Here is a 68,703-nt window from a genome sequence, read left to right on the forward strand (position 1 = left end):
GGGGGCCCACTTGTCTGAATGAGGGGATCTGTCCCCCGTGGTGCCAGGAGTGTTGGGTTCAGGGAATGAGAACAGAGTATAAGTGGCAATCAGGTGTCAGGCGGCACCATTAAGGGGAATCCCTGAGCGTGAATTAAGGGGAATCCCTCGTGATGCCTTGCAGAAACCAGCTAGTAACAAGAAAGTGGCTGGTGTCAAGTCATCAGAAGGACTGACGCAGCTTCAGTGCAGCGCTCTGGCTGATCTGGCACGTTGACTCAGACGACGTTCCAACACTCCTATCTATATTGCTACACATGGTGTGTGTGGGTGGGGGACCGTCAAGGACACCTGTTGTGTTGCCCCACCCCTCCCCCGGTCAGGAGCCTGGTGATCACTCAGGATGTCTGTCGCAGTTTAGGACGAGTGGGGGTGCCGCCCGAACTCCTGGCTCTGCTCACGTCAGCCTAGAAGCACAGAGGCGTTATTACACTACGGAGGCAGCACAGCAGATTAGAAAGACAAGGTTCCCAAAAGTGCCACATCGAAATTCACTGAGCACTTGCATGAATGCTTTCGGTATCAGTACATGGAAAATTCACAATGATAAAAACAAAGCACAGATGACAGTCTTATCTGAAAACCGGAGGCACTTATTAGTGTCATAACAGGGCAAAATGTGCAGTAAACAAGGCACTTGACTGATAAGTCCAGGGGACCAGTGTTTTGAAGAGGTAGCCATTGTTCTGGGCACAGGAAGAAGAGAAAACGTAAACATCCAGAGAAGCAGGCGGGGAGGAAGCAGTGGTTGGCCAGGGGTTGGGGGGTGGGGGGGCAGCGGTCACCGCAGATCAACCGCATCACAGCGAATCAGCCTGGGAAATTAATGACTGTTCTGAGAGGTGTTTCTGCCCCCTAGTGGCCATGTGACATGTTGCATGTGACAAATCAGAGGGCTCTGGGGCTCGACCAGCAGCTCCAACTGAGCCATCTGAATGGATACACCCTTACACAGCTGCTCGCCCAATACAGGGTCATGCAAACCAGCCTTAAGAACAAAAAACCCTGCACTTCTGTGTCTGTGGATGTTCTGTGTCTTCTTAGCGGTTATTTCCCCCTCTACTGTGGGTACAGAAAAGCCCCTGGGAATTCTGGGCAGGTGAGCAGTATCAGCTTCTGTGTGTCGTTTCCGTCTTTTGTTCTGGAGTTTATCTGAGATCGGGGCTGGCAGCTCGATGGGTCGAAATGCCTCCCTGATTTACGGCTTCCTGGGAAGACTGGGACGACATAACGGCAGGAAAGTCCTGGACGAGCCCTGCATACTGCGGAACGTTCTGGATGTGATGGATTGAGCTGGAGCAGGGACCCGTTGGGACAGGCCGACTGAGATAAGAACAAAGAGACAAGCATTTGAGTTATAAGCATAAGATCTGAACACTTCACCCTGAATGGCGTCCAGACCAAGGGACCAAATATTTGAACCGAAAAAAAAATCCTAATTTGTACATATTTCCTAATATTAGATGATGATGATGATGAAGATTATATAAGATTATTATTATTCTTGTTGTTATTGTCGTTGTTATTAATCATAATAACAAAGCACAGCAACAATAAAAAATAACAATGTAGATATTACTAATTATTACAGCTTTTTGTGAATTGCTTTTTACAGGAAGATCATAAAAATGAAGTAGGCGGACCTGACAGTTGTTGGAGGTGCTCGCAGACATCTGGGGGTTTTACTGTACGTGGGGGGGTGGGATGAGCTGAGGACGGTGTGGGGCGTTATGGTCAGGCTCATGAGAAAAAACTGGGTGGAGTCTCTGCGTGTGTGAGCTGCAGAACTATGGATCCGTGTTTATAAATATAACCCCCCACCCCGATGCTCTCAACACATTATTTCTGGGGACAGTGTGCAGGACCCTAGGAGACCACTCTCAGCTGGTTGCCCCTGGAAACCATCCCGAAAGTCTGAAGTGCCAAGCGGCTAAGTAGCAGCCATGTACAGGAGTTACACGCAGGCCAAGCTGCCTATGGATACCAAAAGACTTCGCAAGTCCAAGGAGAGAAGCTGTGGCTACTACCTGAAGATTGTCTTATTTTTCTCTTCACTGATTCAGTCACTCATCATCATCAGCCTGGTTCTCTTCCTGGTGTACGGCCAGTCAGGGAACTCGGGCGAGGAGAAGAGAGTGCAGGAGCTGGAGAAGAGCTGCACCAAGCTCATGGAGGAGAAGAGGAGCCTCCAGCAGCACAACTTGATGCTGTACAAGAAGCTGAACGAGACGAACATCACCATCGCCAACAAAGACAAGCAGCTGATCCACCTGCGAGTGATGGCCAACTTCTCCTACTATCACATACAGGGTTTCCAGAAGAGGCTGGTGAGACCCGCTCAGCTATGCTCACCTGCGAGTGAGACGCACCACCCTGCCTGACGTTTGCCTGAATATTCATAGGGGAATCCACCCCTATGCCCTGCATAGACAAAACTGGCATGAATATTAAGATGTATACATTTGCTCAAAGCAAATATTGTTGTTCTATTTGAAAATTTTATGTAACTCAAGTCCTTCTTGCAAATAGGTGTAAACATTAGGAGTTAGAGAAAGCATCAGCTAACCATCTGTTTAAAGGAATATTATCTTTATTTTTGTGGTGAAAGATATAATGTCACTAATTAAACAATCACCTCTAACGTTCACGTCATTGAAACAATCATGTGTATCTTCTTCCCATTTGCAGAATTCATGCGAAGAAGAAATGCAAGCTCAAAAGAAACGACAGATTCCCGGCCCAGTCCCCGATGGCTGTCAAAGAGGTACCAGTTTCTGTTGCTGCTCTCTGACCAGTGGTGTCTCTGCCTGTCTTCACTCCCCCATTCCCATGTCGGGAAACAGACAAACATCTTTTCCCGGCTTGCTGCTTGGTGACCTCAGCATCTCTCCCTCTCTTCTCTCTGCCAGAATTGACAAAGGTGACACTACAGGTCCAGCAGCTGCTTCGGGAAAAGTTCAACGTCACCCAGACTTCCCAGGAGCTAAACACAGCTCAAGAAGCAGCAAAAAAGAAGATCATCGTCCTTGAACAGTCCAATGCAGATCTTCTGCGGCAAAAGGCGTCCATGGAGAAGTCGCATGCCATGTTCAGTCAGGAGTGTAAACAGGACTATATGAACGCATTAAAGGGGATCAGCACCGTGACCAACGCCTTCCTGAGAAAGATCGAGAACTTCTTTCCCAGCGCCACCACCTTCTTCATCACGTGTGAAAAACGATCAACGTACCTGGAGCAGATCCATACCAACTGCACCGGCCTGTCTCGAGAAATGGAATCCAAGTTCCAGAGCTACCTGAATCACGTGGGCCACACCATGTCCAACATCCGTAAAAACAACACCGACCTGATAGCGCAAAACGAAGACCTGACGAAGGACCTGCAGGAGTGCCGGCAGTCTTCATTGGCGAGGGTGGAGGAGGGCATCCACCGCCTGCACACGGAACAGGAGAGGCACGGCCGCGAAAAGGAGCAGATGCTCAAGGACAAGAAGAAGCTGGAGAGTGATAAGGAGCTCCTGGAGCAGCAGGTTAGGCTGAAGAGCTTGGAGGTGGCCCACATCAATACCGAGAAGCTGAGACTCAATGCTTCCCTGCTCTCCTGCATGAGGATGACCGGGGTAGGGAGCAGTTTGGTCCCACGCGGACAGTCGGAGTTCGGAGGTAAGACACGTAACTCAAGGGAGGTGGTGAACATGCAGCCTCTGTGGGCTTCACACTGACGAATCTTCCTTCCCTCCGCAGATACGATAAGCCATTTGAAGGAGCTGCAGAAGTACACCGTGGGCAGCTGAGTGAGTACACGAGGCTGTAAAGCTTTATCGACGGTCTGGGGCACGCGCCTCAGTGACACCACCGAGCTGACCTTCTGTTCGCTTGCGCTTTCCATCCTGTTTCAGACCTCAGGACAGGAAGCACATCGAGCAGGAGAAAGAAGAACACTGTGGTGACTATTTGAAGACACATTACCAAGGCGATCCTGTTTCTCTTTCGTCAATAAATATAGAGCATGTGTGTATGTGTGTGTGTGTGTGTGGGCGGGGGGGGAATCCTGTCTGTATACCTGTTGCTTAATGCATAAATATTCACAAAAATAATTAACATGATGTAAATAATTCAATAAAGTATCCTTTGTGCATAAAGTGAACGCTTGTTACCTTTGCCAAATCGCCGCACTTCTGTAAAGGGGACAATACAAGGGTTCAAGCCATCGGTCAGCCCATGTACCGAGGAAGAGAGCCGGGTGGGGAGGGGCAGGGGGAGAGGGACACCAGTGTTTACAGAAACGCGGCCCGGCATCGGCACTGAGAACACACAGTGCATAAGCAAACTCGGCTCCAGGGACCATAAACATGTGTCATCTGTCCTAGGCTGTACGCACACGGCCACCTGGGCCACCACCACCGGGGGGGGGAGGGCGGAGTACCTACCGGGGAGGGTCACGCGGGATGAAAACATCATCATCCAAATAGCACCGTCTCCTTTCGAGCTGCGGCGACAATGCTAATGCTAATTGGGGGCTTCCTGCTGGGATGGAGAGCTGGGGGCCCAGTGGGACGACTCTGACTGCCAGGTGAAGGAACCATCTCCGCTGTACTCAGGATTTCCCGTTTGGTGCGGAACGGCCAGAATATGTACATGTGGATGGGGGGAGGGGGGACGTTTTCAGCATCGCATGATGATCACATCATTGCACTTCACAGACCAGGGACGACCCACCACAACTGAGGCTCTAAAGCCGGGGCTTCCAGGCCGTCACCTCAGAACGGCCTTGGTGTGCCAGGACCCGGGCCCCTGAACTGGGCCCACAGGTCCGACAGGGACTCAGGCCATATGCTAAGAGCATCTGACCTGGGTCCAGAGCATGAGACCAAGGGGCCATTTCAGCAAGAGCCCGTGGGACTGAGTCCGGGGGAATAAACAAAGGGGTGCGGACTGAATTCTTGCAAACTTGCCAACTGGCCCCCCCAGATAGTCCGTATGGCCCCCAGTGAACCGGAGGGATGGCTGTTCATTTATATAACATTCTTCCTGCCGCCAGCTGCCTGGAGCCGGTCCTGATTGCACTTCCTCTGGGTGCAGGTCCCAGCCACGGGCCCTGACGCGCTGGTCGGGGTGACTGGTGACCAGCTTGGACGCGGGAAGGATGGGGTGGCAGCCTGGGTGAAGGCCAAGCCCAACGATCAGCAGCCCAGCGTCCCTGCAGAGGGGGCACCTCTCACAGCTATAATCACTAACGAGTAACAAAGCATCCTGTTAATCGGAATAAAAAGAAAACTGAGACACAAAAAATAAACTGAAATTAAAATAACGAACTAACAGAAATAAAATGAAAATGAGTCTATTTTTGAGTTTAACAGCCTGCTTATAGGCTATCAATCTATATTGACTTATCAAATGTCCCTCCCCTACAGTAAATAATCGACTGCCAGCATAGCTTACAATAAGCCTATGAAATTGACAGAATTACGTAAGCGCCCCTAAATTTAATTCATGTTTCAGTAAGTTATGCAGAAAGCTGGATATTTACATGAAAGCACAGTGTGGAACCATGTTAAGTATGACGCAAACTTTAATAAGAGCAGATATGCCGTTGACGGAGGGCTGGTGAATCCTGTAGGTGACACAGGACAGGGGGTGCGGTGGCATCATGACGTGGGGAGGGGGGATGCTTGCACCTGCTCAAACGGTTGTCTCCCTGGACCGTGCTCAGTGCTCACCGGCCCAGCATGGATGTAACGATGGAGTTCGGGGGGGGGGGGGCAGTTTAATAGAAAGAGTTCAGCTACTTTAAAGATGCATTTGACCTGCTGCAACAAGCGTGTTTATAAATAGGTGAGAAGGGGTTACAGTGTTAATTAATACATCGTGTGCTGCGCCTTCTCATTTGTGGGCTTCTTTCTTCTTAAAGACTAAAACGAAAATTAAATTATGAAGCTCAGACAAAAGTACAGGCAAATAAAAATGCTCAGAAACTCATAAAAACTAATTCAACGCATGAAACTAAACGAAAAAGGAAACAAAATAGAAGAAGTTTTGGAATCGACTGAAAAATAGTGAGGTGCAGGAATGAGGCACGACAGTCACATTATAAATATCTTACCCTTCATAGGCTGTTTATTCCATCCATCTTATAAAACTGTTTATCCTGTTCAGGGTAATGGAGGTGTGGAGCGTATCCCAGAGGCTATGGGTACATGACAGGGAACAACACAGGACGAGGCACCAACCAATCGTAGGGCGCAAGCTTACACGCTCACACACACACACACACACACACACACAATTACAGGCTCGAACCCAGGTCTCAGAGGTGTGAGGCAACAGGGTTAACCATTCCTCCACTGTACTGCCCCCAAGGTGCATATTTTATTTTATTTTTCATTAATTCGTTAAATGTTAGCCTAATCAAGTCCATTTTATCCAGGTGAAAATTCAGCTTCAAATTTCAGTTTTAGCTCTTAAAAAGTTTACCAAGATCCGGCGCTCAGTGTCCTCACAGCTGGCCACAGCCCTGATCACAAGAAGTCAGCTTTACCATAAGTCGGTTAATGAAATTTCCTCCCTGCTAGATAAAGATAAAAAATAAAGATAATCTTTATTGTCATTGTCACTTGAACAACGAAATTGAAAACGCAATTCGACTCAATGTGAGGCATAAAAAGAGTAATAAAATATATTAAAAACATACAAGTTGCACTGAATATTGCACTGAATTACAAATTGCATTGAATACTGCATTGACTATACAGATTGCACTGAATATACAGACTGCACTCATGAAACATAAAAAATTAACCGTTCTGTTTTGCATTTAAAGCCATGATTGTTTTTTGGATAAAACTGTCTTTCAGGTGATTTGTCCTGGTTTTCATGGCTCTGTATCTCTTGCCTGATGGCAAAAGCTGAAAGAGACAGTGACCGGGATGTGATGAATCATGTGAAATGTCCATAGCTTTTTTCCGGCATTGGGAGCTGTAGATTTGTTCCAGAGTGGGGAGAGGGCAACCAAATGTTTTCTCTGCTGCCCTGATGACCCTGTGGAGAGGTTTCACATCTGAGGAAGTGCAGATGCCGTATCACACGCAGAGTCCGTCCGTAAGTACGCTCTCGGTGGAACGGTGCTAAAAGGCAAGGAGAAGATATTTGGGAAGACTCTTCTTTCAGAGGATTCTCTGCTGCACCTTCTTCAGCAGCTCCTTGGTGTTCGCACTCCAGGTCAGGTCATCTTTCAACTCAATGTCCAGGAATCTGAACACCAGGACCCTCTCCACAAATGCCCCGGCGATATTCCACGGTCAACTGTAAGCGATATTATTGTAAAGTGGCAGCATCGAGGATTAACAGAAACTCAGCCACGAACTGGCAGGCCACATAAAGTAAGAGAGCTGGGTCACCGAGTGCCGAGGTGCATAGTGTGTAAAAGTCACCAACGTTCTGCTGACTCGGTAACTGCAGAGTTCCAAACTTCCTCTGGCATTAACCCCAGCACAAAAACTGTTAGCCAGGAGCTTCATGGAATGGGCTTCCATGGCCGAGCAACTGCATGCAAGCCTCATGTCACCCAGCAGAATGCCACGTGTCGGATGGAGTACAGCACACCGCTACTGGACTCTGGAGCAGTGGAAACGTGTTCTGTGGAGTAATGAGTCACGCTTCTCTGTCTGGCAGCCTGATGGACAAGTCTAGGTTTGATGGTTGTCAGGAGAATGTTACCTGCCTGACTGCATTGTGCCAATTGTAAAGTTTGGTGTAGGAGGGATAATAGTATGGGACTGTTTTTCAGGGGTTGGGCCCTTTAGTGCCAGTGATGAGAATCTGTTAATACTTTAGCAAACCAAGACATCTTGGAAAATTCTATGCTTCCAGCTATGTAAGGAACAGTTTGAGGAAGGACCTTTTCTGTTCCAGCATGACTGTGCCCCGGTGCACAAAGCAAGGTCCATAAAGACATGGTTGGGTGAGTATGGTTGGAAGAACTTAAGAGGCCCCCTAGAGCCCTGAGCACAACCCTGTCAACCACCTTTTGGTCGGAGGCATACAGATCGGAGATTGGGAGCCAGGCCTTCACGTACAACATCGGTGACTGATATCACTAATGCTCTTATAGGTGAATGGGCAAAAATTCCCACAGACACACTCCAAAACCTTGTGGAAAACCTTCCCAGAAGAGTGGCAGCTGTTATAGCTGCACGGGGGGGGGACTAACTCCATATTGATGCCTATGGATTTAGAATGGAACGTCATAGAGTCATAGAAGTTCCTGTAGGTGTAAGGGCCATGTGTCCCAATACTTTTGTCCATATAGTGTACATTGCTGGGTCCAATTATGCAGCAAATCAACCATGAAACTTAAGCTATTGTGCCCCCTAGTGGTGAAAGACAGTCCACATAAACATTACATTTTAGAAAATGTACGTTAATTCATGTCACAAAACAGCAATTAGTACATTTAAACCCCATAACCAGTACCCCAAAACCATTTCTTTGTGTTATTCATATTCTCTGAAAAATAGTTAAGAAATCATAAATTCTGCCTTTACCGTCTGAGAAGATTAAGAGCCTCAACCACAAGTACCATAAAAGACTTCAAGCTGTCATTGATGTTAAAGGGGGCAAAACACGGTATTAAGAACTGGGGAATGTAAAGTTTTGATCATGGTCATTTGGGTGGTTTCTGTCCTCATTAAAAAGAGTAAACACAGTTGTTTGACAATAAATGGCTTCAGCCAACCACTAACCATGAGTGAAAGAAAAGTTTTTGTGTTATTCATATTCTTTGAAAAATGGTTAAGAAAACGTAAATTCTCCCAGGGGATGTAAACGTATGAGCACAACTGTAGTAGAAGCACCTTTGGCAGTAATTACAGTCTTGAGTTTTGCTGGGTATGAGAGAAAAAGCTTTGAACAGTATGATCTTGGGAGTTTCTGCCATTATTCTCTGCAGGTCCTCTCTAGTTCTGTGAGGGTGGATGGGGACTGCTGGTGAGCAGCCATTTTCAGGTCTCTCCAGAGATGTTTGATTGGGTTCAAGTCCGAACTCTGCCTGGGCCACTTAAGGTCATTCACAGAGCTGTCCCTAAATCACCCCCTGCTTTGTCTTTTCTTTGTGCTTGAGGTCATTGTCCTGTGGGAAGGCAAACCTTAACCTAAGTTCCAGAGGGTTTCATTAAGGAAGTCTCTGTACTTTGTTCCGTTCAGCTTTCCTTTTTTCGAGCCTCACTAGTCTCTCAGTCCCTGCCACTGAATGACGCTGTTGCTAATGTGCTTCACCGTGATGAGCGGAGCCAGATTCAATATGCTCCCCGGGCGCTGAATTAGCTGCCCCCTGCGCTGTCACATATGGGTTAAATGCAGAGGACACATTTCGTGGTTGTGCTGTGTCAACAATGACCACGAATCCCCAAATTCTAATTCTAAATTACACAAAAATGTTCTGAGGGCAGAATGAAAAATGACTGGTTCAGAGAGATTACCAATGAGATTTAGCAGAGGTGGGCCTAAGCAGCTATTGGAGATGAGATCAAGACATCTGATTGATCTAGAGTCTAGTTGCTTCAACAACCCCCCTCTACCATCTGATTGGTTACCTCTCTGAACCATAATTTTTCCTTCAGCCCTCAAAACATTTTTGTGTAAGTAATACTCCCATGACCAATTGGTCCAGATATGACACTTAGAACTGAGGCCAACATTTCAATCTTGGTTTCATCAGATCAGAGTGTCTTGTAACTAATATCCTAGGAGTCCCTTTAGGTGCCTTTTTGCAAACCCCAGGCCAGCTTTTAATGAGGAGAGGCTCCACTCTGCTGAAAGGCCCAGATTATTGGAGGGCTGCAGTGGTGGTTGTCCTTCTGGAAATTTCGCCCATCTCCATACAGGGTCTCCAAAAATCAGTGACCCTCAGGTTCCTGATCACCTTTTACCAAGACCCTCCTCTCCCGACAGCTCTAGGAAGGGTCTTGGTTTTTACAAGCTTCCCCCATGCAAGAATAATCTACTCTTAGGAACTGACAATGCTGCAAATTTTTTGGTTGCCTACCCCAGATCTGTACCTCCCAGCTCATGGCTAATCATTTGAATAAACCACAGGTGGACTGCAAACAAGATGTAGAAACAGCTCACAGATCATCAATATAAATGGCATGCACCTGAGCCAAATTTAAAGTGTCTTAGCAAAGGGTCTGAATACATATGCCAATCGGTGCTTGATTTTTAATTTGACAATTTCTAAAATCATATTTTCCACTGTCTTTATAGCATATTGATTATAGATTTATGAGGTAAAGCTTAAATGTTTTAGCATAAAAACATAAGATGTGAAAAAGTGAAGGGATCTATACTTTGTGAATGCACTGTATCTAAAGTGCTTCTTACCCTTTGAATGTGGGAAAAAAACAGTTTTTAAATAAGTGCATGAAAATTAAATGTGCCCTTTGGCATTGGGAACACTGTTCATGAAGCCAGTGTATAGGGAGGACAGGCAGCTTGACACTAGGCTCATGCACCCATAAATGTGCTCAAATGCTGACACAAGCCTTTACGCTTCACACCTCGCCCCTGTGGCCCAGGCCATTTCTGCAGTGCCAGCATGACAAGCGGGAGGATAACGGCGGTGTCGGGTAAAGACCGCCCTGTGCAGCCTAAGATACACCACAGCTGACCCAGGAGACCACCATCGTGCGGGTTGTCATCGTAGAAGTTCAAGTAATGATGGCCAAAAGTATGCCTCATGAACCATGTGCAATATTTTTTGACCCCACTAGATGGTGCTGTTGGCTTAGGGTATGCTTTGAGCCCTTTTTTTGAACAGATGGCACTATGTAGGGGGGTCAAAAAAAACGCAAATGGTTCATGATTTGTCATTTTGCCCATCACTAGGTGGGAGACTGCCATAGGATGCAATCTGTCTCTTCCCCATCATCCCCACCACAGGTCTCCTGAATGACCTCGCTCACACAGCATCCGGCACTCCCACTCATGTACCTGACCCAGGTGGCCATCCAGGACGTCCCTGCCTGGGTGGTGGAGGGGAAGCCAAGCCAAGCCAAGCTGGAGTATCCACATAGAGAGGCTCTAAGGGTAGGTCCTGTATCCAGCCAGCCATGGTTTCAGAAAATCCTACTCCCGGCAGCCACTGCAATCCCAAATTACTTTCTGCACAAGGCTGTCCCAGAGACAGGAGCAGCAGAGGAGAAAACAAACTGAGTGACAGAGGGACTGAAGGGGGGAGGGAAGCTCGGTCCCACCCACCCTGACATGGAGCCAACGTCAACCCCAACTGTAGAGGAAGGCAGCCCCTCTGGGGACCTCAGCTTTGGAGTCTCCGGAACCTGAATAACAGGCCGCTTCTCCTGGGAGCTGTGGAAGCGGCTGGCCAGGTCAAACTTCCACACAACGGCTGAAAAAAATTCTTCTGGGGGGCACGATGAAGGGAATGATCACTCTGCAGACAGAGAGCATACAGGTCCAAAACCTAACTACACCAGCGTGATGCCCCCAGTGGCTGAGAGGGGTTCCGCTCACGTGTCAGCCCCCCAGTCCACAAAAAATTACTAATTTAAACATTCTGACTTCCTGGTTATTTCTGTCAAACCTGGAAATAAACATTACTAAAAACAAAACTTTTCCCTGTTATGCTGTTCACCCTGATATATCCGCTACAACAGATCACCCTTCAAGATTGCCCGCAACAGATCTGTTATTTTCAGATTTGTATTAACAAGAACCCTGGGACAATTCCAGCTTAGCTGCTTATAAACAACACTTCTGCCCAAATTCCAACGTTTATTTATAACAGCCCAGAACAGGCTGTACACACCCAGCAAAGACTGTGAGAGTTTGTAACCACCACCACTCACACACTCCTAAAAGCAAGCATTCACTGTGTAATACGAGCCAGTTCCCCTTCCATGCGAAGGCCCATATTAACAGGACTAAGGTGTAGCCTGCTATCTCACAGGGGACCTTCTCGAACATTCTGCTCCACATACTGAACAAGCCATGGCTTTCAAAAAGGACAGGTAGGTGAGAGAAATCCAGTTCACAGGATTGACATGATCAGAAGCAAACAGGGGCTTTACATTCAAGGAATCGTCTCTATAGGGAATCCCATTCCCACCTGAAGCAGCCACAGCAGCCTCGCTGACAGGAAGTCTGCATAGCAGACAGTCTCTGACCATCTTCTGATAACAGAACCTGCTAAATGCTCTAAGGCCCCTGTAAATGGTGTTTACAAGCCCCACGTTTTCACTGCGCCGCAATGACAGACATTCACAGCCAAAATAACCAACTTAACCCATTTTACTACCTGGAACAAAGGCACTGAGGTACAAAACAACACTACCATTCCACTCTTTATGCCTTAACAGAAAAAGGGGGATTCACAACTACTAGCTCTGCAAGACAGGAGCAACAAAATGACAGAATGAAAACTTGATTGGTTGGAATTCATTCAGAAATGAATTCACACCCTTACTAATCACACTGAGGTGTTGGCGCCATTCTGAGCTGTCACAGAGTAAAACCAGTGGAGTTTATTAATGACACAGACGATCAACATGTACTAGTGTTGGCGAAAAGGATGCTTCACGAACCATTTGCTGTATTTTCTGACCCCACTAGATGGTGCACTTGGTTTGCTTTGGGGCATGCTTTTAGTACTTTTTTGAAAGGAAAGCACCATCTAGTGGGCTCAGCAAATATAGCAAATGGTTCATGAAGCATCATTTTAGCCAGCATTTTGACATGTACCTACCTGTAGCTTGTACCAAATATGGAATTTAAATAAAAAGGGTTTGTATCATCCAACAAAAAAGGGATGGAGGGTATAAAGTGAAACACAAAACCAGAATGGCTGGGGTCAATTACTGGTATATTTGCAGGGATCACACATCAGCCTGGTGAGGTGGATGGCAGGGAAGCTGCCGCAGGTTAATTACACTGCCCACACATAACTGAGGGGGCGCTAGGGATCACACTCATATACACCAGCTTTCATCTTTATATTTGGAAAACAGGTATGTATAAATAATGGTTTGGCATCTATTCCTTTTTTTTTTCAAAAAAAAAAAAAGCTATTGTAAAGAGAAAGGACCCAACCCTGAAAAACAACATATTTTATTCTAAGCCCAAAGTATACGAGTAAGCCGGGAATCGGAGGAGACCTAAACCGCAAGACCTGGCACAAATTCTTCATAAATTCAACAACATATAATCACATTAAGTTTAAGTACAGGAGAAGAAACTCTTCATCTAAAACCTCATCCATGGTCAGAAAGGAGATGGAACAAAGGGCTGCATGGCGGCCACTTGTGGTTTAAGCCAGGCACTGCATCAGAAGAGCACTGTAGAAGCACAGTGGAAACTCAGCTAGAAGATATTAAAAAACAAATTGAATACAAACATGACTACATTTTATACAGGCATCATTCCCACATTCAGAAAAACAGTCCATGAGCTGCTCATCTCGCTGGCCAACTGCGTGAGCTACCATGTATGATGGTGTGCGTGTGTCTGTATGCAGTGCACTGCAACTTTTAAGTGTCCTCGGTCATCTCCTGGCTGTCTGTCCGAGCAATTTTCCGAGGAGGGGCGGGGCTCTCCCCCTCCACATGCTCCTGTTCCCGCTTTTTGGCGGCATTCTGTCAGAGAAAGAAACACAGCATCCAATAAGCCGAGATGTCCCAACATCTATAGGCACAAGCATTAAGGTATAAAGAGGCCAACCTTTTTGTCCCACTGCTGATGAAGGTATCGTAGGAGAATGTTTGTCTTCTCTGTGACAATGACTGCAAGGGGGGGGAGGGAGTTAACACATTGCGATATAAGCGTCTGATCAAAACATCAGTGGTTAAGGAGAGAATGATTACAGCGAGATTAATATTAAGAATTTACACAGTGGCAGAAATATGAGTGGGGCTCAGGAGGGAGCAGTCAGCATGGAGACAGGCGGGGGGTGGGCAGAAGGGCGGACAGGCACAAAAACAGGCAAACACTCACTCTGCTCAGAAGGGTACTCTCTCGTGGGAAGGTATACCGATGGTCTCCTGTTCTGTAATAAACATTCACAAGCATTTAACAGCAGAGAAAGCCTGATCCTCATTTTCCCAAAGACATGTGGTTAGAAGCCCTTGGCACCACCCACTACAGCCCAACAGAACCTGCAGCTGTCAAACCCTGTCCAGAGCGCTGCTGCATGAACCCCACCCCCACCCCCTGCCAGGAAAGACAGTGCTCACCGACGCCTTGCAGACGGAGTCGGCGTGAAACCTGCTGAAGTTGCTCTTGTTGTAGACGGGGAGCCCTTTCAGGAAGTCTGCCTGCAGGGAGAGCCAGTCATTAGCAACCACACTGAGAGATACACTGAACACAAAAGCAATGCTTAACATGAACCTTTTCAAGAAGTCGGGCAGCCAGTGGTAACGGCAGCAAACAGCAAAGCAGTGCCCAGGCTCCCCATAGCACTCTAGGGAGTAGATCTGATATTTGAGATCAACATGGCATCTAGCTGACCCAACAGATACACCCATATTCCCATAACATGTCAGATATCATAAAGAGAATCAGATGACAAGCATACCCTACTGACGTGGGTTATGGGATGACAGGCATGCCATAATTACGAGGATCACGGAATGCTAAAATTCTTAACACGGATTATAATATAACGATAAGACCATAAACACACAGCTCCTATTAGGAGTACAGGGAGGTTTAAGGGCGTTGGCCTATGATTAGCTGGCTGCATCTACAAACAACGAAACACTGCCTACTCTGCTTTAAACGCTTACACACGTAAAATCGCGACTCTTTCCCCAAATCACCGATCATGGTACCGTCTTATTGATTTGCGGCTTATACAAGAGCCGATCTACTTTGCAGCGTTCAAAGCACTACCGGCCGGGACCGCACCCCCCGGTAAAATACCTAGGATATTTCAAAGCCTCATGTAACCCGGTACCATGAGCCGTACGAACCAATACGGTCTCTTATCACACAATCGACAACCAAATAGCGGAGAGGCTAACTAGCTACCAAACCAGCAGGGGAACATGCTAACGCAGAAGCGGGCGCTAACACGGCTAAAAGACAAGTGTGCAGCTGACAGGCAGAACAATATGTAGAACCTCACCTTGTCCATGTTTTCCTGGGCTGCGACGGTCAAAGTGAAGCAGTTCGGGGGTTTAACTGCGAAATATCCGGGCGACGCCACTATTATAAGCTGCTAGGCAGCTGCCGTGCCGTCGTTCTGCTAGCGGACTGCTAGCTAACTAGCGCTAAAAAAGAGCAGACTACAGCTAAGAAACCATACACCGTTTGAACAACACGGTTGAACGGTGGGAAACAGAAGAAAACACGACAACGTGCTTTAGTACATAAGACCGCGAATATGTATGTATTTACACGAAAATTAAATGTATTTTTCGCACTATAGTAACCACCTAGCTAGAACCTGCCATCTTTGATTCTTTACGCCCAATAGCCGTGGAAGCACATTTACGTCATTTTTCCTGGTACCCAGACTTAATTCTGATTGGATATAAACCGTCGTTTCAGAGGTTGCGCTGTGACTCACTACCAATCATAAACCACCGCTAAGAAAATTCAGGTAGGTTGAGCTATCTATGAGTCACGTGTGCGGAAGTTCGACACTAGTTGAGTAACGTGTTGATTAACGTGTGAAGTGTAAATCAAATCAAAGTTCATCAAATTCACAACAGTACCGCATCCGGCAGTAGATGCAAGCAATGAAACGAGTCTCTGAGAGCTCCTTATAGTAAAGGTTGCCTCTGAGTTAGTCATGAGTGTATATTTGCTGAGTTAAGCTTCGGATTCGATCCTGCAAACTTTTATTAGATTCCCTGTCGGCTGTAACTGTACTTGATGAGTATTATGAAAGTTTCTTGAAGTAAATTAAATACTGGCTAACTCTCATCGGGACCAGTAATATCTTGCTGCAATTACAGCGGTACCTCGATATACGTCCTTAATCAGTTCCAAATCCTTGGACCTATACCAAACAGGACGTACACCAAACGAATTTTTCCCATAAGAAATAAAGGGAAAATGATTAATCCGTTCCCATGAAAAAAAATCCTATTGTTATTGGCATATTATACATTGATGGGGTTGCATAAAATAATTTAAACACGGATTAATACTAAAATACATAAATACAAAAGCAATTAGATCAAATAAATGAAAAGAGAGTTACAGCGCGGGTTGTTCACTGAATGGTAGCAACTGGCGCACTGACGCTCGTTCTAGCAGGTGAGTCATATTCCACACAAAGCTCGTATACCAAGCAAAATTTTTCGCGTCCAAACAGGACGTATACCGAAGTACCACTGTATGTAATATCCAATTGGGTCAATAGCAGCCATTATAAACTTGGCGTGGTTTTTTATAAATATCATTACCGATTTCCTTGGTCTGAATGACAGAACATCCATCCATCCATCCATCCATTTTCCAAACCGCTTATCCTATTGGGTCGCGGGATGACAGAACATATTATACCTTTATACTTTTCAAGTTAGTTTTACCGCACCTATAGGTATCGTTGTAACCCAACATGCATACAGGTATTTTATCAAAGGCAACATATCTGCACCGAATACAGATGATTGTATAAATGCTATTCGAAATGACATGAGCGAAATGTAAGCGTATAAGAAACTTGTGTACATCTTGAGTACCTAAACCTATCACCCCCATTTTTGCGTATAGAATTTATTTAGAAATTATTGGGGTGTTATGCTTAAGTTTACTTACCTAGTCAACATTCTCCTAATACTTATACAGTACATCTTATAACTGGAAATGTATTATACATAGGCAACAGTAAACCAGTTACGCCAAACCAGTTATAAATGTTTACAAAACAGAAATATAGACCAACTCGAAACCACTCATCTGGATTGATCTGAACTTTATTTATCGACACAATATGAAGAATGAGTCCCAGGGCAAGCCTCACTCCATAATGTCTTGGAGGGTTGCTTTTCCGCGGAGTTACTCCACATCTGCAGGTCCAGACCCACAGATGAGATGTCCCACATAGTCTGACACACAGGAGGGCCTGATCAGTGCGTCAAAGATTTCCGCCCTTTGAGCATTCTTCTTAAAATCACCTCGATGCCGCCACGGGTACTGATCCTCTTGAGCCAGCCATGGGTTCTCTTTCGTTTGATGTTCTTGGGCTGGTACTCGGTACCGCGCTTGACTGTCCGTACCTGCTGGCAAGCCCAAGGCAGAGACTGGAACACGCCACAGAGACGCTGAGCTGCCGTCCCGAATGGTACCCAGCTGCTAACTGCACGAGCGTGTGAAGCGCCGGAATCAAGCAACTGCGTAAGCGGAGTCCTGTAAAACAAAAAAGAAAAACGACCGGTCCCTTTACACGACAAATCACCCAACACCAATACACTGATTTATAAAGAAAACTAAAGATACACTCTCCCAGGTCCACGCCACGGTGGGCCATCTACTAAACTCAGTAAATGTACCTGCTTGACGTCCGTCCAATTCCAGACAGCAGGCGGGCTGCTGGTTTTAGTACATTCATTTTTGTTTACCTTCGTTTTTATTACTGGACAGTGGCTAACGTGCTCTTTCTACTTTCATGACTATTTCTATTATTCTATTCCATATGCTCGCAGCTACGGCTGTATCTCTATTAGGGCAATAAGAACAGGAAGTTAGTCACGGACGTCCTTCCGCCGCCAAGGTCGAAATTTACCACAGATCTGGGATCGGTCTTGACTCAGCGTAACATGGTTAATTGAGGATTGCAAGTAGGGAAAACTGGTCCTAGAACAGAGCTATCCGAGTGTATCTGCGCATGCGTAAAACGGTGTTCTATTATAGAAGGTGGTGCGGCATATTTGCTTGTGGGGTTTGTGGAAATGGTTTTTGTACCAGTGGTGAAACACTGTAGTCGCCTGTGTCTCTCGTTCGAAAAAGAACCATAGTTATCGACTAAATATATTATTGTTTAATTATGTCAAACATGATTGTTTTCAAATAAAAATGTACATGATGCTCGTTTACAAGGTCGTTTATTTAATGATAAAATTTTACATATGCATGGTTATACAACATTATTTAAAATTATTTATTATTTAGGCGTAAGCATAGTAGTCTAACAATATCTCTTGAGAGACACGGATCATCTTGGAGACAGTTGCTTAGCAACAAGAGCACTCACTGCGGTTGTACAGAAAAATGTATTTTGATTCAACAACTTACATAATATAATATTAGCATAATATATAAGTATAAATGTTATTAATTAAAAATGTTAAAGAATATGTGGATAAACCGGCTTGATTGATAAATTTTGTTTCTAAATAGTGCAAAGAAACACGAATGACCGCAGAACGGGTCTTACAGAAACAGATTTGCATAAGAACTGCAAGAAAGATACAGAACAATCGATGCGCGTAGGCGACTAATCTGGGTCAGCCCGGGGATGGTACGTTCCGAGTGGAAGGGTCTCACCGTGCCCAGTCGCCCCTCCACCTGTTTCGGTAACAGAGACTGCAGACGCCTCATTGGCAGACTCTGTGATGACAGCGGCAACTGATTGGCCAATACCGCTGTCAATCACACGGAGCGGTGGGTCTTCGCCGATGCGGCGTGTAGAGGCGATTAAAGAGGGGGAATCAGTCTGGGTCTGTCCAACCCGCCGGATGGGTGCTTTGATTCGCCGTATGATCATCGTGCCAATGGCTCCGCAGGGTGTCAATGGCGCAGAGGTACCTGCGCACCCCGGTTCCCCACCATTTACGACTAATTTTCATACAAACAGGTAAACTCCCAACGGGGACCTGAGAACCAGTTTAAATGCAGCAGATTCCAGTAAAATTTGAGTATTGGATTGGCTGCGGTAGGTGTTCCGTAGATTTTTATTTTGGGCGTTTGAGAAAATAAAGGAAGGTTCATAAGACATCTGTCATTTTTTTCCACTTCTGCCGGAATCATCGGTGAATCAGGTAAGATCTCCCTCGGGATTTTTGACACCTGTCACGTGTCCCCCTCCATCAGGCTTTAAGATGCGTTTGCGGCGCGGTTTTCTGGTGCCGTGTCTTCATCGGCGGTTTTTACTTTCCTTCGTTTTCTGTTCTGGCCAGCGGGTACAGGCGATCCATTGCGCAAAGGGGATGCTGCGGCAACGCTGGCAAGTGGGTGCCGCAGCAGTGAGATGTCTGCTGCAGAAGCGGACCGCCGTGCAGCCCGCAGCCTGCTGGACGTAGCTTGTTATTGCAATACACCCGCATTACAGGCATCGTATTACCTCGTGTTGATCCTGGGACGTACCGCTTTTTATCAGGGCACTTAATGATGTAATCAATTAACGTGCTAAATAATGATTAAGTCGGTGTATGGTACCTCTTAGGGCCAACGTTTAAAAATGACCTTCCTGCGTGTCCTTTACAAGGGCCGTCTGCACAACCATAATGCGATAGGTTTAGAGTAGTAGAGCCACAGAACTGTCCTGGAGTGCCGGAAACCCGGGTCCCATCCCTGTGTTTGCCTGTGCGTGCTGACCGGGCTGGTCCCAACCACACTGAGATGAGGACTGGGACTCGGAGGATCTGATACAGCCATTGGGTGCACAGAATACGTACTGCAGAGAAGCATCCTGCTGTAGCTGATCCCTAGGTGAACCTGAGTGCTATTGATAGAGGTCAGTTAGAGGAGAGTCCAGTTTATTGGATTGAAGGTACTGTAGTAATAATAAAAGTACTGATGTGGTGGCCTCGGTACATAATGGCTTTTTGACGGTGCTGTTGTTTTGGCTTTAGAAAGGGTAAAGGAAGTAGGTGAATGTGAGAGGAGAAGCCAGCAGGGATTGGCTGCATGTCGTGCTTCAGCGCTGCCTCTGCTGGTGCGCTTTGGGAACTGCATGTCCGACTGTTGACCTGGGTCAGCAATTCAGCATCATCTTGTCATCCTTCCAAGAGACTAATGATGGTATCCAGGCTAGGACCAGCTGCCCTCCTCTCATCAGCTGCTGTGTGAGGATGTATTCCTTTGGTCAGCTAGTGATTCTGAATCAAGTGTCATGGAAACATGGGCTAAGCATGTGATTTTTGGTCTGCAGCCTGTTTTATGAAGCTGATTTAGATTAGATTAGATTAGATTAGATTAGATTTTCCTTTATTGGTCCCACAAGTGGAAAAAATTTCTGATCTAAGAGTTCAGCTGACCTCCGTCCCAAGGGGCTGGGGGTATCCCTCATCGAGGGGGAGAGAAATGGGGTAAGTGGTGGACAACAGGGGGTATTTTTAAAGGCGATGTAGCTCTGATGTCCCTGATATTTCTGTGTGTCTGCAGGCAGGCACTATGCTGATGGGCATTGTGGAGAGTCTGCTGTGCTGCTTGACGGCGAAGTACAGTAACGCGCCAGTGCGTCTTCGAGCCCCAGACACCAGCGACGGCTTCGAGTTCGTGGAGGTGAAGCCGGGCCGAGTGCTGCGAGTGCGCCACGTCGTCCCCGAGCGGCCGGCTGGCGAGGAGGTGGATGTGCCACCAGGGGTCAGCGTTCGCTGCAAGCGGAAGATCGTCGTGTATCGCGGCGGGCAGCTGCTCATTGAGAACCTGGCCGAAGTGCCCCGCTCCGAGATCCTGCACTGCCAGGACGGGAGCACTACTGAGGTTAGCGCCACTCTGGAGGTAGAGATGGGCGCCGCCCTATCTGCAGGGCCTGGGACTACACCTCCCACAAGCCGCCGGCGACGCAGGCCCAAACGCACGGTGCTGATCGACATGGAGCAGCAAATCTCCAGCTGCAAGGGCAGCCAGGCGGACGTGGCGCTGTTCTTCCTCCACGGGGTGGGTGGGTCCTCAGATATCTGGGCCAATCAGCTCGATTTCTTCTCACGCCTCGGCTACGAGGTGATTGCCCCTGACCTGCTGGGCCACGGGGCCAGTTCGGCGCCTGAGTTCCCTGCCGCCTACACCTTCTACGCGCTGGCGGAGGACCTGCGAGCCGTCTTCAAGAAATTCGCGCGCCGACGTAACATCCTCATCGGCCACTCTTATGGGTCAGAGCCTTCATCCACGAGTGTGTTGTCGCCGCCCCCCAGACCGTGGGCTGCCTCCAGGTTCCTGAAGCTCTCTGTGTCATTGCAGGGTGTCATTCTGCAGCTTCCTAGCGCATGAATACCCGGAGCAGGTGCACAAGGTGGTGATGATCAACGGCGGTGGTCCAACAGCCCTGGAGCCCAGCCTCTGCTCCATCTTCAACCTGCCCTCCTGCATGCTGCACTGTCTCACGCCCTTCCTGGCCTGGAGCTTCCTCAAGTAAGCCCGTCAGGTCGTGGTCCTCCAAAGTACACGTGATGCGGAATGGAGCCCTGGCGGTGATACACTCCTGCTCTTTGTCGCTCCCCACAGGGCCGGCTTCGCTCGCCAAGGGGCCAAGGAGAAGCAGCTGCTGAGGGAGAACAATGCCTTCAACGTGTCACCCTTCGTGCTGCGGGCCACCATGAGCGGCCAGTACTGGCCTGAGGGCGATGAAGTGTACCATGCGGAGCTCACTGTGCCCACCCTGCTGCTACATGGCATGTGTGACAAGTTCGTGCCCATCGAGGAGGACCAGCGCATGGCAGAGGTGCCCGGAGTCTCACTCAGCCACCTGACCAAAGTGCTCCACCCTCATTCTGTCACTCATAGCCACCTGACCTCAGTCCTCCAATCACAGTCTGTTACTGTCACCTGACTCAGTCCTCCAATCACGGTCTGTCACTATCACCTGACCTCACTACACCAACCACAGTCTGTCCCTCACAACCACCTGACCTCAGTACACCAATCACAATGGGTGCGTTCGACTTGGGCTTATGTCTGTCTGCAGCTGACGTGACGTGGAGCGAGATTTGCTGGCGGCTACAGGGGTGGAGTATAAACTGACTGCAGCCAAGTCACACAACTTCTACTCCTCGTAGTGCGAGATCTGACTGCAATGGCCGCCCTGTCAGAAGGGTGTAGATAAATCTATACAGATATCACCTGCATGCACATTACTGCTTTTACAATAACCAACTCCTGATCCAAACTGTTAACAGTGAAAAAAATAAACTATTGTGTACAGTGGCCCTGTGTAAAAACATAACTGCCAGGAAAAAGATCATATACATGTATTTCAAGGATTCAGAGTTTTTGTTGTCATGTACAGAGTACAATGCAATATATTGCAATGCCTTCTTCACAGATTGGATGATTAAACAAATAAAGCAGCACAACATTACAGTAACTAACAATAAATAAACCACTAACTTGCGTGTACTATTACAGCATTTATATCATTCATTTAAACTTTATTTTACCAGGTACATTAACTGACAACCAGTTCTCACTACTTTACGTGACATTCGGCAGAAATAACAGATAACAAATATCGGAACTTCCTGGGATACAAACATCATGCGTGTGACTAAAATCTTCAGCCAATAAGGGCAAAGTTGTGTCGTCACGGAGACGGTTCCAGTTTGTGCAGCTGCACGATCTGTCTTAAGTTGTCTTGCTCTCGCGAGGTTTTTGTACCATGCGACATCAAGTCCAACGCACCCAATCTATCATTCACAGCCACCTGACCTCAGTGCTCCAACAACTACCATGTTCCTGACCAGCCCTGTGGTTTTATCCCTTAGATCCTGCTGATTGCCTTCCTGAAGGTAATCGAAGAGGGCAGTCACATGGTGATGATGGAGTGTCCAGAGACGGTCAACACGGTCCTGCACGAATTTTTCCTCTGGGAGCCTGACATCCCGGCCAGACAGCCTCCCACCAAGCCTGATGCCAAGCAGGCCACTCTAGCCCCTGCGGCAAGAAACACCAAAAGAAAATAACCAATGGGAATCTGAGATTCCAGAGAGTGTAACCAATGAGAGTCCTCGTTGCTGGTGAGAGCAGAGTGATTTGTGAGCTTGTACACAGCAGGCTGATTTGAGCATATCTGTTCCAGGGCCACGGAGGATGGAGAGGAGGAAAGAAAGAGGAGGGAGGAGATGAGGAGAGGAGGTGAGAGATGGGGAGGACAGGGAGAGCAGGAAAGAAAGTGGGGGAGAGTTGGCGAGGAGGTTGAAGATATCAAGGAACACATGATAAGAGGGAAATCTGGACATTTCAGAGAGGGAAGTGCATGACTGCCACACACCCCACCCAGCGATCACTCCAGCTGTCCCAACAGATACCCCACACCCCACCCAGAACCCCCCCCCCCCCCTTGGTGAGAAGAGGGCGAAGGAGGCGCAGAACAGTGCTAGGAGCTTCTCTGTGAGGAACTAGTGTCACAGGATTAGGTACATGTGACGGTGACCATGTAAGACAGCCAATCAGCTGCGGGAGAGGACCAGAAGCTAGGCAACATGCGTGTGCTGTGTGTCCGTTACTGCGGGCATTTCAATCTGCCTGAAACCCCACTCTTACACTTACCGGGTTAAATACAGTAGCGCTTTGTGAAATGTTATTACTGACTTGAGTGTAACATTGTAAGCAGTGAAGTCCACATGTATAGACGTGTATATGCTTTGCACTGTAGTGCTCCCTCGTGTTCAGCTACAGCCTCAGCAGTGTTCTTTTTAGCGCCTCTGACAGGGGGGCCTCCTGTCCTCAAGCAATTTATCTGACCTTAAGGTTTGGGCATGTTGTCCACTTCAGGATGCTCATCTCTTCACAGGTGCATTATGGGAAAGCATTGCACACACAGCCTCAGCTGCTCTGACTCCCCCTCCAGCCATGTTCACATGGTCTGCTGGCAGATACATGTGTACGTGTCACTTTAGTGGTTTGGGCTCAGGAGCAGAATAAGGGCAGGAGATGCCTCCCCCTCATGTCACCACGACTGTGTGTGTGTCTGTCGTGTTTGGTGTAAATGTCAAATTGTGCAGCACATAACACAGACGACCTGCACAACGTCCATTACGTCAGTAGTCCGACGTGCAGCTGAGAAACCCTGGACGCCCATGTCTCCCTGTCTTAATGGTGTATGTGAGATCAGCGTGAAGAATAAACGTGGTTTTTAAATGCTGCCTTCTGAGGTGCCTCTTTCCATGCGCGCGTGCTCACATACACACACACAGGTACGGCTGCTCACCTTACCCTGCTGGCTGCACCCCCCAAGACCACCAAGAGTCTTCCTCACATCGATGATGGTGGGGGCCCACGTGACTTTCGCATGAAGAAACTCCCTGATTCCCACTCATTTGGACAGAAAAGCGGCCCCATGTAGCATGGGGGGGGGGGGGGCTGTGACAAAGGGTGTATATGGTGGTCATCCTAGAGACGCCCATTAACCCTACCTTACAACAGCAGCCACCCCACCCGAGACACTGGCTTACGGCTGCAGGTCGTATTCCCCCACGATTAGCAGCGTAACTTACCTGGATGTACTCCAGAGCAGGTGAAGCCTTGTTGGACCTTTCCGTGGTTAGTTGAGGTATATGAACAAAAGATACGTTTAACACAAGTTCATGATCTTAGATGACAGACCTTTTTGTATGACTCACACCTAAAATGGCTGTTTTGTTACACCATAGACATCTGACAGTCTTACTGAATCCTGTGGGTGGAGATGACACATAGAACAGACCAGAATAAAGATTCATATTTATTTCTGTCTTAACAGAATACATTGTGTAAAAGTGCCACTTTGCACATACATATAAATTATAATGGGAATCATAACAGCGACTGTACGGAAGGCAGGAGGGGAGGGTGAGTCAACAGATGGCCTTTGGCTCCGCCCCCTCCCATGGTCTGCTTTGATTGGCGGTCATCCCGACCACACAGAAAACGAAGCCCACGCTCACTGTCGGTTCACAGAAGCACTTCACAGGCCAGACCTCTGCAGGCCCATGACCTAAAGAGCTGACTAGCTTGGGCTTACTGCCTCAGTTTGAGTCTTTGGGACTCGAGTCAGGACCGGTGGTCCAGAGGTGTGCGAACAGCCTCCAGGATGGGGAGGCATGTCACTGCCTGGGGAAAACGATGTCGTAGATCTGCCTGTAGTGCTCCACAAAGTGCACCTCCAGGCCCTCAGTGATGTAGTCAGGCAGGTCTGAGTAATCCTTTCTGTTCTCCACAGGCAGGATGATGCAGGTGACACCAGCACGCTTGGCCTGCAGGGGATAGAGGGTCAGGGAGGCAGAACCGAAAGGCAGGGGACGGACTTCAGGTCATGGACGGACGGACGGACACTTACAGCGATGGTCTTTTCCTTGATGCCGCCCACGGGCAGGATCTTGCCCGTCAGGGACACCTCGCCGGTCATGGCCACATTCTGGCGGGCAGGGGTGTCAGTGGCCAGCGACAGCAGGGCCGTGACGATGGTGCAGCCGGCACTCGGCCCGTCCTTGGGCGTGGCCCCCTACGGGCAGCAGGACGCCATCCTCAGATTAGCCATCAGTGTGCCTCACTACCCCCCTCCCCGACTCCCCAGGCAGCTCAGCCACCTCAGATCCGGCAGTCAGTGCTCCCCCTGAAAGCAGCTCCTCCCTCTTACCTCCGGCACGTGCAGGTGGAGGTGCGAGGTCACCAGAAAGTCGTTGTGGGGTTGCTCCCGCATGAGGAAGGCTCGGGCAAAGGTGTGGGCGATCCTGGCACTCTCCTTCATCACGTCGCCCAGCTGGCCCGTCACCTCCAGCGATCCTTCGCGAGGTCCCTCCTTACTCGGTGCCTCCCTTGGTCGCCGTAGTGACGTCTCAATGAATAGCGTGGACCCTCCTGTGGGAGGTCACGGGCGGGTAAGAACTAGAAATCAGGCGTGCGTGTGTGTGTGTGTGTGTGTTATATGTCACATGACCCTTGAGACCTCCCCCCACTCACCCATGGCCGTCCATGCCAGCCCCATGACCACTCCCGGGGGGGTGGTGTCGTACATCCTGTCCACGGTGAAAATGGGCTTCCCCACGTAATCCTGCAGATTGTCTGCCGTGACCTGCACGGAGCTCTCCTCCTCGCTCACGATGCGGAATGCCACCTTCCGGAACACCTGAGGGCAGAAGAGTCATCGCCACATCCGTCACCCCACACTCCCTACAGCGCCCCCTTGTGTCCCGTGGGGACATTCCCATTACGCCTCCCCCAACTTGCTCTCTGTTGACGAGAGCAAGCTGGCCACGGAGAGCAGCCGCGTGTTGTGGCGCCCAGGGGGCTGGGGGGTTAAGGGCCCTGCTCGAGGACCTGCAGTGTGCCATGGCCGGGCTTAAACCTGTGACCTTCTGATCGCAAGCACAGAGACTCAGCCCACTGAGCCACATGACTGAGGACTGGAGTTGATGACTGAGTTGCTTGGCGCGGAACGTGCTGGTATGGAGCCACACAGCCTGCCCATTCTCACCTTCTCCACCTGCTTCTGCAGGTTCCGGACTCCGCTCTCCCTGCAGTACTGCCTGATGAGGGCACTCAGGGCCTCTGAGGAGATGGTGGCCTTCTGCTCGTCCAGCCCACACAGAGCCCGCAGCTGGGGGACCAGGTACCGCTGCGGGGCGCACAGAGAGAGGCTGTCTCGGGGAGGGGTCACGTGACCGACCAAGCAGAACCTGCCTGCCATCATTATGTTAAGTACCAAAACGACGCCTCTCCCCACCTCAGCAATGGCCAGTTTCTCCTGGGCCACGTATCCGGACACGTTGATCATCTCCATTCGGTCCCTCAGTGGCTCTGGAATGGTGTCCAGCACGTTAGCTGTGCAGATGAACAGCACCTGGAGGCCAAGAGAGCAGTCAGTACCAGTCAGAGGCACCACAGTGGAGGGGGGGGTCAAGGAGCACCAACCTTGGACAGGTCGACCGGCACATCCAGGTAGTGATCCAGGAAGTTAGAGTTCTGCTCTGGGTCCAGAAGCTCCAGCAGAGCCGAGGATGGGTCGCCCTGGTAACCTCTGCCAATCTTGTCAACCTTTAACAAGAAGAACGTAAAAGGTCACAAACACAATAACCATCTCGTTACCCACAATGCCTTACGACCGAGTACCTCATCAATCAGAACCAAGGGATTCTCACTCTTCGTCTTCTTCAGACACTGAATGATCTTGCCTGGCATGGCCCCCACGTACGTCCGCCTGTGTGACACAAAGGCACATGGTGAGCGACCGCCAAGACCCTTGGTGGGGGCACTCGGATCCGGACGGGGGTGTACCTGTGGCCCTTAATCTCAGCCACGTCCGTCATCCCGCCCACACTGAAGCGGAAATACTGGCGGTTGAGTGCGCGGGCAATGGAGCGGGCGATGCTGGTTTTGCCCACGCCAGGGGGGCCGTAGAAACACAGTATCTTGCCCTGAGTGGAGCTTCGCAACTGACTCACTGCAATGAACTCCTGGGGGGGGGGGGGGGGGCAAATGCAGCAAAGGATTTGGTGAGAGGGGGGAGCGCTATTAATGACTGAGACCACCAAGAGCCCTCAAACCCAAAATGTGCTCACCAGTATTCTCTTCTTGACATCATCCATCCCATAATGATCCTCCTCCAGCACCTCCTTGGCCCGGTTCAGCTGAAGATTCTCCTCGCCGTTCTTGCCCCAGGGCATTGAGGTCAGCCAGTCCAGGTAGTTTCGGGTCACACTAAATGAAATGATCAACCAGGAGTAATGACATACAGCCAGAGGAGACCGACAAGCCAAGGGTAAGTTCAGAGGTCAGGGGTCGGGAGACACTGACTTGAATTCAGAGGAGTGGTTGTCCAGCAGGCTGAGCTTGTTGAGCTCCTCATCGATGACGTCCATCACGTGCTGTGGGACTGTAAGGTCCTTCAGACGTTCCCGGAACTTCTCCTCGATGGCATCCTTGTCCTCCTTCTCAAGCCCCAGCTCCTTCTTGATGATCTTCAGCTGCTCCTGGAGGAGGTACTTCCTGTGGGTCTGCTTGATCTTCTCCTCCACCTTTTCGAGGACACGACAAGCAAAGCTTACACCTACTTCAGTGAGGACATAGGAAGAGTTCACGAAGAGCAGGTCCCTGCCTGGCCATCACAGGCACGTAAGCTGATATCAGCTACCATTCACTCCCAGATACTGAAAGAAGGGTCTGATCAGGAGGGAGGATCAGGCAGACAGAACAATCACAGCATTCCAGAAGGCACAGGGGGACACAATTTGATACATTTCTTGGAAATCAAGAAAGAGCTTGATTTTCATGACAGTGAGGAATTCAAAATTGATAGAACACATGGAGAGTTGGGTTTAAGGCCAACAGTCTCAGACGCTAAACCCTGCAAGGTTGTGGCTAAATTTCAAAACTCTAAAATGAAGGCAGTAAACAGAGCCTGAGAAAGGAAAAAAAAAAAAACAGCATTTATTAACAGATTTAATGTGGATCACGATTACCCTCCATTTGTACTGAAAAGACGTTTAGAATACAGAGGCTAATAAAATACTGAAACATAAAATTCCAGATGATGATTATGGATATTATTTTGCATTTGTATGTTTATCCTCCCATTATTATGTATTTTTCTAATATTTTTATAAAAAAAATTAAATTTTAAAAATATGTTACATTAATTGTGACTTAAATACATACTTTTTGTGTAAAACATTGATAAAATGTGTGTATGATTACTTTCTTCAATAAACCCACTTGTTTTGACACCACATCTGAGCACAGGACACACATACAATGAAAAGGTTGTAAAATCGAATGTTAGCAAACATTAAGACATCAGTTAAAATTTATCACATCAGTGACACTTTGCTTCGTCATGCTAATTAAAGCATATTTAACACCGAAACTAAATCTCCTCCTCTTCCACATCATTTCCTCACGCTCAGAAGAGAATTACTGATAGAGGAGGATTACTCACTAGTGAGGTCTGCAGTCGGACCCTTTTGGGTACTGCATTAATAAGCGCATGGCAAAAACTGGCCAGCAGAGGGCACCAAGACTGAGATAACGTGATAATAGTTCTCTGGCGGCAAGGTGAGGTTGGGGGCTGTTCTTACCTCTCTTCCAAGACGCTGCTGCAGTTTGCTGAGCTCGAACTCTTTCTTCAGTAAGGAGAGGGCTTTGTACAGACGCTTGGGAATCTGCAAGTGCAACAAAAAGAGCAAAACACTCAAGCACTTCACAAGCGTTTAAAAGTACGTAAGACACAGGATGCAGCAATTCTTCAGTCCCCACTTACATTGGTCTCCTCCAGGACATCTTGCAGCTCGTGTGACTCCGCTCCGGTAAGAGCGGCGCCCATGTCACTCAGGTAGATCGGGTTGTCCACCACCCTCTGGCCTGCCTGCATCATCTGGAGAACAGACTCTCTACAGGGCAAAAGAAACAGCACCCTCAGGTGACCTGGAGGACCTACTGCGCTAATATTGCAATTGGTCATATGATCGATTTTACTCATCAGGTTTGCTTGCACCGTGAGACATATTGAGTATTTACACACTAACTGTATCCGTACCTGTAGAGTGGATTAAGAGCAATGATATCACGGATGGTCTTGACTATTTCTGCAGTCAGGGCCTTTGGGATAATAAAAATAGTTTTAACATTGAAACTAATCACCATGTTTAAATGACGGACCACTTTTTCCACCATGTGCTTATGCATCACCAATAATAAACCATTAGACGGCAAAGGTTTACCTTCACCTCCTCCGTGACCTGGAAGTCCTCGTGAACCACATTCTCCACCTCCACCATGAGTACCTCCAAGGAGGCGGGAGGCATCGTGACCGGCTCAACCGTGAGATCCGCCTTCTGCACGCGCTCCTCCATGGTCTCCCCCAGCGCGTTGCCCTCCTTACGGGTGGCCCTGCGCTTGCGGCCTGGAGTCTTGGGAGTTTCCTTGCTTTCCTGTCCTTCCGTTTCAACATCCAGATGCCTGGTGATCCGAATCCTGGTGGGGAAAATTACCTTTCAGCATCACAGGCATACATTCGGTGTCAAATAAACTGGGAATGCTGGGAAAAAGTGGGGTTAGGAGGCCTACCTCCGGTGTCCCATGACAATCATACGCAGCTTGTCGCCCAAATCCTGCATCTCATGAATCTGCACAAAGGTCCCAGTGCTGTAAACAGCATCCAGATTCTCCACCACATCCGACTCGTTGCTGCATACAGGGGAAACCAGAAGACATGGGAATAGGGAACGCCGGAACCCCAAGCCCAGAGCATGGAGCTCCGGCCTCCAGGGGCAGCGCTGAGGCAGAATTGGGGTGGCACATCTGGCCTCCTATTCACCGAACCTCACCCGTCGTCCTTCTTGAGGAACACTCCCGCGTATGGCTGGGCTAGGCTGACCTTTCTCCTCAAAAGGTCCACCAGCTGTTTATTTTTTATCTGAAAGAAATATCCAATCAGGACCCAGAATTTAAAGCATGGGCGGTCCAGAGCTGAGAGTATATGGCAAAATATTGGTAAAAAAAAATTGCTCAGATCATCAAACTTGTAATGACCAATCAAAATCGGGTCATTACATTCGTTGATAAAATAATTCAAAGCTGACAAGAAGGTCATCGTTATTTCAAATAAAATCAAATAAGAGCCATTTGCGGTTAGTCACCCTTCAAGGTTGTGTTTGGGTTGGTGTAAAACCAACAGCGGGCTATCAAGGACAACGATGTTTTTAAAATGGGTGCATGATGAAACCGACATGAATATTACACCAGCATCAATAAAATCTGTTTTTATTTTCATAAAAGCAGAAGTAGAAATTATGATTACCATAAAACATGTTTAACAGTTGATACTTCTACGTCAGTAACATTTATTTTCATTTTAGCGACTTTTATTAGGTTCACCCCCAAGGCTGTTAAGAAGTTGCTTACCTCGATTATTTTGATGAACCGGGGGAAGACCGGGTTCCTGCTGACGGCGATCAGCGGCACGTTTGGGAAAACTTCTGGTACCAGCATGGGTGTCAGGGCTGTCATCTGCGGGGGGCTGTACGCGGCACCTCCATCGCCCCCGTCCCCAGACTCATCTCCGACTCCGGAGTCGCTGCTCTCTGCCCCGTCGTCCCCAGAGAAACTGCTTCCCCGGGTACCGAAAAGGCTCCTTGTCTGGGTGTAGATGACCGCATCCCGATTACTCACAGCGTTCCAAACCCCGCTAAAAGCACCAGCGACCCTAGTCCACGGTCTCAGATGCGCTGACCTCGCAGCCCAAGCCGTTGAAGCAAACCCAGACCTAGCGCTGCTCACAAAAAAGCCATTTGTTGAGTACATGCGCTGAGCCGCTAATGGACAGCTTCTACAAGGTCTAACAAGTGTGGAATTCCTACATATAGTCGGAGTTTTACTTCTCTGACAAACTATCTCAATTTTGCTGCTTTGCCTCCAAGCAGCCCACATTTTCATGTAGGCAGCCATATTGAATCTCGAGCTTTCCGTAGTGGAGGATTCTGGGGCGTCACGTCTGCGCGCAACTGCGCGAACCTTTTGGATCCCTAAGGTTCTGAATGGGCCGTTAACTTAAATGAAGTGGGCAGAAAAGTATAACTCAAGGTAATAAACTAAAAATTATATATCAGAAACATGGTATCCACTCACAGAATCTTATGTGTTGAAAACGGACATAAGACATAAATGGAAAATCTGCCATAATCCTTATACTTCGATTTGTCTAAACCTCTTGAGCATTTTGTAGTGTACCAGTTGCTACTGTGTTCCCTGTCGGTGTACTATTTGCGATTTAGTCATCTGCGCAGTTATAATGCAATCACCAACCCCAAAATTCTTAGAGAATGACAGAACGAAGCCCCGCCCCCGACAAGCAGTCACCATGGCAACTCGGCGCCGCATGTAGTCACCCGTAGCGTGAACCCGTCATGTGAAGGGGTTTAACTAGCAAAACGTGTGACCTTCGTCCCTGAACATTACAATCTGCCTCTTCAGTTATTTTCAAGGGCTGTTCTCAGCAGTTTATCCACATGTACCCCGCCATAGCTCGTCAGGAAAGCATCCATTATGTTTCTTATATGCACACGCACCATCCATAAATTTATTTTAATTTCTGAAATATTCTGTTTTGATGATATTCTGTTTGTGTACGTGTACTTGCACGTGTTGTTTGCACTATGTTTGCAGTGTGTTCTGTCTTTTTACTTTATAAATTTGTTTTTGTGGACTTTACGAACCTTATTGCTATAGCACTAGAATTTCGCACTGCATTGTTTCAAGAAAATGTTTGTTTTCTTTATTCGTTTGTCTTCTCAATTTATAAAGTTCATTTATCACAGTCAGCGTTCTTAATCTTCTCGTCAAATGTACTTGCTCGCTATGCGTGCATTCATGCGAAACTCTGTCATATTTAATATCACAGATCTTAATCTTTAACATCATTATTACGACTGAAGCTGCCATATCATATCTACATTCGTTTATGTTCTACATATTTCTAAACGTATAAAATGAGTTAAAAAAATGTGCGAGGGGTGCAAATGTATATATTTTTGCCTCTCAATACGTAAATTCAACTTACGGCGTTAGATATTAAATGTAAGAATTAGTATCAGTAAATAAACATGCAATGATTTTATGAACTTTAAGTCGAAACATTAAATCCCTATTCAATCGGTTAACTGCAGTGGGTCTACAAGAGACGGTGATTGATCGTGGGCAGCCCATGTGAGCCGGGGCTTCGCCTGCTCATCAGGAGAAACAGCTGAACCTCGTTCACCGTTTGCTTGGAAGGCCGAACCGTAACCTTTAAGTTACCGCGCTCTAGCGCCTTATGCAGGGTTATGAGGAAGCGGCACGGGCGCTCAGGTTATTATAAGCACAGTTCGTAAAATTAAAACTTTAATTTTATAAATCAACACATTTATAAAATTAAAACTTTAATTTTATAAATCAACACATTTCATGCTGACTATGGTCCCCCGTTCTGAATGTGCTTTAATTTCCTGTACAGCATGTCATCTCCCCTAATGGAGTTCCTGTGCCGCAAGCTGAGCTTCTCAGAGGAGTCCTCTGACATGCATACTCTGTCCACAGAGGACGGGCTGTATGATAGCCTGGACGGGTAAGCTCGAAGACCAATATGGCTGTGCTGCTCTGTGCCATCCCATGCGGCTCTGAGCAAGGTCCTTGTTTCGGCTCTGCAGGAGCTCCGCTGAGCTAACTGATGTTTTTGAGGATGACTTCTTTGAGGGTGAGCCCTGGAGTCCACCGGGGCTCGAACTGCGCCTGAAGGTGGCAACACAGTTGGAATACTATCTGTCTGATGAGAACCTCACTGAAGATGCCTTCCTGCTGAAACACATCCAAAAGAACAGGATGGGTTACGTTAGCCTCAAGTTACTGACGTCCTTTAAGAAGGTAATGCAGCAGCTCACAAGACCGCAGGTGAGATCTCCGTTTTGCGGTGCTGTAATGGTTTCCTTATTGCTTATCTTGGATTTCTTGACGTAGGTGCGGGAGCTGACCCGGGACTGGCGGACCACACTGGCAGCGGCTCACTGCTCCCGCCTGTTGCAGGTGAATGAGGAGGGTACCAAGGTGCGGCGCCGGGACCCAGTGCCCGAGTGGCTGCTGTGCATCCCCACCAGTAAGCTGCTGCTAGCCTGGAACCTCCTGGGGGACGTGGGGGCAGAGGAGCGGGCAGCGCTGGGCCTGGAGCCACCGGGCCTGATGGAGAGGGCCATGAAGCTGTTCGGCTCGTACGGCGCCATCGCCTCCTTGCGCATCCTGCGGCCGGGGAAGGAGCTCCCGGCGGAGCTGAGGCGATATGCTAAGAGGTACGCGGAGCTGGGCCGCAAGGTGTGCGCCGTGGTGGAGTATGAGCAGCTGGAAGCGGCGAGGCGCGCCTACGAGGCACTGCGGGCAGCGGAGGCCCAGCCAGGGGCTCCGAGTAGGGACACGCGGGTGGCGATGCTGGGCAGCCGAGGGACACGGAAGCCAAGCTGTGGCCAAGACCACGCAGCCGAGCCGGAGGGCCGACCCGGGCTGGGAGCCCCCAGGAAGCCAACCCGTAGGTCCCGACGCACACTGGAGGACTCCGCCCTCTATAGTTCTTCAGAGTCTGACTTCGCACCGGGGTCTCCCAAGCCTGTCCGTCGCATGACCCGGCCGCCGTCTTTGTATGGCAGCCCATTCGGCATCCCCCATGCCTCATTCCACGGCGACCCATTCAGCAACCCCTTAACCAGTCCCATAGGCAGTCCGCTGCTCCCGCGCAGGCTCTTCTCTGTGGGGAGCCACACTCCGTCCCCGCTGGTGGTTCCGGAGCTGGGAAGCAGCCCCGTGCTGGCTGGCAGCGTGGTCAGGAGCAGGTGCATGGGAGACTGCAGCCAGGATGGGGGCAGCAGTCCTTGGGTGCAGCGCCGTAGGACGGCAGCCGCCCAGACCCCCTGCCTGAAGGAGGGGTCTCCCTCTGTGGTGGGCGGCCAGACCAGGAAGCAGTGGCCAGGGGTGGTGGTGCTGCGCCAGCCCCAGGGTCCAGATGGTACGAAGGGCTTCTACAACTGCCTGGGCAGGGGGAAGCTGCAGCTGCGTCCGTGAGCCGCAGCCCTGCCTCGCTGGGCGACTGTCCATCAGCCTGCAGCTTGGGTGGCACTTCAGGCACTCAGTGGTGTAAATCTTAAAATAAGATGTATGAAATTTCAAAGAGCATTGTAATGAAAATTAAAAAAAGTAAACTTTTTTGTACTCAAAATTGAGTTTCTATTCTTCCCCCCCCTCCCATTCATTCTCAAGTGTTTTTATTGATTGTGCCATTTTATAACTTCAGGGCCACCATACTTTATACCTCAAACCATCTTTTCGCACTGCTACACATTTATTCCTGGATGGCAACAGTTTGCTTAACTGCTGAAAGGTTTGTTTGGCACCATAGCAGAGGACCATACAGTCAAAGTGCTTTGTAAATTAGACCCTTGTGCCCGCGAGAGTAGCTCCTTAAACACAGCCGAATTGGTTCCATTAAATTCGACATACACATTTGACGACCGTGTTTATATAAAAACCAATGTTCCCACTCCAGCGCAACAGGGGGCGCTGTTCACCTTTCTATGATAAACTAATTTCAAACGTACAGAAGATCTCCCGTTCTCTCACAATCCCGCGATAATTTGTGTTTCGCTGCCCTTGCTGTCGGACTCAAGATGGGTTATTGGGATTTAGAAGAAGGGAAGGACTGCATAGAAAAGACATGGATTACCACGAAGCTGGGCACCGCGCTTGGTGGGTCAGGGCCGTCGGCAAGTGCTAGAGCCTCTCTCTTTTAATTTTACTTTCGCAAATCGGAACCGGGCACACGTCCGACATCTACACATACCTCCTGTTTGCCGTCATAAGCACCTAATCGCACCGGTGTCTCTGTATTACTCAGCTACGTGCGTTTCTTTAAAACCGCTGTGCTTGTGAAATAACATTAAGGAAGATAAATAGAAGCTAGTGGAGGCTGACCAGGAGCAGCACTGAAGCCGTTAAGGAGAAGCTATCAGTGGCAAGGTTTCCGCAACATAACCAGTACAACATCAACATACCAAAGGCTGTTTCAGTAGGTGCAAATGAGTGACCTTATACAAACCAGGGATATACAGTCCAAAACGTGTATACCTGACACGTATGCACTGAAATCTAGTGTAGTTTTTGCATTTAAGATCGTTACTAACTCAGGTGCGTCTTCCCTTCGAAGGAAGTAACACCAATAACCCTATTTGCAAAAACGCATGATTCCTATATAAGTTCTGCTTTAATTTATGGTACCATTTTCTGTGTGGCCCAGAGGTCAAAACCAACACACCATTAGAGATGTTGAATATAGTCTATAAATGTGTTTAAACAGTGTTTTCTTTCAGCTCCTTACACACACTGATTTCTTCCGGCAGGTCTGGTGGGTTCAGCCTACCACATTGTGGCCTTTCAGCCAGATTCTGCTATGCAGGCCATTCAGAGAGCCACAGCTGGTACAGTGACCATGGGTGAGTGGGACCTCACCTGCCTGCCGGACCGCATGTGTCACCAGCATGAATCTGTTGCTGTTGTACCCCAGATGGGTGGCTCTCAGCCTTTTCTTTGTCAATCCAAGGGCCCAATGTGTCCATGAAAACATGTTTGGTCCCTACTACACAGATTATGATGCTGTTTCTCTGATATGTTTTCTGCAATAACAGAAGGTACCAGTTTTTATTAATATAAACATGATTTCATTTGGTTACAGAGCCTAATAATTTGACTTCTTTTGAAGATGCAAACAAGGTCTTACTCCACTCTTTTTTTCCCTTAGTTTATGATATCACTCTCAAACTGTCGCGCAGTTTACAACCTGGAAGAAATACCGTTGGTTTCTATTAAAAATCTTTAACAAAGCCTTAGCTTTAACACGCAACGAATGTATATCAATGTAAACTGTACTGTCACCCGTTATCTTTTTCGAAAATATATCGATATACCGCAAATCTACTGCCCAGCGCTAGATCAATGTCATAATTTTTATACGCTTTTCAAATATATTGTGCGCCCCCTAGTGGGCCGGTTGAGAACCACTGCCCTAGATCACCTTGACTAACCTGGTAAAAGAAGCAGCTGAATAGTACAACCAGGTAAAGCCGATCAGTCTCTTTGGATAAAGGCCTCAGTCACTAAATGGAAGTGATGTGCCTTTCTTCACTGCTATGGCAGCATTCAAGTTGGGCTAGAAGTCCGCTGTCCGTTTTTTCCCAGCATCCCTAGGGGCCATCTTCGGCATGACCACCTGCCTGAGCGCCCAGTTGAGAGATGCCCCTGACGATCCCGTGAACTACTTCATCGGTGGCTGTGCGTCGGGAGTCTTCCTGGGAGCTCGCAGTGAGTCCGGCCGCCGGGGGGAGGAGTTACCCATTAAAGCTCAGCCCGGTGTCCTCTGTCTTGACTGCCCTGTGTTTGCCACATAGCTCACAGCGCCATGACGGGGACGACGGCCTGCCTGGGGCTTGGGACCGTGGCCATGCTTACCAAGGTGGGCAAGAAGGAAGGGTGGAGATTCTCCGGCACCCCCAAGCTGTGACCCCTCAGCCTTGCTGATGTCCTGGACCACAGCGCTACTTGTACAATGTAGAATAATAAACATATTTAAATACATATTGTGTTAATGGCTGCGTTCCGTGTGGTTCTTACTAACCGCACAAACACAGTACTGCCTAAATGGTTTTTTCATAATGTTCTACCTCAGTTTTTTTCTGTAAATACTTAAGTGAAACCACATATGGGCAAAAACTAAACCGGTGTTCACAAAAACTGAAAATGGTTTCCATATGTCGTGTTCCTAAAAATAGCCACCGTTTTCCATAAATATAATCACAAAGCATGTGGCTAAAAAATATTCACCAGGGAATATTTTGCTGTGTTTTCCAGGCTCTTCTGCAGAAATTCCCAAAGGTTCGCCACATAGTTCTGGCGCAATTTTGCATTGCGTTTTGGGTCGTTATCATTTTGAACAATAAAGGACTGCCCAATCCGTCGTAATCCCAAAGGGCTAGTGTGCCCTTGCCGCTATTGCTATGAATTCGGCAAAGATCACCATCTGTCACCAGAAAAGTATCCCAAACCATGACATCGATTCATCCATGCTTGAGCATGTGCCTTTTGGTGTCTTGTTGAGTGTAAATAGAGGAAAGATCCTCTTTCCTGTTTTGTGGTCATTGCTGCTTTTGGTAATATGACAGCTGAGCGTTTATGGGGTGGAAATTTGTCGAAAAGATTCCTTGTTAAGTTCAACTTTTGTCACGAGTTTTAAATATAAATAGTGCCAGGAGGGGGCAGTATTTAAACACAAACCACAGATCCACTTGCCATACCCACTATCCAAGCACGCTGCCGTGGTCATTGTTGGAAGATTGAGGCTGGAGGGTGAAAAGGTCAATTGGCTGTGTGATGGCGGTAATTACCGAAAAAGTGTAGAAAAACACACACGTAATTGGAGCTGTTCTATCACAGCATGAGGAGCTAATCCACCTTTCAGTCATTAGTCCAGTAGGGACTGTAAGGTATCCTGGATTGGATTGTAGGTTTGCCTCCTTCTTCCAATGTGTCTGCCTGTCTGGGTTGCACAGCTGGGCATTCTGCTGAAGCAGATCAGGATAATCCTGCCGCTCACAGGTACAGGAGCAGCGAGCAGAGTCATGCAACCGAGAGAGTTTCTCCATTGCAAAGGTGCCACTTTCATCCTGTAGGATGAACACATTTTTAATACCAGCTGACAAGGGTGGAAGAACAAAAGCCGTTCCTTAAAAGCTGTGCAGGAAGTGAGCCTCACGTGCAAGTTAAACATTTTTTGGATGTAATTACAAGGCTGTGCAACGATTTCACAAATTCAACAGCTGAGGTGGTCTCACTGAGGACTGCTGAAGTACTTAAGCGCACAAGGGATATAGGAACTCGTTAAAAATATATTCATCTTTCATGTCTCAGTGAAAAAATTCATACAGTCATTAATGGCCGGGCTTTTGGATGAGTTTATCCTGAGTGAGTCAACCCCAAAGTGCCGTTATCTTTACAAGCCTGAATGAGAATGGAGAGAGTGGATGTCCTAGTAGTAAAACGGACTTTCTAATATTTCACAAGACCATCATAGTCTGGAAAAGCACTCAGGGGTTTCTGCTCTCACAACACAACCCTGTTAAGCGCTTTGGGACAACTTTGTTGTGAAAGGCGCTATATAAAAAATAAATGTAATGTATTGTATTGCTCTCCCGGTTTGTCCCTGTATCAGCCTCAGCTTCAGCTTCAGTGCATTACAGCCGTCTTTATGTCAGCCCTCCGGCCCAGGCACCCTATCGTAGATACAGCACTGTCTCTGAGAAGCTTACAGCTGGGGGGACACATAGATCCTGATGGATAAAGGGGTTAAAAGTAAAACAGGATTGTGTCCCAGGCAAGTGTTCAACTCTACCCTTGACAAGCTGGGGGGGGGGGGGGGGGGGGGGGGCGCTTTGGCATGGCAATCTGCAGATGCATTTTGGGGGGGAAGGTCTCCGGCTATGCGACCCCTCCGCCGGGGAGAGTAAAAAGCCAAGCGTGGCGGCCAGGGTCTGGGCCTCCGATCTGATAAAGCAGCTGAGTGCCCCCCCCCCCATCTCGATCCCCTATCCCCAGGCTTTCTGGTGGTTGACGTGGTCACAGCGAGAAGCTTGTAGAGCAAAACCGCAAGGAGATCCTGGTGGTAGCGCGGCTCCCCCTTCGCTCGCTCTGACAAACGGGGCTTCCTGTCACGCTTAAGACTGCCCTCCAAGGCACTGCTGGAGGTCTCCAATTTACAGTACATTTATCTGTATGTGGGAAGGGGAGACAGACGAGTTAAACATCTGTCACCGCTTAACCACAGCAGAGAGAGACTGTGCTGGCTTTGATCATTATACCTGCGCGGCTTGCAGGAGGCATCACGGTCCGCAGCCAAACTGGGCCTCTTTGATTCTGCCCTCCTCACGTTTCTGACACAGAAGGTGCACCCCCACCACCAAGCCAGGTCAAAGGTCACATTCCTGAGAGCAGATCACAGCTATGAAAGGTCCTGAGAGGTCTGCCGGTGTTCACCGTGTGAGGTGCTCCTCGCCGGAGGTGGTCCGGAGCGGCCAGCGGCACGGCCCAGCCCCGCGCAGGCATGTTTACGTGAAGATTAGCCGCTTCTTTATTTATATACCCTGGGAATTAACCTGAACCCAAACAGAGTCTGTCTTCTTTTACGCATGAACTGTCACAGTGTGAAGCTGCTCTGATTGAGCTGGTCCGGTAATTTCAGACAGAAGGGGAACGAAAACTTTTTTTGTGTCCAGCCGCCCCCACCCCCAGGGGACTGAAATCAGGAGGATTAAGAAACGTTTGGGGCCACATGTGAACTCGTCGTCGTGATTACCTGCGGAGGTTGAGATGTTGATTTCTCATCAAGCTGGGATCGTGAACATGCAAGCAGCATAGAAAAAAGCCCATTTCCTGAACCCATTCCAAACCATGCAACCAATGTGGACCCTACAGCAATGACTAAGTGCTAAGAGTGTCTGAGTGCAGTAGGTGAAGGTTTTCTGTGCCCAACCAAACGTCTCCCCCCCCCCGGGCAGTGCATTCAGGCCAGGGTACCAATTTGCTCTCATTTATCAAGACATGTTTATCAGCAGAGAAAAATTTAACATCAACAGAAGACATTTTTTTTTCCAGGGGAAAAAATGAGGAGGTCACTCTTCCTCAGAATGCACCCAGCGGCTTCGGGCAGCATAAAGATTTATGGGCTGTCTGTGTTTAACAGCTAATCTGTCTCCCTGACACGGCGAGTCTGACAAATGCCCCTTTTCGTTTTACCGACACGCTGATCTGGCGGGAGTCGGCCTCCAAGGCTTGGTGACAAGAGAGGAGCCCAGGTGGCGTGATGCTCACAGACCCAGACCCACATCTGTAGCCAAAGCTCATTTTAAAAACATGCAGCGGGTCCGCTAGCTTTACAAACCCACCTCTGCGTCTTTGAGATGGACTCTGAGGCCGGGTCACTGGGCAAAGCCAGCACAGCTGCGCAGACCTCAGATGAGAAACACGGCATTACATCCATTCAGCTGTCATCAGCAAGGTATAAACACTGACTACAACTGTCAAACAAGCCCAGGGATTCAGGCTGAAGAAACAAAAGCTCTCTCCCCAAATATATCAGACTTTCTACCCTTCTGTTTAGAACTGCGTAAGATGAAAGAGGGGCGGAATCAGGTGACGAACACGCCCATTCGTTCCACCTGTCCCGAATCCCATTTGACCTGACATTCCTTTCATTTCCCTTGGCTAAGCTTCCTTCCTGTCACCCCTGCTCTCCGTTTCAGGACCGTCTCCACTCCCGTACCCAAATAAAGTCCCCGACCCTCCATCACGTGGTTCCGTTCATCTGGGGTGAATGTTAACTTGAAATAACACGGCTCTATTTATAGCAGTTTTCTTGCCCTTTTAAATAATATTTGTAGAGCCCTTCTTCAACAGTCTAACAGAGGAAGTCATCCCGTTTGCCAAACCGTGTGGAGTTTGCACAGAACAGGATTTATGTGTCAATTTGAGAAGGTTTCCAAGGAGACCCGTTAAAACAAGGAGACCTAAGGGGTGAGGGGTAACGAAGGTCGACTACCTTGTGAAAAGTGGGTCAGGCTTCCCAGTTTAGGTTTCCTGGAAGGGGGCTTCCTTAACTGCAGCGCTGAAGTAGCTCTGCCTTGAAGCGAGGGTAGCGTGCAGCAGCTCCGAACTCACGCTCCTCTAAGCCCAACACCGAGAACGGGACACCCACCCTTAGCAGGCTTTCGCAGCGTTAATATCGTGCTGTTTTCTGACAGATCCTCTGTGTTTTTCGTGACGAAATAAATAACCCAAGCAGGAATCCCACACACTGCTCCAGAAAACGACATTCTATGGACTCTGAAAATCAACTACCCAGAATCCCCAGTGATGTTCGCTGGGTGCCCTCCGCATTGTGGAAAGAACTGAGTAAATATTACTACTGTACTCTCCTGGCATAATTCTGATCACCAGCACAAGGCCTGTAGTCATTTTCATCTTTCCTGAGACATCAGATGGAATTAACTGGCAATTCCACCTTTTCACAACGAAATTGAAAATGGGAAGTGGGCAGAAGTCAATTCAGTTTGATTTATTTTTATATAGCGCCTTTCACGAGTCACCCCAAGGTACTTTATGCACAGAATAATATTTAAAAAAATAACAGAAGAGAAAAAAAGGAAGAGTGAAAGAAAGTCAGATGATAACAGAGGACAGGAACTGAAAACTTCCTAATAGGGAGAAAAAAAGCTTCTGGGGGCCCAAGGTCAGCTGGCTGGCCAATCCCCCCCCCCCCCCAGGAATGTTAGCATTACTGACTTGCATACTAAAAGCAAGGTGTAAGCTGTGATTAACTCAAAACCTAAATCCGTCAATGAGTCTGTTCTCCATGCTGGCCTGTGTAGGGGGGCAGATTGAAGTCTGCACCCACGATGTTACGATTCGGCAGTGACATCCACAATGTCACCCCTCTATGGGACTGAACCAGGGCTCCAGCTCAGATTGTGCCCATCCGGACATGAGGCAAGGCAGAGAGCATGGATGGTCAGAAGATGCATAGACACATCAATGGACAAGCATAGCGACCAAAAGGGCCTGTACAGCAGCACCAGCTGCCATAGTTACAGTGACCGTGGTTCCACCATCCCACTGTGCAAACAGGAAAAGACTTTAGACCAAACTGCAAACGGCTCTGATCACCTTATTAAGAGGAGCACCCGCAGGTGGGATCTTAGGGGAATCATTCAGGAAGGCATCTCACAGCAACAGCATAGAACAACTCACAGCCAGGGTTACGGAGAGCATAAAAGAATTTTCCAGAAGCTAGAAGGTACTACAAAACACATGGAAATCCCAAAACCTCCCAGGTTCTGATGGACTTTGCTTATGTTAGGGAGGTAGGATGGTTATGTTTTTTTTTTTAGACATTCGAAGTGGAGGGGTAGGTGTCAAAGCTGCCGTTATCTCCCTAGGGCATCGGCTGAATGAACACAAACAGGCAAATGGCTTGTTTTCACCAACGCAGAATTTCCCAGGAAAAGGTCAAACAACGACTCGTGTCCTCGGGGCTGGGAGTGCCACAATCTTCAGCCCAGTGTTCAAACAGCTTAGGCTCAGCTGGTGGTACGTATGAACCCCAGTATGATCTCTCACTGCGGCAATAACAGCTCTCACCGTCTCAATGGCAGACTGTCTCTGGCTTGGCATATGATGCAGCCACCTACTCGAAAAGAAAGGTCTCACAGGAATAGGATAGGAAAACTTCAGGATGCATTTAGATGGATGATTAGAAGTTTTGTAGCATTTAGGCAGTGGGCTAAAAACTAGACAAGCTGCAGGAGGAAGCTTTGAGGTTGTTACCTAAGCGTGTTCACTTGAGCAGACATGTTCCTTAAACAAAGCGTCGCTTAGCCTGGCATCCAAAGTATGATTAAACATGTTGAAGGCAAAGAAAACAAGCCGTTATTTTCCAGGACAGTATGATGGATTTTTCAAGTGGAAGCCATAGATCTCAGTCGAAACACGGGGGTGTGGCAGGCTGACGGCGTCCTCCGGCTGGCCGCATGGTTTAACGCACCGCCTCTCGCTTTGCGGCGGTGGAATGTAAACTGCGTGAAAGTCCGGCTGCCCTCGCTGTTTGAGATGAAGCACAGCTGACTCGAGGGGCTGAGGGCTGTCTGAAGGAGACAACTCCCCTCAAAAACCATTAAGCGGAGATGAGAAACACTACTCTTATTGTTAACATAACAAGCAGTCATGTAATGTGTGCAGAAACAAACAGTGGGTGATTATGGGAAAAACAGTCTTACCTCAGACCTCTCTGCACGTGCCCACGGGTGTGTGTTCTTCTGTCCATCTTCCAGTGGTCCTCATCAGGGTCATAGGGAATATGCAGGTGAGTCCACAGGGCAGCAGTTTGTAAGACGAAGGCTGTATCTTGAGTCACGGGAAGCGATGCAAACGATGGAGGTTGGAGGAGTGCCACCCTTCAGGGCCGCCTAATCTCCGGCACACTGGTGCTCCCAGATACCCTGCATCCTTAAAGTTTATTTGTTCACCCTGATTAAAGCTACCTTTTCTGACACAAGTCCAAAATACTGACCTACCACATGAATATACAGTCGATTCTTTTGCATCGCGGTTTGACATACCGTGGGCTAGGCAGAAGAAATCAAATGGGAATTTTTTGGGAGTTTTTCGAAACCAGACAACACACAAAAGGTGTCCTTACTCATAGATACATGAAATCTACGTCCAGTGCATATCCAGTGCATGTCCAGTGCGTGTTCACAGCAGACTCTCAGGTGATTTCCCGCAGTGATCTCACAGTGACCCCAGAGTTTTTTTGTGCCTCGGGTTTCTCATCCTTTCCCTCTTTCTTCGCTCCGCTCGCATGTTCACTTTGCTCACCAAGAGGACCAAAGCATTTTATGTGGATTTTCCAGATTGTGTGGGGGGGGGGGGGGGGTCTGTGCCCCTAACCACCGGCATGTGGAAGGGTCGACTACAAAAGCAGAGAGCAAAGAGTGTCACATGGAAAATATGTGAATAAAATAGACCATTTCCCACGTACACAGGTGCGAGGAATACACCCTCTGGGGGAGGGGGGGGGGGACGTACCTCATTGTGAACTGGACCCCAGATAGAACACCTGAATCCCAGGACACATTACACTGGCTTAATTATTGCCTTGGTTTTACCCATCTATACACAATAGTAATACGCGGTATGTGAGTACAATGCAGATATGTTTACAAGGCCAAGAAAGTTGACTTGAGATAAAGGTGAGACAGTTTTATGGGGGGGAGGGGGGGGGATGGAATGAGAATTGCTGAAGGGGTCCTGGCCCCTGTCTCAGCTCCAGTAAAACGTTGCCATCCAGCTACCCAGGAATAGCAAGGAAGACACACGTCCGGGCCAGTACCCTCTCTCTGCCAGAGCTGTTTGTGGAAGATCAGCATGCAGATGCATCAGATTTGCATGTGTGGGGGAATCCGGCCCTGCCATTGGTCTACCCAGCCTGGGGGGGAGGAGCCAGAGTGAGTATCTGTCCCCCAGCTGGCTCTCCCAACCTTGAGAGCAGCAGTGTTAGGATAAGAGTTAGAGGGGAGGCGTAACAGCAAAGGACACGTGCCAGGAGTCGAGAGGAGGCGCAGCTGTGCTCAACTCACCAGGGAAAAAAGGAGAAGGCACTCCTTATTACTGCAGTATCTGCCCATTCTGCCAGAGTCCTGTAAATCCTAGACATAGAGACCCGTGGAGCTGACTGGACTCCGGTTGTGCCTGTGCTGATTGTAACCTGGAAGGCCTGGTGCTGACTCGACCAAGGGTGCTGGAAACCAGCCCAAGCAGAAGCAAGCTGGTCTTTTTCAAGTAATCGTGCAACCTCAGTTCAGAATATGCTCTCAGAGGTAGTGCAGACCCTAGCACTCACCTGAAGAGTCTCAGAAGAGCCACCCTTTGGATATGCCACAGAATCCAAGAAATGGTCTGGAGCATGGAGCCGCTCCAGAATTCCTGACAATGGTTTGCGATGTACTGATGCAGTCGGATCTGGAGTCTCCCTAATCTTTTGGCCCGTCTCGTTAATCTTTTGACCAAGGGCTTGCAGTAGAACACATCAACCAAAGACGCTCTAAAGCAGCACGTGATGAAGAGAGCTGCACTCGTCCGCCTTTACGTCTTTTGGAGTCCCGACTGTATTTTCATTAGTCTGTTGCGGCTGTAACATCGATACACTTTTTCCATTAGCGCGATTTGCATAGCCTAACGAGACCGTCGCACCTGTTTCCAGCCCCAATCTGACCACTGGGGGCATGAGAAGCTACAACGCCTGACAGAACTCAGGCTCCTGAGGATCTTTGAGTCTCCTGTGGATCTGTCTTTCATTGGCGGGTGGGGGTACAGACACTACGAAAGCATGCGGGACTCTCCGAACGCTCAGCTCGGGGCACAAAGCGGAACTGGATGATCCCGGCAAGACAGAACCCCCAGAAGCCAAATTACGTCAACAGGGATCAAGAGACATCCAGGAATCTTCAGGCGGCCCATGCAAGCACACTGACTGGCCCACGAGCCCCCTGCCAACATTCCTTGACTTGGGTGTCCTGACCTAGGGCACCCTAATGGGCATTACTCAGGACGGCTGAAGAGTCTGGATTAGCCGGGCATACGGTAAGGCCTCATCCTTTCCTTTCCCTCATCCAGTGTGGTCACAACATGCCTCCACATTCGCTACTACATAAACACGGTAACGCCCTTCCCATGCCTGGGCCCCGTGGGCTGCCCATGCCTTTGTTTTGCTGTCAATAGTTAAATAAATGTTATGTTCACGTATCATAGTAATAGCAAGTGGGAAATCTTTAATAGGCGAATGAATTCACACTTCAGGATTTTTCAGAATTAGTTTTTATTAACAGATCCGTGCAGTTTGTTTTCAAAAACGTTGCTAAGGTTATAATTAGCATCTTGGTAACAAAAGTCAGGAGTCCGTGGCTTTCAGGGGCAGCAGGGAAAGGAAGGCTAAGCTGATAGGCTTTCAAACTGCTCATCGGCATTAACCTGAGCTACACTCCGTCTCTCAGCCGTGTCCCACGATTGCTGCTCTCTCTTACACAGAAGAATCAGTTTTCACCCCACTGCGCACACATCAACAAAGGTCTTTTCTTCTGTAGTCAAAAGTGCTCTCTAAGTTGGCCACTTGCCACCATCGCGGCTAGACGAGCCCATCAAAAGCCGAATTGATGCGGCTGACGCCTCATGCTTTCGGCTGAGCTTCTGGGGCTTGTCTCTGTCTGCTTCTGGGGCATTCTTCAGAACCAGCCAAGCCCCAGTCATCACCCCCTTCAGATCCCAAACAGGCGTGCGGTTCTCTTCTGCGGGGTGACGGACACGCAGCCTGTTAGGAAGCATAAACCGATGGGCTGAGGGCTCATCGGAGATGGCATTCTGATTGCCTGGGGCGACCGTGGTATCTGGCACCAGTTAGCAACCAAAAGGAACTCACTGACACTTCTCCCCGCCTCTTCACGCTCGCTGATGTACGAGAGGCATTCCCTGGGCCGAGATGCCAGCAGTGTGTGAAAACACCATCAGGTTTCTGGGTAGTACTTTTGAGGGCTGGCACAGGTCTATGTGATTTCCCTGAAGGCAGAGTGATGCTTTATGTAGTGTTACACTCAACCAAGCCATAGGGTGTGAGCCAAACAATTCAATTCAATTTATTTTTATATATCTCTTGACAAGAGCGTGTGGCAGTCCGTCGTTACTTCATTCATACAAAACAGACCCAAAAAGTCAAGCTGTGCCTTGGAAAAAAAAGGAGAGAGAGGGTTGAGGTTCATCTCATGATGTTTGCGTAGGACAGATGGCGAGTAGGTGGATGGTGTAGCTACAGGTGAGCGTGTGATCATATTCCTGTGCCATCGGCACAAAGTCAGCGATCTGAGGCACCGCTGAAACACACAGCTGGAAGGTGAAGGTGAGAGTTATGACTCAGGCACAGCTGAATGGTGAGAGCTGGCATCGTGGGGTAATGATTAGGTGAGTGATTGCTGTACTGAGAAGAAATATGCTGCTAAGTCATTACCTGAAACGGCAAAATAAACACAACTATAATCACTAAATGTATCATTCGGTTTGGTATGTAAAACTTGCATCGCTTTCAGAGTTACCAGTGTCAGTCTTATTCACCACTGACAAAGGGCACCACGGTCAGACCGCAAACATATACAGTCTGGAGATGTGAATCATCCCCAGTTTCTCTCTGGATAATCAAGAACCTTCCAAACAGGTCAAAGTGACTCACTGCAGATAGCTTCAGTAATCAAAACACATAAAAACTGTCACAAGACACAAACCTGACCAACACATGACAAATAACCGACTAACCCCACACTGGGAACTAACCAATAACAGGCATGTAACCAGCCGATGACAGACACAGAACAACCACCAGCAGACCTGTGCTTTGGAACCAGTCTGGAGTCCTGGCTAAGGATTCTGGGAAATTTTATAAGGGTACGGTGATTTAGTGAATATAACATTGTGCAGCCCCACCGTAAAGCAGAAGAATTTGTAATATTTGTGCTTGTGTACTAACATTCACAGATGCATTATTCGGTTGATTGTTTACAATTAAACACCTCTGCCGTACACCTTCACTGAGCAGAAATGAGATTCACTTCATTTTTAATACTCTGATGAAAAAGTAAGAGCCGTCGGACTTTAGTAAACACAGCAGGACCCCAGCACCTCGAGCCGGCCTGCAGCTAGGGGCAATGAATCAAACCGGGGGTACACGCTATCTTCCCATAAACATGTGGGCTAAGATGGAGCCGTCAACGGCAGACAGTGGCAGGACATGACCTTTCTCAAAGTGACACAAGCAGCACCGCACTCTCGGCTTCTATTTTCACCCACGGCGCGGCATTCAGCGGCTGCCCCTGAAAAGCAGCGCTGTGTTTATATAAGCAAGAGGCTGGCCCAAGATGTGTCGGGCGCCCCTGTCTTGACACGGATGTGAATCATGGCGAGTTGCTGGCTCCCTGCAGCCGTCCAGGCTGGTTGAGTCGTCCCACCTGGCAGGCAGATCCCCAAGAAGACATTGCCTTTCAGGCTGCACCCGGAACGAGGGGGACCCAGGACGGAGATCTCAACTCCTGCAGACTCCAATCCTGGAATGTGGGAACGCCATCTGTGTCCGATGCGTAAGAAATATGAAGCAGACATCTGGCGTGACAAGATCCCAGTGTTTCTTGTTTTGAAGCAAACTTTCCTAAACAGGGACACTTCAAACAATGGCAAAGACAAACAATGATATAATATTCTGCTCCCCGTCCAGACTTTCCGAGAAGGTGCACAACCTTTTGATTACAAGCAGAGGCCAAATGTCAGTAAAAAAAATTTTTCAAATATAAACTAATAATCCTTCTTTAACATCATAAAATTAGCGCCACTTCAGCATGAATTCTTTTATTATATGGGAGCAAAATAAAGTAGGCCTTGAAGCATAGCATCTTTCTTTTCATTCATACAATTTATCATTTAACTTTTTTTGTTTTTTGCTTTTTTGAGTTTCCAACCAATATAAAAAGTCACTGCTAGACACAAAAGTCAGAAAGTATTTATTGTTGGTATTCAGGGCATCATCTTGGAACAAAAATGCTACTTTAGGAGCTGACTTCTGAACTTTCCTTTCCATTTATACACAGACCGATATGGTAGATATTACAGCTGCTGGAAAAGATGAGACAATGAGAGTCCAATGGCGAGCAGGAGAAACGCAGGAACCTAGAGAAGGTCTGGAGCCGCGGACTGATGCATGTTTACTACATCTGTTCTTTCGCAACACACATGTGTGTGGCAGAACCATTAAAGGTACACAGGCTTGTTAAACACCGACACACAGCTGGTACTGATAAACAACTGGGAGATGTGCATGTTAGCACACAGAGTCAAGCCAGATTGACATGGCCTGTATGCTCAGACAGCTTAACAGCTCGCCGTCAGGGCTGATTAGCTCGTATTAGCTTGCGATTAGCTCAGTCCACTGGTACCACTCACGCTAAATGGGGGATGCGGGCAGTCATCCCCAGCATTGCCGCTGCGGAATCTCTTCCCTGCTTCTCTTGACTCTGGATAATCGAAGTTACGAGACATTTTCCGAACTCCTCTAATTTTTTACCCCCATCCAACGAGGAAGAAATGCCAAATATTGCATGAAGTCTTGCAAAACAGACCACATGGTGAACAGTCTTGGGGGTACAAAATTTGTATTTAATTACTAGTTCAGTCCTTTTGCGATTAAAAGTGTGCAGATTGGGGGGGGGGGGGGGGGGGCAACTATGTTACACACACATCTGAAAAACAAACGGTGACTTAATTACCCAGAAGAAGCCACAAGCTCCGGCAGGGAGGGGCCGTGGTTCTGCGGGATTAGCACGGGCTGGTAGGGCCCACCTCCCCCCCCCACCTGCCACTGCAGGTGAATGTCTTTGTGAGGACAGACAAACTGACAGCCATTATTGCTAATCCTGCCCCGATCTCAGCACAGCACCCCTGTTAGCTGCTCCTGTTTCTGCTGCCACTGTTAGCCGCTACCTGTCAGCAAAGCAACAAGATACGACACATTTAAACAAAAGTGCTCTTTGTGTCCCAGCGCAGCACCAGTAACTGCAGTGCCCAGTGATGGCGCCCGTCTTCACCCCTAAGCTTGTAATCTTTAACTACTAAATCATTAAATAATAACCCCTGTCCCATATGCCATAACCCTAACCCAAAGTCCACGGCTCTAACTTTAACCTGTGACCCTTAATTCCATAACCTGTGGTCTATATAGCTAATAACTTTCACCTCCTAAGACATACCAGTTGTGTATTCTGCCTGATGATGTGCAATGCTTAAACTCTACAGGGCCAGAAAGGCATAGCTGTGGAGCTGAGACTGAACCCAAGATTAGACCATCAGAAAGTGACCTAAATGTTCCATGAATTCCTCTAAATGCCCCCCTTTCCTATCCTATCCCGTTAAATGTAATAAATGCGGCGTTTAAGCACATTGCCGCAGAGAAAACCGTGCCATCGAATTACATAACCTGTGCAACTCAGGTGAAAATGTATCTGTTTCCCGTTGTGCGATAAATACAGATGGACCTTAAGAGTATCCGGGATAGCATGTAGCAAACAGCTGACTGCCAGTGTGTGGCCTCAAGTGTACAGGCTGCATTTCACTCAGCGCTCCTGGCCGCTTGTATCTGCTCAATCAGCAGCTTGTGTTACGCTACGCTTCACACCTCGTTTACTTAAAGACCTAGGAGCGGCTCACTCGTACGCGGCCGGATTACACACACACAGCTCCCAGTGCACCTCATTATCACCGCGAAGTACAGCAAGAACAAGAAGAACCTGGAAAATAAGTGAGGCCACGGCACTTTAATGGGGCAGAAAGGAGGAGTTTTTTCTGAAGAGCTTGAGTACACGTGAGCTTTGATCAGGGCTGCTTGGGCGGCGTCTGGTTGTAGCAACCTGGCATTGTGGGCAATTCACAATGGTCTCAAGTCAGAATGAACCCAATGCATAGCTGCACACACAAACCCCCTTTGAAAAACTGCAGACTTACGCCTCTGAATGGCCTGCACAATAAGTATTCTCTCTGCACCATCTATGCTCATCAATCCCCCTCCGGCTAAGAGGCAAAACATCCAAGCGAAACAGAGAGCGCACAGTACCGCGGGCTGGGCAGAGAGGAGCTGACGGGCTCTTCCTCACCCGTCACTCTCTATCAAGCACAATGACTCTTTTTCGGCCGCTAATTAGGCTCCTCGGTGGGGATCCAGGCACTCGCACCCATACTCCCCTCACAATGGGACCCCATTCCCATCTGCACCAGCTTTCAGTCACAATGTGCACAGTGGCTTGATTCTTCCGTCCTCACTGGCCTGTTGGGCCGCCCCTCCCGATTGAGCCTTTGCCAGGTTGGGGTGCGGAACATGATGCCACAGAGCAAACGGCAAAGCAAAGTGCTTCCGGGCTCAAGATGAATCCAGGTTAATGGCCTATGCTAAGTACAGCCATTTTGAAGGACGAGTTCTTGATAATCATGCCTGATTTGCACATGAATGTAATATTTATTCGCTAGTCAGTCCCTTTCAAAGGCTGTACAAACAAACTGTGAAAGTCAAACCCAGGCAGAGTATGTGTTCATTCTTACTAATTGACCAGATGGTGTTCATATGGACTTTTATGAGGTTACCAGCTGGGCTGAAACTGCTAGACTCATAGCTGTATGTCCTGATAAACACAATGGTCTTGGTAGCTTCCTTCAGTCCTGAACAAGTTCTGGGGTGCACTCACTCACGTTTACTCCGGCAGCACACGTAGCGGTCAGTTTGCAAAGGGTCTACTGGCAGCGGAGAGTGGAAGCCAATCAGCTGTAGCGTAAACATTTCGGAGCATCAGGGATGAGGCACGTAGGGGAAGCCGCAGAGTAACACTCTCAGAGAAACCTTCATTAGGAGTCCATGTAGGAGACTCAAAAATGAGACAGTCAACAAGGACGACCCCTGAGGAGGACAAGCCTTGCCGTATGAAACATCCTAATAAACTGCATTGGAAATGACAGGGTAGCGGAGCTTGTTGTAGGAAGCTCTGGAAGACACTCTCATCGGCTCTAGCCAGCAAAAGGCCTTCTTCGTGTTCTGGCAAAGCACTTTGAGCCAACGCTCCGGATTCGTCCAGAGACGTTAGCAGCTTGCAGCATCCTGCTCTGGAGAAGTACTTCAATGTCAAGCTTCTCTCTCCTACCTTCAAACACAAACTGGGAAGGAAAAAAAAAACAACTAAAATACCAGTACAAAGTGTAGTAGAGATAAATGTGATAGGGTGATGTGAGTAGACCAGGTTGGGAACAGATTGCGGACAGGAAGCGAACTATAATATCACTCTGAAATAGTATACAGCCTGTAGGAGGGAAGGGCTTCTTGGAGTAACAGTCCACAGTGTGGGTGCCCGTGGAGGCCGGCCACATCAAGCGACAGCCAACCCCTTCACCTCTGCCTTAATACTGATTTTGCGGAGTTCGACGTGTCCACGGGTCAACGAGGGAGGGGCTTGCGTTTCACTTCTACCAATCACAGTCTTCATTGTATGAAATCACCACATTAATTAAGACCAGCTTTTTCTTTTGTGGAAAGGTACGCAGATTTCTAAAGTACAGTAACTGTTTCATTGTGTGCTGTTTCTTAATGGACATGGTGTACAGACTGTGTTTTGTAACATGCTTACCTGCAAAGGCTGTACGGAGAAATGTCTGTGTCTATTTAACAATAATAATAATAATAATAATAATAATAATAAAATAATAAAATAATAATAATAATAGGGGGTGGCATGGTGGTGCAGTGGTTAGCACTGTTACCTCACACCTCTGGGATGCAGGTTCGAGTCTCCGCCTGGGTCACATGTGTGTGGAGTTTGCATGTTCTCCCCATGTCGTCGTGGGGTTTCCTCCGGGTACTCCGGTTTCCCCCCACAGTTCAAAAACATGCTGAGGCTAATTGGAGTTGCTAAATTGCCCCTAGGTGTGCGTGTGAGAGTGAATGGTGTGTGAGTGTGCCCTGTGATGGGCTGGCCCCCCATCCTGGGTTGTTCCCTGCCTCGTGCCCATTGCTTCCGGGATAGGCTCCGGACCCCCCGCGACCCAGTAGGATAAGCGGTTTGGAAGATGAATGGATGGATTATGAGAAAGTTCTGGGTGTGAATACTGATACTTCCATGTCTCACTCTCGCCAATGTAGGGAAGCAGATAAAAAGGCAAACAGGATGCTGGGATACATCTTTAGGTGTGCTGAGTTTAAATCAATGGAGTGAAGCTAGGATGATATAATTGCCTCGTAAGACCTCATCTCGAATACTGTGTCCAGGACCTGGCTGCTTTAGAGGCAGTCCAACGCAGGGCTACAAGGGGGATGTCTTACAAGCAGAGACGTCGGCAGAGATTAGTTATTTGGCCTCAAGCAAAGGAGACTAAGGGGTGACACGATCCGGTTATATAAGATTCTAACAGGTTTAGATGCTGTTCATCCGAATTGTTTCTTCAAAGTAAGTTCTAATTCAAGAAACCATGGAAATTAGTTGAACATTTTAGTTTGCATCTGAAAAAGAACTTCTACTCACAGCATGTAATTAGAGTATGGAATAGTCTGGGTAAGGGGTAGTGCAAGCTAAAATCCTACATTCCTTCAAATCTGAACTTGACAATATCCTGCCAACTTTAAATTATTAGTTCAATTCCCTCCAAGCGAGCCCAATGTCCCAAATGGCCTCCTCTTGTTTATAACATTCTTATGTTCTTATGTTATATAATGAAGATAGTAATTGGTTAAAGACGAGAAATGCCAGCCTCTCCCTTTTTGACCCAGGGACACATCAAACTCGGCAAAGTCAGGGTGTCCCAGTACGGATCCTAAGAGAAAGTTCTGGTCCCAAGCGCAGAAAAAGGCCCAGGTGCGAATGTCCAACCCCACGCTCTGTCCTGCCAGACATCACACTAATGCCATGTACATTACTTATACTACAAGACACTATTTCTTATTTATCCAGAGATGTCACATTTTTGCAGAAGTAACATTGGCAGCCTAACAGCTCTATATTAATGCATACTAATGTTTTATTAAAAACGTAAATTTAAACATGTTAATATATGTGACTTTTATTATAAGCAGTTATTCTTAACGGCATCGTTTTCCTTGGTTTTTGAAACGCCACGGTATTCTTGGTAACGTACGTTCTATGGTAATGGGCTTGTTTCCAGCGAGGCGTGACCAGACACTCTCCTTATAGAGGGTGTATTTTTAAAGACACAAAGGAACATTATTAAATGCTAATTGAAGTACTTTTCTTTTGAAAAATTGACTAGGTTTTTTTTTTCCCAATTATTATTCATTAGCCACCGTATAAGCAAGATAAACCACTTCCACCAATCCAGACCAAGATTTTGTTTCAACCAACCAGTTGATTACTCTGCAAAGATGACACTCAGCTGTTTGGTTGAAACAAAATCTTGGTCTGGACTTTAACTTTCCGAACCTGAACTCTGTTGAGGTGTACGGTTATATGAAAATAATTAGTTCCAACTTGGTTAGTATTACACAAGCTGTCATTATTTTCGTATAACCGCAGCCCTTACATAACACCTATACACATGTTCACACATTCACCTGGCAGCAGAGTCTGAAACAACGTAATGCGTGTGGTTAGCTGTGATGATGCCAGGCCAATGAAGCTCAGAGAGGCTAGTCACATGTTTCTCTCGTTAGAGGGGGAGCTCGGGGTTACGTCATACCACTCCTGCAAGTAGAATTACACCTAACACCAGGACAAATCAGTCCTGGATCAATCATCCCAAAGGCAGCTTCTGAGTCTGTCCTGGAGTCAAAGAGAACTGCTTGCTACACAAACACTCGCTCGAGGTGAGCTGTCCAATCAGGCAGACCTTAAAGGACTCCTTCATACCCTGATCATGCGATGATGATGGCACCTGTGTGACAACCATCCCTGGTTATTTTGTCTTGTAGAGTTTCAATGCTCCTACTCAGTCTAAGATGAGGTTATGGACGTGTGCTGCCATCGCCTTCATGTTCTGCGGGACGGCGCTCTTCGACATCTTCACTAGAACTACAATTCCCACGGGCGCCAAGCACCTCCATTCCCGGGCTGTCCACTCTCCAGAGAGACAACTGTCACCATCCATATTTCGAGCAGCTGGCCATCAGAGAAGCCGCAGGGCGACGGACGACCTGGAGTCTATCCTGGTGGAATGTAAGATCCCCAGCTTCACCCAGTTCCTAGTACACAACAGGCTCCTCCTACACCAGGCCATCCCTGTGTTACAGCTTGGGGTTTCAGACCTAGAAGCTGTACAGCAGGAAGATGAGCTGTTCGGCTTCCTAGAAATGATACCACATCAGATTTGGGCTGCCTTGAAATACTGGCTCATGGAGGTTTTACTTACACAAAAAATGTTCTGAGGGCAGAACAAAAAATGATTGGTTATGAGAGATAACCAGTCAGATTGTAGAGGAGATGGTGGGACCCACCTCTTCTACAGTCTGATTGGTTCTCTCTCTTAACCAATCATTTTTTGTTCTGTCCTCAGAAAAGTTGTGTGAAAGTAAAACCTCCGTGAGTGAAATTCTGGATTATGACAGTAACTGCAGCGCTGATGCCCACACAAGCCCTCAGGTGAATACCAAACTGATCTGTTAGTGCCAAAGCACAGGCAGACCCGGGCACAAGGAGCCGAGCATGCACTAATTTTGTTGCTTAGAATTAGCTAACATTCAGCTGGTCTTCCTGAATCTTCAGCGAATGGCAGTGGGTTAGCACACTCACAGGGCAACCAGTGTGTGGAGATCCCAAGGGAGGAGAAGACTTAGTCACCGCAGTGAGATAGTATGAATGATTCACAGGAAAATAATGGTGTTGCCTGTTTTTGAGAATGGAAATGTACATACAGGCGGAATGCATGTCTAATCAAAGCTTCACTAGAGGAATAGGGCATATGGAGCTGGACGGGTAGGATAATGAGTAGCTTTACTCTGGAAGCATGGTGGTTGTTGACTTAACACCCATTTTGCATTGCAGTCTCATCGATGTTCCAGAGCTTCACCCAGGGGGAGCTCCAGCAGGTCATTGGGACCCTGGCGGACAGGAGGGCGGTACAGGGCCGCAGGACCAAGCGGGCCAGGAAGGGCCTGAAGCCATGCTCCCTGCGAGAGGCGGTGGTGAGTGTCAGCGAGCTGGGCCTCGGCTACAACAGCGACGAGACGCTGCTGTTCCGCTACTGCAGCGGGCGCTGCTTCATGCACCGCCGCAACTACGACGTGTCGCTGGAGCACATGAAGAAGACGGGCGTGCTGGGCCTGGGCCGGCAGGACAGGGCACGGCACAGCCCCTGCTGTAGGCCAACTACCTACGAAGACGACGTCTCCTTCCTGGACAACAACAACAAGTACTACACCATCCACCAGGTGTCGGCCCGTGAGTGCGGCTGCGTGTGATCTCAGGGACCACTTGGACCAATAAGAAGGCCCGAGCCACCAACAGTGGTCACCTGACCTACCCATGGATGACCAGGCTGGTCAACAGTAACCTCAGAGGCTGTGGGGAAGCGGAACAGGAACCCGCATATTCTGCCCATCTGAAAGGCCTAATTACTTTCATTGCTCTTTAAACTATTCATTGTGAAAGAGACAAAAAGTTGGAATATAGTTCATTCCCCTGATTGGACACTTTTCCTATTATCTTGATGACATATTACCTATAATTAAGAACATGTACTTCAATTTGAAGCTACCTACTACTAACTCAAACTGGGAGGTTGCATGCAAAAAAAAGATACCCAAACTGGTTTGAAGGAACGGCTTTCAGAGGTCTTTGAATTACCTTCTACAGATGAAAATCTACCTCGTTTATCACAAAAATGCACCCAAAGCAAAATTGAGACTCACCGTGTTCATCTTTAGTTGCTCTTTAAAGTTTTCAGAAGTCCTTGGAGGAGCCCCCTCCAATATTTGGCTGAGTCGCTCCTCCTTTCATGTGACAGAAGCAATTTCAAATGTTGGCTTCAATTTCCCCTCACAGAATCACCCAGAAAAGACACGCCAACATGGGTCTCTGTGAGCACAAATCCTTCGTAAATACGACTTCAGACAAAGCGGTGAAGTTGTATGATGTATATTTAACTGATAAGCATTCACTCGAATTTGGGCCAAACTGCACCATCTACAGCTATAATTCAATATTTCTGTCATAAAAAATACCAACAGATTTCAGTTTCACTTTATAGGATAAAAAACACATCCTCCTTCCCTCCCAAAAATGAAAAACATATCTACTTTCATATTTTCTACTGCTAATGAGTAGAATAAAATCATTGCATAAAACGAGATTATGTTCACATAAAGGACTATTATACAGTACATTATGTGTATTTTATAGAATGCTCTACTCTAGTCACAAGCTAATGATTTGGGCTTTATAAAACCTGCCTTAATTGGCCAGTATTTTTAGGGTAAAGTTTAAGGTTTAACATGGTTATGCAGTGTCCTGATTCTCCATCCATCCATTTTCCGCTGCTTATCCGGGGTCAGGTCAAGGGGGCAGCAGTCCAAGCAGGGATGCCCAGACCTCCCTCTCACCAGCCACCACCTCCAGGGGAATACCAAGGTGGTACAGGCCAGCCGAGGGATACAATCTCCCCAGCATGCCCTGGGTCTGCCCCGGGGCCTCCTCCTGATTGGACATGCCCCAGGGAGGCGTCCAGGAGGCATCACAGACAGATGCCTGAACCACCTCAGCTGGCTCCTTTTGATGCGGAGGAGCAGTGGCTCTACATTGAGCCCTTCCTGAACGTCCAAAACCCTCACCTTATCTCACCATATCTTTGCCTTCCAGCTCAGCGTCCGTTTCACCACCAGAGAACAGTACAGCGTCCGCATTACTGCCAACGCTGCACCGATCCATCTGTCGAGCTCCCGTTCTCTACTTCCTTCACTTGTGAACAAGACCCCGAAATACTACAACTCCTCTGGGGGGCAGCAACTCGTCCCCAACCAGGAGGCATCTGTGTCCCGATTCTTTTATATTATTTCATAATTATACAAAGCATTATTGTCATATGTATGCATTACTGCTCAATAGACAAACTTAAAATCCCAATTTACATAAGTGTGAACTTGCCGTGATTCTGTCAGCATCACCATTATTTCACGATGTGTGGAGAAATCACATACTGAATTAATCTCACACCGCAAAACAACACGGTTCAATACAAGAAAAAGAAAACTTTACGCTGAAATACTAACGAGCGCATTTTGTAATTGTTCATAGGGAAGCTACACCGTGCTAAGCCCTACTGAAGTACCTTCAGGTCATTAGCTACCAAGAAGGAGCATACAGTAATGTCTGTCCAACACTCAGAAACTAGGGCCAGTACATGAACACTCGCTGAGAGAAAACACAGGCAATCCTACATACAACCGTACACAAAATACACGAGATTTCAAGTGATAAGGAACTTCAAGACAAAACAGTCACAGGCAAATGCTGAAATCCAGCTAAAACAGATTAAGTGTCAGTTAGAGCATGTTTCATTCTGAATAAGGCAGCACTAAATTCTGCCATTTAGATCAGAGATAGGGGTGTTTAAGTTCCCTCTGTCCAGCCACTGAGCCACGTCGCATCCCCAGCTTCCCGCCTCACCTTCCCAAACACTTTGTCTCTTTTTCATCTCTGACTGCTAAGCGATGCTGCTCCACCCCATGATGGTTTTAATCTGGACTGTGTCCCAAACGATTCCAGGTGAAACAACTGATCAAGGTATCAGAGCAGCAGAACGGCAGAGCACACCCTCAGGACTAGACACAGCAGAACCACGCGGCCCCACAAGGGCCAAAATCCCTCCTGGGGAGCATGGGCCCCATGTGGACTCGACACCCGGTGTAATAAAACCGTAACAGGGACAGCTCTCTGCTCAGATGTGCTCATGGCAATTCTTACGAGCCACCCAGGCAAACGCAGCATGCTTTGTCTACAATATAGGGGAATCATTAGCCTGAAGCTTTCTCCTGGCCCACATTCAAATAACTTCCAAATGAGGACCTGAAACAGACATGGTGCAAAGTAATTTGTGGTGGAACTCAGCATTAAGCTGATATTTGTGTCACCCGATGCATTTCCCATGAAATGCTAATGCTCAGTCCCACTCCATCCCTGTTTTCCTCTAGCAGGATCACAGCTGTTTTCAGTGCATCACCTGCCTGGTAAATCACTTGCGGCTTTGCGCTAACTCTGCTTGTACCTTTCCCACACGAGTACTGTTACAGAGCATGTTCAGAATCCGTTGACGCCTGCCCTCGGACTTTCTCCACCACGCAGAGCGAATTCACCTCCACCTTTGTTGGGTCTCCTCTGCCCAACTGCAGAAAGGTTGATGCAATGCATCTTTACTGTTGATTATCTATTTATTGGAAAGTTAAGGTTTATTTATTCAGGTAGCACCGCTAAAAGACGGCAACTTGTTTATTTATTGAACTATTGGGTGCCAAAAGTGGAGTTTACATGTACTGTTTTGTGTATCCTGTACTGACTGAGAAATAAAAGCCTTTCTAGCTACAAAAAGCTCATACTGTCATGGTTCTCTGATGGCACAAGCTGCGCTCCTTGGGTTGGGCGTCAGGGGATGGACTGCACACATTTCACTCGAGCGTCAGAATTTAACACCAATGTTTCAGGACAAATTCCACATTAAAATTTTCCAGACTGGCAGTCAGTTTTAATGAGTAATAAATGTCATAGATTATATGGTATATAAAACGATATTTAACCTCTAACATTCCATTAGAAAAGCAAAGTTACTAGTCGGCTTAGATGGACCCAGCAATTTGATTATGAGGTAGTCTATTAATATTTGGGAGAAGCTCAGAAATTGCGGAGCAGTCTGCACAGTATGTGCACAGAGAGGCTTCATTTTATTTAAAAAAGAAAAAGGACTTGGCATGAGATTGATTTCAGCCAGATCCAGCCACCCTAATAAGAATTCAAAGCAGAGGAGGGGGTGAAGCCGATTCGGTGAGCAGCCCATAGCAACCGGCTGATGGTGAATTAAACAGGCAGATGAAGACTGACCACACAATGTGACAAACAGAGCAAGTGACCAGATCTGTGAGGACCTGTGAACATAGCAAATGTTACAGGAATGGAGACACGTTGGATAAATGTAGCACCTCCTCTGAATTAAAACCATATGCGGTTGTCTTTACAGCACACCTGGAATAATTAATGTTAATTAGGAGCTGATGTCAATGTTTTCCAGAAGAACATAAGTTACCTGTATGTGTGTGTGTGTGTGTGTGTGTAGGGGGCTGTTCTTTATTTAAAGGCATATACAGAGCAAAGTTAATTCTACTATTTAAATGTACTACATCTGTGCACATTCCCTAAGGGAGAGGTGATTTAAAGGTTTCATTAACATATCAGAAAGAGTCAAAGAATCAAGCTAACACCCAAAAACGCAAGGAAAATTCAAAGAATCAAAATGCATATTTCACAGTATTTCAGCATTGCGCATGACTAAATTACATCTGGTATCGCTTACAGTCAAAACAGCATTTAACAATGATTACAGGAACATTGACAGTGTATTTACACTTTGGGCCTTTGCATATTTGGAGCGTCGGAACCGCACGTCTCACTCGTGTTAAAATGGAACACTTTCACGACTACGCTCACACCCGGTCCAAGAGAAGAAACGCTGTTCCTTGGGTTACCAATACCTTCACTGTTAGTGATCCAGCCTGATAAATGAACAAAACAGAAATACAGAGGGACTGCCAACACGCCACTCTTGTGGTGCCGGATCCAGGGTGCCTGAGGTTTGTCTGGGGGGGGCATATGAGAAGCAGAAAACCATGACAGAACACAGACAGCATGGCATACGTCAAAGAACATAACCATCAAGGTGCTAGCAAGCTGACTTCCCAGTTGAACGGCACGGAGACCGATGACTGGCTGCTACGAAACTGAGAGGCGGCAGAGGCTACTGCTGTTCGTGCAGATGAATCCTCAGTTCCAGGTTTCAGTAAATATACAGAGGCTTTCTGTTCATTAGTATGTATGCTAAATGCCCAACAGCCAGAAACCACAGGCTAACCAGACTAATACTTTGAACAAACCTAACGTCTGCCCTTCCAAAACCAAAATGTACTGTGTAAATATCATCTTATGTTCTGTAATCAGCCACCCAAAAATTAGTCATTCTTCTGTGTCTGTCATTCGACCACTGAAAGTCTACTGTGCTGCAAGGGATTTAGAAAGATTATGTAAAACCCAACACTGCCACTGTGGTAAACTGCTGCAATTAACCTGGTGTGGAAATCTCCAAGTCTGCAAAGTTCAGGCAATTTCAATACTACGGCCTTTAGCATGAGGATACTGTGTCATCCATGTCATTCCTTCAAAAACAAACAAAGCACCCGTGAGGTGGTATCCATGAGAAAGCACCAGAAACCAGCAATACCACACTGGGCAGCACTATGCTCAGCCAACAGAACCAGCCAACAATAACTGCTATTCCAGTGGCTAAGGAACCACCAACTCCCAAATCGAAGGGCTACTGAAAAACAAACACCATGACTCATTCTGTCAGTTCAACTTCTTCTCGAAATGCATCCAACTCCAAAGAGGTACTTCAGACGTTTACGAAAAATTGATGTGACAAGCTTATTTAAAGAGATGCTATCACCCAAGGAACTCTCCTCTAGCTGAGGAGCCTCCCTGAATTCTTCACCGCATCCTTTAAGTCATGACTGTACAGTCAGCGAATCAGCAAGCAAACGTCCAGGATACTACGTGCAAAAAAACCAAGCCCAGGCCATCAGTGCTGGCCTCTCACTGGGCCACCGCAAACCCACGGACCATCACGTCTTTTTGCTGAGGTTCTCGATGTATCTGAGACAAGAACAATAAGCAGAGCAAAGATGTCCAAATTGCATAATCACTGTCTAAGCGATGACAGGGATAAACGCTTCATAACGGAGATTAATAAGTGCTTGTTTAAAATAAACCTTCCTTAACACAATCACACCTTGGGCCAGATCATCATCATCTTGATCCTCGCCTGACTAACAAGCCCAACGAGCATTTCTCTCAACATCCACCTCCAGAGCAGTTTCATGCTATCCAGGCTGTGCCTTCAACACCACACACCATCAATCTCTGTCCCCCTCGCCTGTTTATTTTCACCGTTCACCCGATCTGCCGATGAGGCCAGAATATCACCCAGCATGGCCGTAATTAAGAGGGTCGCTAGGAATTTGTCATGGAATGAGAGCCACCTGGAGCAAGACATCGCTAACATGGAAGCTGTCCATCCACTGGAGAAACACATTCATATTTCCTGGGGCTTCTTGGGCATAATCAGAGAGCTACACAACTTTGAAACCCAGGAGGCCCAAAGTCTTACACCTTTTTCGCACTCCCATCTGCACCGACTTCCAGCCTGAAGCTAAACAGCTCATTTGGTTTCTAATAAGCCTCTGGACAGCTGGACCAGTTTACCAATAAGTGCTACAGTACAGTTACAAAAGCTTTTAAATGAAACCAACAGTTCTACTGGTGACTAATAAAGACCAAGTCATATGACTGAAAAAGCATGTAGAATCATGTGCAACTTGTGCTGGAATTATCCTGGAAACTTCAACTTAAAATTTACACTTGGCGCAGGCCCATCACCATGGTTCAGGGCGATAAACACAAACACAAAGCAGGTTTTGTACTGTTCCCCATTCCACTTAGAGTGGCCTGCTTTCCTTTAGAGAATGCAGGCAGCTTACGGGATCTGATGACAGGTTAACCATTCGGGCTTTTGCTAAACGGAGGATGGAAAACGCGGTAAAGGTTCCTGCAGGGCAGAAATTCACTTGAATCGGCCACAAAGATAAATGTTGTTGCTCGTCACCGCGCTGCTCTGCAAAGCCCCTTTCTTGGCTCGGGTTGACGTGTCCCTCACCGCAGCATAAACACCAGCCGGACAGGGCTGGATAGTATGCACTCTGGCAAAGCTACGGGATAAACTTGGACATGTATGGCTGCAGAGCATGGAGCTCATTAACCGGCATCGACGAACATAGACCCTGACATCAGAACTCTGAATAACAAGATCACGATTAAACGCTTCCATTTGAGAGCTCCAATCACACTATCAACACTATCAAAAGCTTACTGCATTTTCTGTTTTTAATTTTTACATACTCGGAATAAGTAACATCAAGGTGTACAACAGCTTTTTAACACATTTTCTTTGCATGTGACACAACCAAATGCCTAATGCCTGAAAGGTTACATGTGCTGCAACAGACATGTGAGCATCATATGAGCACCTGAATTTGCATGAAGAACAACCTGAAGAACAGCCTGTTCCCATAATCTCACACATGGAGCCGACGTTATGCTCACTCAGCTGGGCGTTCTGCAAGTGGAACACAGACCATTTACAAGCACATAAAGATCTCACGTTCCCGGAGATGTTAAACACAAGGAGTGGAACTGAAGAAACACAGACCATTTTGCATGATGATGTGAAAAATATCGATTAACCACCAAGCATCTGTGTAAAGCAAAAGAAATTGCCATCGATGGGCCGTGTTTCTTGAAAACGTCCATCATCTAATGTGAGCATGACTGAACCACCACAGCGGTATTCATGGTGGAATTTTCACAAGTCTACTTATGTTCCCAAATATAAATCGAAAGTTCAAATCGATATGTGTCTAGTCGGGCACAAGCTTCCTCTCTGACGTACCTAATTAAATTAATTAAAATAATGTTGAATGACCATAACCAAACATTCAGATGAGAAAGAGTTTGAGTACCTCAAACAAAAATCAACACTGTCATCTACCACAACTGCTTTTCCAATGAAAAGTCATAGCAGGTCTGAGGCAGAAAACGGACATGTTATGTAGACTATCCATCATACGACCAACACTCTCACATGCTAAGCGCAATTTAGACTCACCCATCACCTGAACGGTTTGTCTTTGAACTGTGGGGAAAACCGGAGTAGCCAAAGAAAACCCACATAAACAGAGAGTAGAAGCGCAAAGTCCAAACATAGGTACACTAATTCCATGCATGCCCACCAGATGGCAGCCAAAGACTCACCAACTGCAATGAACTTTAATGGGCCCAAGTCTGCATGAGTGCTCAAACCCCCTCACTGATTACATGAATATAAGGGCCCATCTGTCATGGCCGCAGGACCCAAACAGCAACGCTAGGCTGCAGCCCCAATTAGGACCATTTATTTTACCTGTCGGCTAACAGCCACTCGTGTAATCAAGCCAAGTGACGCCCATTAGGAGATTTGATTTTCCACACTGTTCAGGTAAGTGGACAGACTCCCCTCTAATCATCTAGAAAGTAAACTGGATCTTCACACAGGTTACTTCATCCCAGAGAGGTCAGACGTGTCAGGTTTTAGCAGATTCACATAAAACAGCCATCAGTTTCATTCCATATAAACGTTATTTTTAACATCCTTGCAACTGTAAAGTGCTTGCGGGTAAAAGATCATTCCACATTTTCCTTGATCTTCACTCACTAATTGCCCCCACATTGATCACTAGTAATGGATCAGATAGCTAAACGGTCAGCCTATTTTTTAACTTAGATATATCCTCAAACTCAGATGCCTAGAACTGTGAACCATATTCTGCAACCCAGACATAAGATAACAAAAATATTAACAGTAGCAAAAAACAAACTGGTTACCCACCCTCCCGCCTCTCTGACGTACCAAGGGGCACCTCCTTTTCCGGCACCGGCCCTCCCGCCTCTGACGTACCAAGGGGCACCTCCTTTTCCGGCACCGGCCCTCCCGCCTCTCTGACGTACCAAGGGGCACCTCCTTTTCCGGCACCGGCCCTCCCGCCTCTGACGTACCAAGGGGCACCTCCTTTTCTGGCACCGGCCCTCCCGCCTCTCTGACTTACCAAGGGGCACCTCCTTTTCCGGCACCGACCCTCCCGCCTCTCTGACGTACCAAGGGGCACCTCCTTTTATGTCACCCGCCCTCCCGCCTCTCTGACGTACCAAGGGGCACCTCCTTTTCCGGCACCGGCCCTCCTGCCTCTGACGTACCAAGGGGCACCTCCTTTTCTGGCACCGGCCCTCCCGCCTCTGACGTACCAAGGGGCACCTCCTTTTCCGGCACCGGCCCTCCCGCCTCTCTGACGTACCAAGGGGCACCTCCTTTTCCGGCACCGGCCCTCCAACCTTTGACGTACCAAGGGGCACCTCCTTTTCCGGCACCGGCCCTCCCGCCTCTGACGTACCAAGGGGCACCTCCTTTTCCGGCACCAGCCCTCCCGCCTCTCTGACTTACCAAGGGGCACCTCCTTTTCCGGCACCGGCCCTCCCGCCTCTGACGTACCAAGGGGCACCTCCTTTTCCGGCACCAGCCCTCCCGCCTCTGACGTACCAAGGGGCACCTCCTTTTCCGGCACCAGCCCTCCCGCCTCTCTGACTTACCAAGGGGCACCTCCTTTTCCGGCACCAGCCCTCCCGCCTCTCTGACTTACCAAGGGGCACCTCCTTTTCCGGCACCGGCCCTCCCGCCTCTGACGTACCAAGGGGCACCTCCGTTTATGTCACCCGCCCTCCCGCCACTCTGACGTACCAAGGGGCACCTCCTTTTCTGGCACCGGCCCTCCCGCCTCTGACGTACCAAGGGGCACCTCCTTTTCCGGCACCGGCCCTCCCGCCTCTCTGACGTACCAAGGGGCACCTCCTTTTCCGGCACCGGCCCTCCCGCCTCTCTGACGTACCAAGGGGCACCTCCGTTTACGTCACCCACCCTCCCGCCACTCTGACATATGGAGCACTTCCATTCCCATTATTGTGCTCATCTTCATATTCAGTTCAACAGAACATTTATAGCTGTATGTTATAATGAAGGTTTTCTAACCTTTTAATCAAAAGAAAACTAATGGGTGAGATGACTTCTAAATTCAGTTTCCTACCGAGTACTTGAACCTTCAAATTTAATTTATGAAGGTTTTTTAAGCTGCTCATCGGTTACATCCAGTCCCTGTTATACACTATTGGGATAAAAGTATTGGCCATGACCATTACACCTACAGGAACTTCCATGACATCCCATTCTAAATCCATAGGCATCAATATGGAGCTGGTCCCCCCTGAGCAGCTATAACAGCTGCCACTCTTCTGGGAAGGATTTCCACAAGATTTCAGGGTGTCTGCGAATTTTATCCATTTGTCCAGAAGAGCATTTGTGAGGTTAGCCACTGATCTTGGCCTGGCTCACAATCTCTATTCTAGCTCATCCCAAAGGGGTTGGGGTCAGGGCTCTGGGGGGCCAGTCAAGCTCTTCCATGCTAGACTCACCCAACCATGTCTTTATGGACCTTTCTGCACTGGGGCACAGACATGCTGGAACAGAAAGGGGCCTTCCCCAAACTGTTCCCACAAACTTGGAAGCATAGGATTGCCCAAAATGTCCTGGTATGCTAAAGCACTAAGAGTTCCCTTCACTGGAACTATGGGGTCTAGCCAAACCCCTGAAAAACAACCCCATACCACTATCCCTCCCCCACCAAACTCTACTGCTGGCACAATGCAACATAGGTGGAAATTTCAGGTCCAGAAAGTAACAATCCAGGGTAAAAATGTCACTGTTACCGTAAGTGGACTTTCACTTCATGGCTGAGCTTCTGTTGATCCTAAACGCTTCCATTTTGCAATACCACCTCTTACAGTTAACTGTGGAATATCTAGCAGAGAGGACATTTTATGAACTGACTTATTACATCACATGACAGTATCACAATTGAGTTGAGCTCTTTAGAATTAATCAATCATTCTTTCACCTGCCTGCACGGCTGGGTGCTTGATTTTGTATTCGTGGGGTAATGGGTGTGAATGAAAGGCCGGAATTCGGTAATTAAGAGGTGTGTCCCACTGCTTTTGTCCATATAGTGTATCTTACCTTAATTCATTGTGCGACTGGTCTAAATGCCACTTATTCTGCTCTAATTTAAGCATAACACAAATGTCCCCGGTCAGTTTGTGCTGGTGTGAACCTCACACCGACACATTTTTGCCATTTTCTTTTGTTTTGCATTACAGAGTATATAAGACATGATATGATGAACACTATCATATTTTCGGAATGTATATGAGGGGAACTTAGTATACACTCTTATCCAAAAGCAGTACATGTAAACCATGGTGGGATCGGAGACCTTACAGGGAAGGATTAGATAGGGCTGTTGAGTCATCGGCGCCTAGCTAATTTATGTATGACCTTTCCAAGGTTTCTGTGGTTAAAGTTTTGAATTCGATCCGGGTTGGCATCAGTTCCGCCCAGTAAAGCAGCTTAATATGAATGCCAATTTCACTTTATATAAGCAGTAAGCCTTAAACTTTAAGCAGCCGTTGGGTTTAATTCACATATCGGGGTTACCCTGCCCTGTTTATCCGCATTAGTATCAGTGAGCCTTTGTGATTGTCCACAAAAGCAGCTGGACAATCACATGACAAGGCAGCTAATGGTTAATAACAACATTTTAAGAGGAAACCGACACCGACTGCACCCAGAATCGGAGAAGTGCTTCTGCAGCCACTCGCATATTTCAACAAAGAATAACATATGGTCATGTTATCTCACAATGGCTCAGAGATGACCGATCATTCTTTCAAGAAGGCTACCCTAGCTAGCGCTGGATAGGTATGGATGATACTAAAGAACTTTCGCACGTCTTATCGCTCTTACATGGGACCTGTGTGATTTCACCCACATTAATTTGCAGGGTGCAGCGGAGAAAAGGGCCGATCCAAAGCAGACAGGAGTGAAACACGCAGCATTGTGAGAAAGCTTCTTGGTAGGTCTTCCGAGATAAAAACTAGCTCTACAGACTCCTAAAAAGCAAACGGGATCCGACAGTGAATAATAACAGGTTCAAATTCAGGGAGTGAGCTGGTCGCACTGCCACTTACCCAGAGCTTCAGTAAAATATACAGCTTATAAAGTAAATAAATGGAGCAAAAAGGTCTGCTTAAAATCTAAAGACAGCACTGAATTATGGTAAATGCAGGATTCACTGCAGCGGCATCCTGAAAATACCAGAATGAAGACCTCTGGAGAGAGTGGGACTATTTTGCTACACGGAACATCTCCACCAGACAGGGACAGCTCACTGCCAGGCATGAATCTACCCAAATCCACAAGGGTGCCACCTGGACCTTGAGCCAGTTATTCAAAAAACAAGATGGACAAAATCAAATACATACATACAGTGTCAAGTAAGCACAGATAACCAGCTATGCTCTCAAACCATCTCCATAACCTCCTAGTTCAGATGCATCAGAGCATCGTGCAAAGCTATCAGGCTTACTGGGTCCCTCAGAGTTACAGATAAGGATGGCAGCAAGTCTGGGGCTTCAACCTAGACCAGGATCCCCCAGTTCCAGTCTTGGAGAGCCAGAATCCAACACTGTTTGCAGATGCCCCAAAAACCTCTTAATCTGCCAATTATGTTTAATAGGTGTGTCTGAGGAGGGGTATCTGAAAGTCTGTTGGAGACTAACCCTCCAGGAGCGGAATTGGGGAATCCTCGTCTAGACCAACGTGAAATCCCTTTAAAAAAAAAAAAAAAAAAACTCACACACACACACACTCAAAGCTACACAGTTCCTATACCTGGGGTGGGCCTGCCCCCAGCATAACCCCAAAAGTCAGAAGCACCCAGTTAAACATACCAAACATTTTTATTGGCATTATCTCCCCCCCCCTTTACAGGTGACAGAGAAGTGAAGGAATGACAATGACAGAGCAGAACTGGGCGAAGGACCAAAACGGGTCCCGCACTGGCCCCCACCACTCCATACCATCCAGGAAGCCTGCTGTGTTACTTGGTGTTTTTATAAAATGGTCCTGAATACACCGTCATGCGACACAGTTATGGAACTGGAAGAGACACTCTTACAGGCTGGAGTGAGAGTGGCAGTCCCCTGGGTAAAAGGCAATCCAAACCTGCAGCACTTACTAGGTAAGGAACACAGTTTATTTTACATTAATGCAGAGAACACTTACCCCACAGTTAAAGGTTCAGAACAAAATTAAGCAGTGATCTTATACC

The 68,703-nt window shown here is 47.7% G+C and overlaps 8 protein-coding genes across 10 annotated transcripts in view; 5 read left to right on the forward strand and 3 right to left on the reverse strand.

Annotated features, from left to right (window-relative positions):
* Positions 1-1,852: 1,852 nt before the first annotated feature.
* On the forward strand, positions 1,853-4,180 carry LOC125716684 (plasmalemma vesicle-associated protein-like). Its single transcript, XM_048989270.1, has 5 exons — positions 1,853-2,366; positions 2,728-2,803; positions 2,949-3,701; positions 3,783-3,832; positions 3,938-4,180. The coding sequence occupies exons 1-4, from the start codon at positions 1,983-1,985 to the stop codon at positions 3,830-3,832; spliced, it is 1,263 nt and encodes a 420-aa protein (XP_048845227.1). The 5' UTR covers positions 1,853-1,982; the 3' UTR covers positions 3,938-4,180.
* An 8,961-nt stretch (positions 4,181-13,141) lies between these two features.
* On the reverse strand, positions 13,142-15,537 carry LOC125717004 (DET1- and DDB1-associated protein 1). Its single transcript, XM_048989907.1, has 5 exons — positions 15,172-15,537; positions 14,279-14,359; positions 14,040-14,091; positions 13,767-13,828; positions 13,142-13,681 (listed from the first exon to the last, which is right to left on the reverse strand). Exons 1-5 carry the CDS (start codon positions 15,178-15,180, stop codon positions 13,577-13,579), a joined length of 309 nt encoding a protein of 102 aa, XP_048845864.1. The 5' UTR covers positions 15,181-15,537; the 3' UTR covers positions 13,142-13,576.
* A 3,158-nt stretch (positions 15,538-18,695) lies between these two features.
* Positions 18,696-24,074, forward strand: LOC125716995 (protein ABHD8-like). The gene is made up of 5 exons (XM_048989891.1): positions 18,696-19,036; positions 20,382-21,091; positions 21,180-21,350; positions 21,444-21,660; positions 22,700-24,074. Exons 2-5 carry the CDS (start codon positions 20,391-20,393, stop codon positions 22,895-22,897), a joined length of 1,287 nt encoding a protein of 428 aa, XP_048845848.1. The 5' UTR covers positions 18,696-19,036; positions 20,382-20,390; the 3' UTR covers positions 22,898-24,074.
* A 570-nt stretch (positions 24,075-24,644) lies between these two features.
* lonp1 (lon peptidase 1, mitochondrial) lies at positions 24,645-31,402 on the reverse strand. The gene is made up of 18 exons (XM_048989885.1): positions 30,813-31,402; positions 30,236-30,324; positions 29,976-30,095; positions 29,630-29,882; positions 29,446-29,507; positions 29,170-29,299; positions 28,988-29,071; positions 27,708-27,928; positions 27,473-27,611; positions 27,189-27,367; positions 27,024-27,111; positions 26,826-26,948; positions 26,638-26,754; positions 26,389-26,529; positions 25,875-26,040; positions 25,552-25,772; positions 25,252-25,416; positions 24,645-25,168 (listed from the first exon to the last, which is right to left on the reverse strand). Exons 1-18 carry the CDS (start codon positions 31,353-31,355, stop codon positions 25,019-25,021), a joined length of 2,991 nt encoding a protein of 996 aa, XP_048845842.1. The 5' UTR covers positions 31,356-31,402; the 3' UTR covers positions 24,645-25,018.
* A 1,202-nt stretch (positions 31,403-32,604) lies between these two features.
* Positions 32,605-34,641, forward strand: larp6b (La ribonucleoprotein 6, translational regulator b). 2 transcript variants are annotated; one of them, XM_048989889.1, is made up of 4 exons: positions 32,605-32,753; positions 32,899-33,009; positions 33,092-33,305; positions 33,399-34,641. In XM_048989889.1, the coding sequence occupies exons 1-4, from the start codon at positions 32,719-32,721 to the stop codon at positions 34,485-34,487; spliced, it is 1,449 nt and encodes a 482-aa protein (XP_048845846.1). In that variant the 5' UTR covers positions 32,605-32,718; the 3' UTR covers positions 34,488-34,641. The 2 variants fall into 2 exon arrangements, with proteins under 2 accessions (XP_048845846.1, XP_048845847.1); XM_048989890.1 differs by having other exon boundaries at positions 32,721-32,768.
* A 373-nt stretch (positions 34,642-35,014) lies between these two features.
* Positions 35,015-37,049, forward strand: ndufa11 (NADH:ubiquinone oxidoreductase subunit A11). The gene is made up of 4 exons (XM_048989904.1): positions 35,015-35,168; positions 35,819-35,911; positions 36,654-36,776; positions 36,863-37,049. Exons 1-4 carry the CDS (start codon positions 35,090-35,092, stop codon positions 36,973-36,975), a joined length of 408 nt encoding a protein of 135 aa, XP_048845861.1. The 5' UTR covers positions 35,015-35,089; the 3' UTR covers positions 36,976-37,049.
* Positions 37,050-44,575: 7,526 nt separating this feature from the next.
* On the forward strand, positions 44,576-59,164 carry nrtn (neurturin). Of its 2 annotated transcripts, XM_048989899.1 has the most exons (4): positions 44,576-45,659; positions 48,698-48,785; positions 54,559-54,802; positions 55,628-59,164. In XM_048989899.1, the coding sequence occupies exons 3-4, from the start codon at positions 54,586-54,588 to the stop codon at positions 56,041-56,043; spliced, it is 633 nt and encodes a 210-aa protein (XP_048845856.1). In that variant the 5' UTR covers positions 44,576-45,659; positions 48,698-48,785; positions 54,559-54,585; the 3' UTR covers positions 56,044-59,164. The 2 variants fall into 2 exon arrangements, with proteins under 2 accessions (XP_048845856.1, XP_048845855.1); XM_048989898.1 differs by lacking the exon at positions 48,698-48,785.
* Positions 59,165-68,313: 9,149 nt separating this feature from the next.
* Positions 68,314-68,703, reverse strand: part of LOC125716990 (ran-binding protein 3-like) — a 7,011-nt gene continuing 6,621 nt past the window's right edge. Inside the window, exon 17 of the mRNA XM_048989886.1 lies at positions 68,314-68,703. This exon is cut by the window's right edge and continues 1,549 nt beyond it. The gene's annotated coding sequence lies outside the window, so the exon portion shown is untranslated.

The sequence above is a fragment of the Brienomyrus brachyistius genome, chromosome 21, assembly GCF_023856365.1.
Source record: "Brienomyrus brachyistius isolate T26 chromosome 21, BBRACH_0.4, whole genome shotgun sequence".
NCBI classification, from domain to species: Eukaryota; Metazoa; Chordata; class Actinopteri; order Osteoglossiformes; family Mormyridae; genus Brienomyrus; species Brienomyrus brachyistius.

Coding starts and splice junctions, on each gene's coding strand:
- lonp1 (XM_048989885.1), bottom strand. CDS start 31,355: ATGGCTGCCTACATGAAAATGTGGGCTGCTTGGAGGCAAAGCAGCAAA. Junction 29,300..29,445: donor GCTCTTAATCCACTCTACAG/GTACGGATACAG, acceptor TTTGCCCTGTAG/AGAGTCTGTTCTCCAGATGA. Junction 27,612..27,707: donor AACCACTCCTCTGAATTCAA/GTCAGTGTCTCC, acceptor CATTTCATTTAG/TGTGACCCGAAACTACCTGG.
- larp6b (XM_048989889.1), top strand. CDS start 32,719: ATGCAGGGTTATGAGGAAGCGGCACGGGCGCTCAG. Junction 32,754..32,898: donor GAAGCGGCACGGGCGCTCAG/GTTATTATAAGC, acceptor TTTCCTGTACAG/CATGTCATCTCCCCTAATGG. Junction 33,306..33,398: donor TACTGACGTCCTTTAAGAAG/GTAATGCAGCAG, acceptor TTCTTGACGTAG/GTGCGGGAGCTGACCCGGGA.
- LOC125716995 (XM_048989891.1), top strand. CDS start 20,391: ATGCTGATGGGCATTGTGGAGAGTCTGCTGTGCTGCTTGACGGCGAAG. Junction 21,092..21,179: donor CTCATCGGCCACTCTTATGG/GTCAGAGCCTTC, acceptor GTGTCATTGCAG/GGTGTCATTCTGCAGCTTCC. Junction 21,661..22,699: donor AGGACCAGCGCATGGCAGAG/GTGCCCGGAGTC, acceptor TTTATCCCTTAG/ATCCTGCTGATTGCCTTCCT.
- LOC125717004 (XM_048989907.1), bottom strand. Junction 14,092..14,278: donor ACTCCGTCTGCAAGGCGTCG/GTGAGCACTGTC, acceptor TGTTTATTACAG/AACAGGAGACCATCGGTATA. Junction 13,829..14,039: donor AGAGTACCCTTCTGAGCAGA/GTGAGTGTTTGC, acceptor CCCCCCTTGCAG/TCATTGTCACAGAGAAGACA.
- nrtn (XM_048989899.1), top strand. CDS start 54,586: ATGAGGTTATGGACGTGTGCTGCCATCGCCTTCATGTTCTGCGGGACG. Junction 54,803..55,627: donor GGAGTCTATCCTGGTGGAAT/GTAAGATCCCCA, acceptor TTTGCATTGCAG/TCTCATCGATGTTCCAGAGC.
- LOC125716684 (XM_048989270.1), top strand. CDS start 1,983: ATGTACAGGAGTTACACGCAGGCCAAGCTGCCTATGGATACCAAAAGA. Junction 2,367..2,727: donor AGGGTTTCCAGAAGAGGCTG/GTGAGACCCGCT, acceptor TCCCATTTGCAG/AATTCATGCGAAGAAGAAAT. Junction 2,804..2,948: donor CCCCGATGGCTGTCAAAGAG/GTACCAGTTTCT, acceptor TCTCTCTGCCAG/AATTGACAAAGGTGACACTA.
- ndufa11 (XM_048989904.1), top strand. CDS start 35,090: ATGGGTTATTGGGATTTAGAAGAAGGGAAGGACTGCATAGAAAAGACA. Junction 35,912..36,653: donor AGCTGGTACAGTGACCATGG/GTGAGTGGGACC, acceptor GTTTTTTCCCAG/CATCCCTAGGGGCCATCTTC. Junction 36,777..36,862: donor AGTCTTCCTGGGAGCTCGCA/GTGAGTCCGGCC, acceptor TTTGCCACATAG/CTCACAGCGCCATGACGGGG.